Here is a 72089-nt window from a genome sequence, read left to right on the forward strand (position 1 = left end):
GGCTTCTCTTGTTGTCGAGCACAGGCTCGAGGGCTTGTGGGCTTCAGTAGCTGCAGCATGTGGGTTTAGTTGCCCCGTGGCATGTGAGATCCTCCCTCAACCAGGGACTGAACCTGTATCTCCTGCATTGCAAGGCAGATTCTTAGCCACTGTAGCCCCAGGGAAGCCTGACCAGGTATTTCTGATGCATAAATATAGCTAAGATGATGGGATCCATCATAACACTCACTGAGAACACTGCATTCCTCCCCTAGTATCCTTGGGGGATTCCTCCCAGGATGGCTGGTGATACCAAAATCCATGGATGCAAAAGTTCCTTATTTTTTTCTTTTTCTGTTTTTTTTTTTCTTTTGCCTTTTAGTTTTTAAATTATAGTTGATCTACAATATTAGTTTCAGGTGTATCACATAGTGCTTCAATGTCTTTAAAGATTATACTCAATTTAAAGTTATTATAGGATAATGGCTATATTCCCTGTGGCTCAAGCCCCTTGTGCAAATAACATATGCACATCCCCCCTCCCTCGTGTACATTAAATCATCTCTAGATTGCTTATGATACCTAATACAATGTAAATGCTATGTAAATAGCTGCTGGAACATGTCAATTTTGTGTGTGTGTGTGTTCTGGAACTTTCTGGAATTTCCTTTTCCAAATATTTGCCATCTGCAGTTGATAGAATTCATGAGTACAGAACCTGCAGATATGGAGGGCTAATGGTACTCCCTAAACTTTTAAATTATAAAAGTTTAAATTATAAAAGCACAAATGAATTCTCTGGGGAATCTTGTTAAAACAGCGACTCTAATTCAGTAGGTCTACTGAAGCTATGAAATGAAAAAGCTATGGTTTTTCCAGTCATGTATGGATGTGAGAGTTGGACCATAAAGAAAGCTGAGCACCAAAGAATTGATGTTTTGAACTGTGAGGTTGGAGAAGACTCTTGAGAGTCCCTTGGACTATAAGGAGATCAAACCAGCCAATCCTAAAGGAAATCAGTTCTGAATATTCATTGGAAGGACTGATGCTGAAGATGAATCTCCAATCCTTTGGCCGCCTGATGCAAAGAACTGACTCATTGGAAAAGACCCTGGTGCTGAGAAGGACTGAAGGCAGGAGAAAAAGGGGATGACAGAGGATGAGATCGTTGGATAGCATCACTGACTCAACAGACATGAGTTTGAACAAGCTGCGGGAATTGGTGATGGACAGGGTAGCCTGGCATGCTGCAGTCCATGGGGTCACAAAGAGTTGGACATGACTGAGTGACTGAACTGACTGAATTCAGTAGGTCTGGGGTGGGGGTGGGGGTGGGGGTGGGGTTGGGGGCTAAGACTCTATATTGCTAACAGCTCCCTCTTGGACAGCACAAGCCTGAAGGACAGGGATGTCTGCTCAAATGCATTAAAGAACACCCGGCAGTGCACAGCTTGGTTATCCTGCCTGTGGAGGCTCACATCGGATTTTCCCGTTCCTCAGATCTCTTGAGAGAGTCTGTGGTTTTCCCAGGATCCACTTTCTTGAGGAAAGTGACTTTCTGCTGATGTAAGTACGAGGAGAGCATCACATCACAAACAATGAAAGGACAGCATCATGCCGTAAACAAAGTCTGCTTGACATCACCCCCCTCCCTCCCCACACCTGTCCCTCACGGCAGACCAAGAGTCTACAGACTGAGGCGGACTTGCGTTGACCCAGTGAAGCAAGAACCATCAATAAGTAACCTGTTACCTGGGAATGGAGCAACAACTCTTTCATAAATGAATGTCAATGAGGTATAATTTTCTGCTGTAGCAGAATTTCACCACCTGACAGTACTCTTAATATACTTTAATTAAGAGGTTAATCTGTTGTAGAAATTGCTTTTCTCTGAAGCCACCTGAAATCAATTTAAACTCAATTACAAGTGGTTAGCTATTGTTTATGTGGTTAAAGATTAGAGAATACATTTTTGCTTGTCAGGAGCCATCCAAGCAAATTTTGAATGTCAAGATCAGAAGAGAAGCCGAATAGCTGAGTGTTCCTTAATGGGCATGGAGAAACCATTAGAAAACGTAATCAGTCATATTTGATGACTTGACCTTGGGACTCTTCTTGAAAAGGGTCTAATCATGTCTGTCCCATAAGTGCCACCACGATGGCTCTGCTGAAATTAATTGATCATTACGTGCTTTCTGAGAGCCTAATATACCCTATTTGATGGAATATAAATTGCAAGAATAATCTGTAAATTATATAACAAGCTTCAGAATACATTTGCCCTCTGTCTTTTTAGCATAGATTAAATCTGACAGCTAGTTTCAAAGTGATCAAAATCGTTTAACTCCTCCAATAAGTTTGGAATGCTTAAGTTTTACAAAGAAAAAAATTATATCACATGGCATGTGCCCCATCTAGAAATGTGGATCGCAATCCACTTTTCCATCAATAAAACATAGAGATAAAAAGAGGTCTGAGAAGGTTTTCTGGGGCTTGAATGCATTATTTTATTCAATTACTTAGTAAAGGGCTTAGCTGTTATTAAAAATTTGGATATGTGTCAGAGACGATGAAACTGTTTTAAATCATCTTCACTTCTATGCTAAGTATATGAAAGAATTACATGGCTCTAATTGGCCAGGCAGTTAGCTAATGTGATACCCCATAGTCTGGCTCTACAATGACAGCACCCTCCGCTGATTATCAGTAGGTTAAAAGTTTCTTGTCATCCTTTCAGGTGTCAAAATGATTAATCTAATTACCTCCTCTGTTTATGTGTATTCTCCTGGGATCAAGACTTTCTGCTCTTATCATATACACAATCCACAGCATTTTGGTTAAAGTTGCAAGAAGGCTTCCTCTAGAACTCTTCCCCTACTCCAGAGAATTATTAAAAGTTTTCCTTTGAGCTGACACTTTCATATTTGAAGTAAACATTCCAGGATTTTCTTTCAAACATGGTGAATAGCTAACTATTGAGCAGAAGCCCATTGTTTCTGCATAATTGGCATCATGAGAGAAGATCACGTTTTTGGAGACTGAAAAAAAAAAAACGTGAGATCAGGTGGGCACAGTAGTGTTTTGTCTAAGAGACTGAGGCAGCTTCCTAGATGCCAGGATGGTGGAAGGTTTTCTGGGAACTGGGCCTTTGAAAGCTAACATCTCCTGGGAGTTGAGGCAGGGGTGAAGTTCAACTATAAGGGTCATATTTATTACATTAGGGCTCTTTGCCAGATCCTAGTTCTGTCCTTTAATAGTTGTGAGCCTTTGGGCAGACTTCTTAGCTTCTTGAAGCCTCGGTTCTCCCAACTGTAAAATGGAGATAATCATGAAGATGAACAGCAGTAGAATGGATAAAATGCCCAGTAGACTGTCACACATGTACACTTAGCAAACTCTTCCTCATAACTAAGCAAAGCATACAATGACTTTGGTGTCTCTCTTTTCTAAGTCCTAATCAGGGATGCAGGATTTGAGGAAGATGGTTTTTCCTGGCTGGTGAAATTTTTGATGTGAAAAGTCTCATCAAATTACCGAAAAGAAGCCTTCTTTGATTTTTAATTTCAGAGATATCCTTTACGATGACTCTTTCCAGAATGAGGATGAGAGGTGGGGGAGAGGAAAGATTTTCAAGACAATCTGTTCTGGGAGCAGGGGTCTGAGCTGTCATCTCAGTTCAGCCGTGAACCAGCTGTGTGAGGCTGAGAGTCGGGGTCCCTCCTTCTTTGAGCTCAGTTTATTTGTGTAAAAGGACAGAGTTGACCAGATGTCTGTTAAGGTTGCTTAGTGCACTGAGATTCCATGGTCTTATGCTACTGGCTGTTTCTGTAAGAACCCTGCTCCCCACCCAGAAAATGATTGGAGGGTGGGCATGGACAGTGCAGCCTGGAGACTGCAGTGATCACTATGCTTTCAACCTCCTGACCCCCCTGCTCGTGGCACAGAGGGTCCCACCTGGGTGGCCACATGTGGGTGGCCATTCACTAAGGAAAGGTCACACAGCCTTTAAATCTCATGTCTCCTTTTGAGAAACATAAAACAAAAATTCTCCACTTCCTCAATTCCAACACATCTCATCCACTTAATGATTTGGGGGGTGCCTGCTCTGCTTTTGCTGTCTCACCCTTCTTCAAATGAAAAGAGGTCTCAAAAGAGCAAGCTGAGGGCCACATTCAGCCCACGGATGACATGATTCCACTCCCTCTCCCCAAAGAAATTCCACCACTGGAGTTAACTACTAGCATTTAAAAATTGGAAGATTTCATGTAAAACTCAGATTTCTGGCTTCTTTTGAAAAAATAACAAAGAAGAAACTATCACCAGAACGTCCCCCAGAAGGATGGCCTGGTTCTTACATCAGCGGGTGAAGAATCTGGCCAAGACATGAAACGGGCAACACCCAGACTCTGTCCGCTTGAACTTTGAACTGGCAGAAGATCATCATGTTGACCAGTCACCCCGAGGCCCTTGTTGCAAAGAAGCCTGTGGAGGTAACCTCACTCCTGCCCGCTGGCTGGCTTCACTCCTTCAAGCTGCCCACCAGACCTCCTAAGCACGTGTGTGTGCCCCTCCTGTGGGTTCATACACGAAGTCTAACCTCTCAGAGTTCCAGTTCCATAAGATTCAATACTCACAGGGCTTCCCTGGTGGCTCAGTGGTGAAGAATCCTTCCCAGCGGGGACTAGTGGTAAAGAATCCTCCTGCCAATGCAGGATACACAAGTTCGATCCCTGGGTGGGGACAATCCCCTGGAGAAGGAAATGGCAACCCACTCTGGTATTCTTGCCTGGAAAATTCCATGGGATACATGTACGTGTATGGCTGAGCTCCTCTGCTATTCACCTGAAACTATCACAACATTGTAATCGGCTATATCCCAATACACGGAGAAGACAATGGCACCCCGCTCCAGTACTCTTGCCTGGAAAATCCCATGGATGGAGGAGCCTGGTGGGCTGCAGTCCATGGCGTTGCGAAGAGTTGGACATGACTGAGTGACTTCACTTTGACTTTTCACTTTCATGCATTGGAGAAGGAAATGGCAACCCACTCCAGTGTTCTTGCCTGGAGAATCCCAGGGATGGGGAAGCCTGGTGGGCTGCTGTCTACGGGGTCGCACAGAGTCAGACACGACTGAAGCGACTTAGCAGCAGCAGCAGCAGCATACCCCAATACAAAATAAAAAGTTACCAAAAAAAAAAAAAAAAGCGCACTGTCCCTGGGCATGATTTTCCTCAGAGGCTAAGTCATCTTCCAGCTCTGAATTTCTATGATTCTGTTTTCCTTTGCTGTCCCACAAGAGCTGTGCCTTTGGGCCACATGTGAGGACTCATCCTTAGTATAAACCCACATGTGACTTCCCATGACACATCACAGTGTGTTAGCCAGTCAGACCACAGGTGAGTCCTATTGAAAACAATCCTGAAAAAATCTGACCCAAGAGCAGGTTTGTATTAGAACCTAAGCTTCACAAAATTCAAGCTAGTGAGAACCACACCACCAGGAGCTCATGTCAATCCATGGCATTGAGCGCGATGTGCGGGTCAATGACTGACCTCAGATTGAGTCAAAGGCCATGAAATCAGTATCTACAGAGTAGCCTCTGTCTAGGATTCAGCATTACCTTGAATCCAGTCCTTCACTTGAGAACTCATCGACTACAGTGAAGGTAGGAGCAGATGTTGGCGGAATACACGTGCAGACAAAGGGAAATTCCAACTGAGAAGATAATCTCCATTGATTTAGTCACACAATGAAGGGTTTCTCTCCCGTGCAAAATACTTTAACAGGTGAAGGTTCTCTTCTCTGTACTCTAAAAATTCTGACTCCATTTCCCTAGAAATAGCAAGCAGACTAGGTCACATTCAGTTCCTTCTGTCAGCTGAACTGTCTGGCATGGAATTCGGGGGCTGATTCATTTTGTCTAAAAAGGAAAAAAAAATAGGTCATTTGCTTTTTCTCTCCATAATTCTTTGGTTCATTCATTGGGTACTTCAGCCAAATCCTAGTGAAGGAATCAAGTGGGCCTTACACAGCGTGCAGATATGGTGTGAGGTTAGCAGTCTCCAGTAAAGCTGTCAGAATATTTTTATAAAATAGTTAAAAATACAAATTCTGCCATCCTTCGGCAACCATCATATCTGTATCTTGTCCTCTGACCTTTTGTATGTGTATTTCCCAGGGGGCTCCATGGTAAAGAATCTGCCTGCCAATGCAGGAGACATAGGTTTGATCCCTAGATCGAGAAGATCTCCTGGAGAGGGAAATAACAACCTACTCTAGTATTCTTGCCTGGAGAATCCTATGCACAGAGGAGCCTGGTGGGCTACAGTCCATGGGGTTGCAAATAGACACGACTTACCGACTAAACAACAATAAAAAAGTGAATATACAACTTTTTCATTTATCTTTTTAACTCTATGCATTTGCTACATGGACTTCATTTTTAATGAGTAGAGAGGAATCCATCAAATGAATATATATGCCATTGTGGCAGATTGCAAAACCGTCTGTAATTCTTTTGGGGGTGGGATGGGACAGGGAGAGAGTCACATGCTGGACAGCATGTGAAATCTTAGTTCCACAACCAGGGATTGAACCTATGCCCCCTGCCTTGGAAGCAAGGAGTCTTAACCACTGGACCCCCAGGGAAGTCTTCATCCTTCTCTGTTTCTGTCTCCTTTGCAATGTGACTTTATAGCCTCTCCCATCAGGGGATACAGTTGATTTTCTAACCCTTGGAATGTGGGCTGGCCTTGTGACTTGCTCTGACCACCCAAATGCAGCAGTACCAAGTGACGGCGTGCTGATTGCAAGCCGATGCCTCAAGAGGCCTTCAGTACTTCTGCTTGCCTTCTTGGAACCCTGCTGTAGACTATTATCATGAGAAAAAAATCTCTAGCTAGCCTACTAGAGACTAAGAAACCACGTGGCATGGGGGTTGGTCACCCCAGCCATCACAGTGATCCCTATCTGGACCAATCAGCTCCTGGTTAAATGTCATCTAAAATCATGGACAGATAATTCAAGTAATAATAAAAGCAATGGTAATTTTTGTTTGCTAACATTTATTGAAATCTTGTTATCAGTTCAGTTCAGTCGCTCAGTCGTGTCTGACTCTTTGCGACCCCATGAATCGCAGCACACCAGGCCTCCCTGTCCGTCACCATCTCTCGGAGCTCACTCAGACTCACGTCCATCGAGTCCGTGATGCCATCCAGCCATCTCATCCTTGGAATCTTGTTATAGGTGGTCAATTAATCTGCTACCTTCCTTCTTTTTAGACTTAATTATCTCTTCATTTACTAATACTCTTAACTAACATCTACCAAATGCCCTTAGATAGGTATTTGATTAGATTCACTCATTCATTGATGCATCTGTGAGCTGGGCATGATCCATATTTGAGGATACAACAGTGACTATAAAAAGACACTATTCTTGGGGGCTTCCCTGGCTGTTCAGTGGTTAGAACTCCATGCTTCCACAGCAGAGGGGCCTGGCTTCCATCTCTGGTGAGGGAACTAAGATTCCCACAAGCTGTTTGGTGCAGGCAAAAAGAGGAAAATTTCCTGTTCTTAAAAAGTTTACATTCTAGTGGAATAGGGGACAAGCAATAGACAAATTGATGGCATGTCAGTTGGTAATAAGTGTCACAAGAAAATAAAAAGCAGGGAAGAGTGATGGTGACAGAAGCAAAGCGGAAAGAATAAAGAATGTTTTGTGAAGGTGATCCAATGGAGAATAAGTCTAAATTTTTGTTTTGAAGTCTTGAAATTGTTAGATGTTTTGTTTTTTCTTTAGAATAAATTCAGATAATCTCAGTCTCTTTAGGGCAACAGTCGTAACTTGCTAAAAGGCCCTCTACAATGCGTTTGTGCACCTTCAGAGAAGGTCCATTGGAAAAGGAAAATTATCTTAAGCAGCAGGAGCATCTGACCCTGGAGGTCACCTTGTCCTTAACTTGTCAAACACCGTTTGCAGCCGGTCTGACGTCAATCAGCAAGGGCTGACATATGATTCATCTGAGCTCGTACCATTGTTGGTTCCTGTTATTGTTTTTCCCCTCACATTGTAGTTAATCATTTGTTTGAGTTCGGTTAAACACTCACGTGCTTTATTCGGCCTTTTCCTACAGTTTCATCTGGGCCAAACCCTTGGTGAAAGTGTGCATGTGAGTCGGGTCTCTATTAATGATCTAAGGCCTTCTCTCCTGTTCCCAAGGGGCCAGCACACTAAGGGATGAGAAGCTAGAAGAAATGAATCCGGTTTGTAAGCCAAAATCACAAATATCCTTAGGTTGGAGAACAGAATGCGTTTTCCTTGCTATGAGCCAACTTCAGAGAATCTCGAAGGTTCTCGTTTTGCCTCTGAAGTTACTGTCAAGTCTTAAAATAATTCAATCCTGAGCCACTGACCTGAATCCACTACAAATAACCAGAGAAGGAAGGTTGATGGGGATTTAAGGATAAACACAGGAAGGACAGAGACCAGACTCCACCAGGATTTAAAAACCCAGATCTGCTTATAAAGTACGTTCTAACCCAAAGTTGCTAAGTTGAAAAGTCACCCCCTAAGATATGCAGACACAAAGGGAAGAGTTTAATAAAACTCTCCTCTTCCTAGCCAGGGGGAGGGAACCACGAACAGCAGGAGGCTTTTCAGCAAGTTTTCCTTTCCTTCCTTTCTTCTCCTCCTTCCCCCTGCTTTCCCTCCCTCCCTCCTTTCCTCTCTCCCTCCATGCCTCTTTCTTTCCTTCCTTCCTTCCTTCTTCTCTTTCCTCCTAAAATATCCTCCTTCTTAGCTTGACAGCAATCAGGACAGATCCTCTGGCACTGACTTGCACCTTCTGGATTGGGAAGCCTTCTTCTTCCTACCCACTTGTCAGAAGGCTCTTTGCCCTCAAACCCAGAAAGAGGTAGATCTCACTACCATCCACAATCTATTTCTGATCAGGCTCCAAATGAAAACTTCAGACTAGCTTCGAGTCTTTCAAAGTCAGGCCACGCCACTAAGTCTGGGTCCTGCTTGCAGAAATGACTAATGGTTTGTTGGTCATCTTCCCAAATTCAAGGAGCCTGCAAACTCTTGAAACGGGGCTTTGGAAATGAAAAAGAAGTTTCCCCTCTTAGTTCATCTCCTCACCATCTGGCTAAATGTTATCATCCTTATTGCACTATGATTAATTTTTTTATGCCATAGATTTCTGCTAATTAATTGCAATGACCAAGAACAGGAAATTTCAGCAGGCTCAGATCATGTTTACCCGGAATGGCCAAGTTGGAGAACGGTTCTTTAAGAGGCGTTCCTTGGGATTGACAAATTTCAAAAGCTGAGTAGAGTCTCTGAGATCAACCAGTTCAAGTAGTTCACTGATAGATGAGGAAACCTGTGAGAGTTAGCCCAGCTCATTAGCAGTTGGTGCGTTGGTGCATGCGTACTTAGTCATATTCAATTCTGCGACACAATGGACTGTAGCCTGCCAGGCTCCTCTGTCCATGAGATTTCCCAGACAAGAATACTGGAGTGGGCTGCCACTTCCTCCTCTGAGGGAATCGTCCTGACCCAGGAATCGTCCTGACCCAGGGGTCAAATCCAAGTCTCCTGCATTGACAGGCAGATTCTTTACCACTGACCTCCATTTACAATGAGCCAGGAAGCCCCATCGTAATAGAGCAAGGACAAAAATCCTAATATCCACATCTCTGGTCCAGGGATGTTGGTACCAGGCTCCGCTGCCTCAAGAACTAGTTCAAACCAGAGGCAGCCCCTCCTCTCCATTTGGGTGGAATCATTAGCTCCAGGATGGAATGTGGTCAAATGTCTCATTGCATCATCACATCACTTTGAAACTCCAAGTTCTCTGGACATAGAGTTCTTGTCTAAGTGATGTGAACCAGTAAGTTTTCTGGAAAAAAAATCAGTCCAAATACTTGGCTGGTGTCTTGGAGGGAAAAAAAAAAAGAAGAAAATTGGATGATTAAGTTTTACAAACTGAATAAAAAACAGCTATGTTTGCATCCTGTGGACACTCCTATTGGGTCTAGACCAAGTTATCCAAAGCTGGGGTTGGGTCCTAGAACTGTATGGAAATTGTGTGGCAGCTCTTTCATGGCAGCCAGTAAGCTATCAGCCCTTGATTGCTGTCCAGGGTGACAGGGAAGCTCCAGGTTTTAGTCTAGTGGTTATGAAACTGTCAGGCTATGTTTCACTTCTGAACTGCAGAATTGCTTTTTTTTTTTTTTTCAAATAAAATAGTTTTGTGTAACCTCTACACATAAAATAGAAAAGGATGCCATTTTATGTTTAAAATTGTAAATTTCCCCCCTCTAAAAATAATAAGTGGGAAAAATAAAATTGTCTGATTGAATGAACATTTGAACTTGTGAGCTAGAAGAATCAGTTTTAGACTTAGTGCATCATCAACGTAATTTTCTGTATGTGGGTTTACTGGCACTGTCACTAATTCACCTGGTATATCAGCTGTTCCGCACAAGGTCTGGCTCATGGGAAATAGGAATACATCAATGACTCTTAGCTTGTGTTGCTTCAGAAAGGCAGGAGCTACATTTTAATTCATCATTTATCCACCCTTCCCTGAAATGACCCTGACTTCCACAAAGTATGGATCTGAGAAATGTTGGCTGGATTAGGAGGTCATGAGTTCATATTTGATGAGGTTGAGTAAGACTGGCCCACAGGAGAGCTCAGTGCATGCAGCGGAGGGCTACGGCCAAGTCGGTGGGTTCAATGAGATGTTCTACCTGCAACGTAATGGATGGATTAGAAGCAAGGGTGTCAACCTGCTTTGGCTTCCCAGGTGGCTCAGTGGTAAAGAATCTGCCTGCCCAAGCGGGAGACCCAGGTTTGATCCCTGGGTTGAGGAGATCCCCTGGAGGAGGAAATGGCAACCCGCTCCCGCGTTCTTGCCTGGAGAATCCCATGGACAGAGAAACCTGGTGGGCTGCAGCGTATGGAGTCATGAAAGGGTCGGACATGACTAAGCGCACACGCATGCACATGTCAGTCGGCTTCATACAGACTCTTCCTCCTCATGGCAGATTTCATGTATGGCACACTATGGTCCTTGTTGCCATTGGGGCAGGGACAGTTTTCAGCTCCTCCTCTAGTCTTCTCGATCTTATCTCTTCTGTGGCCCCGTTGGTCCCTTCAGATCAGCGCCTTGTTTTGGGTCTTCATCATCTTTCACCTGGTCTGTGGCTATAATGCTCCAACGGATACAAGTATACTTGTCCCAAGAATCTACCTCTGCCAGTTCATGCTGTGCTTTGTTAGAAAGTTTATTTTCTAAAGCCCAGATCTAGTCAATCAGCTCACCTGCTGCAAAGCCTTCAGTGGCTCCCTAGCGTCTGTCGGTAAATTTCAAACTCCTTTGCAGGGGGTGTTCAGCGTCAGGCTTTTCCTTTATTGTCACTGCCCCACCTTACTTGACCCCCAATTTACCTCTGTGATGGAGATAGTGCTCTTTGGGGCTTCTGCTCCTTTGCTTGTGTTATTTTCATCCAAAAGGATCTGTCCTGGGATACCGCTTAGCTTAGCATCCATGTCTCTGAAAATCTGCCCCCTCCCTACTCCACAGCAAAGAATCTGGCATTCAGATATGTGAGAAACACCCTGGAACTTGTCAGAATGCATGTTTCTGAGCCTTACCTTAGAGAACTCTGCATTTTTAGATCAGCATTCTGGCTGATTTTGATATAGCAGGTTCACTGCCTGCACTTTGAGAAATATCTTACCTGTGTGCATCGACAATTCCGCACATCTTCATTCATTCATGTTTTCAGTCACACACAGGTATTTCTTCCACAGCAGAGCTTTGTAAAAAAAATTTATTTTCTTGAAGTATAGTTGATTTACAATGTTGTGCTAATTTCTACTGTAAAGCAAAGTGATTCAGTTACACACACACACACACACACACACACACACATATATATACATTTTTTTATAAAATTTTTAACAGTTTAATTGTTTTTGGCTGTGCTGGGTCTTTGCTGTTGCGTGGGCTTTTCTCTAGTTGCAGCAAGCGGGGGCTACTCTCCAGCTGCAGTCAGCCAGCTTCTCCTTGCGGTGGCTTCTCTTGTTGCAGAGCATGGGCTCTAAAGCGTGCGGGCTTAGTAGCTGTGGATCCCAGGTTCTAGAACACAGGCTCAGTAGTCACAGTGCACAGGCTTGGTTGCTCTGCAGCCTGTGGGATCTTCCCAGGCTAGGGATAGAACCCATGTCTCCTGCACCGGCAGGTGCATGCTTTAGCACTGAGCCACCTGGAAAGCCCCATATATATACATTCTTTTTCATGCTCTTTGCCATTATGGTTCACCATAGGATATTGAGTATAGCTCCCTCTGCTCTCAGTAGGACTTTGTTGTTTATTTTTCTATATGTAGTCTTTTGCATCTGCTAATTCCAAACTTTCAATCCATCCTTCCCCCACACTTCTCCTCCTTGGCAACCACAACCCTGTTCTCTATGTTATAGGAGAGATTTTATATCAAGAATTGCATATGATAAGATCCATTAATTGAGAAGAATGGGTGACATTTTATGTTATTAGGTATAAACAACTGTCTTTAAAATCATCTAGGATTCATATATCTTTAAGGACAAAAAAATGCTCAAGTCTGCCCCACATAGCTGCTTGGAGAAGCTGTGTAATGGAATTGCACCTCCATGAATGATAAGAAAGGATGAGAAACCTGCCCTTACATGATAAGGGGAAAAGAAATGCCTCACTCAAGATAGATAGATGGGTTTAGACAATCGTGTTTAATTTTTTAGGCTACACTCTTATACATATATTTAAAATTCCAAAAGGAAAAAAAACATAGCTTCGGAATTAGACATCTGAAAACTTAGCCTAAGGCTGTAATATGTTTTTTGATAACAAAATATTTATTAGGAACACAATGCTCAAAGAACAGAGAACAAATTGTATGGTTCATTGAGTCTACCATGTTCCAAATGGTAGACACAATGATGGCATTATTTACAGATTTCCTGGCTTCCAGGGGTTTATCAGGTTTAGTGACAAACCCTGATGTGAAAATCATATTTTTCCCATATAAAATCATATATGGCCTTACAAATCTGAAAGTGAGATTATTCAAAATCCCTGGATGTGTGCTCCTCTTTGCACATGAATTTAGTTTCATCCAGACTGATCTGCTCATGGTCCCTAATGTTGCCCACACCTTTCTGCTGCCTCTTTTTAGCTCATGCAGTTTCCCATTCTTGGAATACCCTCCTTGCTATTGTTCTAACCACCTGAGTCTAACCTTTATCCAAGATCCAGTTAATGTTCTACCTCTTTGTGAAGTCAGCCTAAACCATCTCAGACCACAATGAACTTCAGAACACCTCTAGCCCTTATTGTTTAGCCACTAACCTGGCATTTAACAGATGCCAAGGCAGCATTACAAACCTTCTTACGTACAGATTCCATTTCTCCAATTACACTAGTGCACAGCCCACTGGAGGGCAGTGACCACGCCTTATGTGTCCTTGTATCCACTAGAATGATTATAGGATCAGACCAGTGATGGGAACTCCTCTAAGTCAAGATATGAATGCGAATGTAGACATTGTCTTTATTCTTTTTGTATGTGTGTGTCAAATATTCTCTGTAGTTGACCCATTCTATTGTGTAGGCTCTGAACTCTACTCACGTTCTATGACTTTTAAAATTTCAGTAATAGGTCTTGTTAAGTTCAAAGCTATCTCTTGGGGTAAGGTCCATTTAAAATCAGGAGTCTCAAACTTATGACAGATTTTATTTTGTTGGGCTCCAGATTTACTCTGGACAGTGACTGCAGCCACAAAATTAAAAGACTTGGAAGGAAAGCCATGACAAACCTAGACAGGATATTAAAAAGCAGAGATACCACTTTGCCACAGAGGTCCGTATAGTCAAAATTATGTTTTTTCCCAATAGTCATGTATGGATGTGAGAGATGGACCATAGAGAAGCTTGAGCGCAGAAAAATTGATGCTTTTGAACTGTGGTGCTAGAGAGGACTCAAGAATTCCTTGGACAGCAAGGAGATCAAACCAGTCACTCCTAAAGGAAATCAACTGAATGTTCATTGGAAGGACTGATGCTGAAACTGAAGCTCCAATACCTTGGCCACCTGATGCAAAGAGCTCACTCACTGGAAAAGACCCTGATGCTGGGAAAGACTGAGGGCAGGAGGAGAAGCGGGTGACAAAGGATGAGATGGTTGGATGGCATCACCGACTCAATGGACATGAGTTTAAGCAAACTCCGGGAGATAGTGAAGGATAGGGAAGCCTGGTGTGTTACAATTCATGGAGTCACAAAGAGTCAGACATGACTTAGCAACTAAACAACAACAAACATATATGCTTTCTGGGGCCAGTCAAGTAACCTCATAGAATGTGCCCACCCAGCTCTATATTCTTGTCCCGAGGGAATACAAGCTAAGTCTCTTTGTTAGAGCTGAGCATGTTCACGCCCCAAGGAGCTCCACTGGAGCTCTAAGGCCATCAGCAATCCATGGTCTTTGAACTCCTTGCTAGGGCATTTTGTTCTCTGGTTAAGTGCCTCTTGCCACCCTCAACTAAATGCAAATGTCTGGACCCAAATGCAAAGACCCATCTCCAGGTCTACCCTAACCTCTGTTGACCTCTTTGTGCAGAGTCCCATTGATTCTCAGTTATCAATAATGTCTCTCTGGGCAAGGCTTTTTGTTGGCTTCTCCTTTGGCCTGGAGTTTGATGGCCAACAGTGCTCATCAAGCTCTGACTCTCTGCTGCCCCCAACAGGCCTTTGACCTCATTGCCTTTGCCATTTAGCGTGGTTTACTTTGGCCTTCCAGGTAAGATAAAGAAGGTCTTACAGTCTGAGATGGATCATGAGCTTTGTGTCAAGTGCTTCTGTGTGTTTGGTCACTACTTATTGTTCTAGTTGTGCAAGGGTAGGTGCTTTCTTCTTAACTTGCTTGCAGTTATTGTAGGTACATTCTGGTGGTTTTTTTCTTTCTATACTTAACATCTTTTTTGTGTGTTTTTCTTCCATTTAAAATAACAATGCCATGAAGTAAAAGTCCAGGTGGTGCTAGTGGTGAAGAATCCACATGTCAAAGCAGGAGACATGAGAAACGTGGGTCCATTCCCTGGTTCGGGAAGATCCCCCGGAGGAGAGCACGGCCACTTACTCCAGTATTCTTACCTGGAGAATCCCGTGGACAGAGGCGCCTGGTGGGCTGTGGCACAGAAGTCAATTATCTGAGTAAAGACAGGATGGTTTAACTGAAAGCATGTGACATTTGGAGTAAGACCAATCTGTGTTTTAATCCGGACTCTACCAATGACTGGCTCTATGAACTTGGGCAACATTTTTTCTGTTTTGTTCCTTTCTGAAAAGGGCATTATGTAACCATATGCAAGCAAAACTGACTCACAGATGGTGCTTAATACTCGGGTTTTTTCCCCCTTCTTCTTCAGGTATTTTCACTTTGAGTAAGGCAGTCGGTCGTCAGCTTTCTTGCTATAGAAATTAGCCATCACCGTGTGGGAGACATTTATCATCTACTTTTCCCCTCCCCTCCCTCTCCTTTGTTGTCTTCTGTCTGTGGTCTCTCAGATTCAGGAGAGAGAATACGTGTCGGGCAGACGTTTAGTCAGCAAGCCTGGCACTTTCTCCCACTGACTGAAGGATCTTACTTGACTTGCATGCCCAGGAACCATCCTTTGACAATGAGCAACAGCCCTATGAAATGTTTAGTCGCTAAGTCAGGTCTGACTCTTTTGTGACCCCATGGACTATAGCCCGCCAGGCTCCTCTGTGCATAGGATTTCCCAGGCAAGTATACTGGAGTGGGTTGCCATTTCCTTCTCCAGGGGAATCTTCCTAACCTGTGTCTCCTGCACTGACAGGTGAATTCTTTACAGCTGAGCCACCAGGGAAACCCCATGAAATGCTAGTCATATGAAAATTAGGCAGACTGCTCTGTCCTGTTAAAACAAAACTGGATCTGGAAGGCTTCATTGGAAGAGTAGGTGTTAGCTTCTAACTATAACAGGCAAATGTGGTACAGCTGGAAACACCAGTCCAGGGCAAGACCACCTCTCTGGGACCACATGTTGAATTTTCACTGTCAGACATTTTACATATTATATCTTTGACTCATCAGAAGAGCCTTCTGTGTTTGACTCTCATCCCCATTTTATAGATGAGGCAACTGAGGCTCTGAGAAGTGGAAGTAACTTTCTTAAGATCATATAACTAGTAAAGGCCAAAGCTGGCATTTGAACCAAAATCTGATTGGACACAAGATGCTATGTTCCATTACAGTAAGTCCCCTATATATGAACCTTCAGGGTGTGAACTTTCAAAGATGTGAGTGTGCCCCTGTGTGCCAGCTATTGTACCATCGCTGTTGTTTAGTTGCTCAGCTGTGTCTAACTCTTTTGCAACCCCGTGGACTGTAGCCTGTCAGGCTCCTCTGTCCATGGATTTTCCAGGCAAGAGTACTGGAGTGGGTTGCCATTTCCTTCTCCAGGGGATCTTTCCTGACCCAGGGATTGAAGTCACATCACCAGCATTGGCAGGCAGGTTCTTTACCACTGAACCACCAGGGAAGCCCTATTGTACTGTACTACTGTAGTTTTCAAGGTACTGTACTATAAGATTAAGCATATTTATTTTTGTGTTTGTTTTTATATATTATTTGTGTGAAAAGTATTATAAACTTATTGTACTTTGAGCTACTTCACTTTCACTTTTCACTTTGATGCACTGGAGAAGGAAATGGCAACCCACTCCAGTGTTCTTGCCTGGAGAATCCCAGGGACAGGGAAGCCTGGTGGGCTGCTGTCTCTGGGGTCGCACAGAGTCGAACATGACTGAAACGACTTAGCAGCAGCAGCAGCAGCAGCAGCGCTACAGTACTCCACAGCTGATTGTGTTAATTTGGTACCTAGGCTCACTTAGTTGGACTTACAGACAAATTGGACTTACAGATGAGCTCTCAGAACAGAGCTTGTTTGTATGTGGAGAACTTACTGAATTTCTAAAAACAAGGGATTCTGAGAGTCAGCCGATGAGGAGCGCAGCCGGTAGGGATATAAGACTTCACTTGGCTCCACAGGGAGACACAAGTTCAGCACCTAACGGCTCTCTGGGGGCTCTTGAAGGCTGGGTTGAAGGCCAGTGTTAACCATACTACTGTACCATACTGATGTCAGATCAGAGCCTTCTGTTGGTGGCTGATCCCGTATTGAATGACAGGTTACATCTTGAAAGATTGCATCAGTAATTCATGCATCATTACTCCTGAATTAGTGCAGTGCTTCAAATCATCTTGCTGTACTTCAGCATAATTATCTATAATTAAAAATAAATTCCTGTAGGGTGAGAATTGGAGAAGGCAATGGCACCCCACTCCAGCACTCTTGCCTGGAAAATCCCATGGACGGAGGAGCCTGGCTGCACCAGGCTGCAGTCCATGGGGTCGCGAAGAGTCGGACACAACTGAGCGACTTCCCTTTCACTTTTCACTTTCATGCATTGGAGAAAGAAATGGCAACCCACTCCAGTGTTCTTGCCTGGAGAATCCCAGGGATGGGGGAGCCTGGTGGGCTGCCATCTATGGGGTCGCACAGAATCAGACACAACTGAAGCGACTCAGCAGCAGCAGCAGCAGCAGGGTGAGAATATTAATTCCTACCCAAATCTCTTTATTTCAGTTGTACCCATCAACCATTACCCAGCTCTTACTCAACGACTCTGAACGCTTTCTTATGGAACAGACTTTGCTCTGTCCAGTGAGTTTATATTTCCTATACTATAGTATATTTATCTCTCTTTGGGGTCAGCATTTCCCCTGGTATTTTGTGTTAGTTGTTGTTCAGTTGCTAATTTGTGTCTGACTCTTTGCGACCCCATGTACTGCAGCAAGCCAGGCTCCTCTGTTCTTCACTATCTCCTGGAATTTCCTCAAATTTTGGGTTAGTAAATGTTCTTTTAAGAAAAGGAAACCGTTCTTCAAGTCTTTATTGAGTGTGTTGTCATATGCTTCTGTTTCACAGTTTTTGGTTTTTTGACCACGAGGTATATGGGATCTCAGTTCCCTGACCAGGGATTGAATCCACACCCCCTGCATTGGAAGATGAAGTTCTAACCACTGGACTGCCAAGGAAGTCCCATAAATGTTCTTAAAGTTACTGGTTTTGGTTGGTTTGTGGTTTGATTCACTTGCAGATTCTGAGGAAAGCTATGAAGCACATTCAAGAACAAAAACACACAGGCACCTATGCACAGATTGTGCATGATATTTTAGGATAATCAAGGATCCCCTATGACCTTCCGAAGTGGGGTCCCCAGGCCAGCAGCACCAGCATTGTTGAGAGCTTGTTGAAGAGGAAAATCCTTTGGCCCTACTGATCAGAAACTCTGGGGCTGAGGACCAGTGATCTGGGTATTAATAAGCTTTCCAGATAATTCTGATGACCGAATGTTTGAGAACCGCAGCATGAGGAGTTAAGAACCTTGCCCCGGCAGGACGTCATTCACATCCTGCAATAAATATCAGCTCTCCGAGAGCAGAAAGGGTAATGGATCCTTGCAAGCTCTGATCCAGTTACCTTGCCTGGGTGCTAACAGCTGCTTCGTGTTTCAGCTCAAGGATGCATTTGCTTACTGGCAGTAAGCAGGGGGCTGGCAACACCATCGCTGATCCTGCCGAGACACCTGCATTGGCAGGCGGGTTCTTTACCACTGAGCCACCAGGGAAGCCCCAAGTGTGATTAGGGCTACAGAGAATACAGTTTGGTGCTTGGATTTTCAAAAAGTCAGCTTTTGGAGTCAGTCTCTAAGTTTTTCCATGCAGAAAATTTTACCTTTCATCAAGGTAACCCAGTCATTGTGCATGCTTAGTCATATCTGACTCTTTGTGACCCAGTAGATTGCAGGCCCCCAGGCTCCTCTGTCCATGGGATTTCCCAGGCAAGAATACTGGAGATACAGTACATTTCCTCCTCCAGGGGGTCTTTCCTGACCCAGGGATCAAACCCATGTCTCCTGCATTGGCAGGTGGGTTCTTTACCACTGAACCACCAGGACAACCCACTGGGCAACTTACCAGATGCAGTTGAAGGCTAGAGTGACTTCTCTTAGCCCCACTCGTGAACTGGAAACCAAGATCCTTTTCCACAGAGAGTCCATTGCCTCCCTACGTTGCAGGACAGCTTACTCCCTGAAAAAGAAAGGAAAACAAAGCTAAACAAAAAAGAGGTTATTTAACTGAATATTTGATGGGTCCCCAAACTGCTAGGCACTATTTTCAGGAATCTGAAGATATTAATACAAGTCCCGTGACTCTGCTTCTCCCTATAGCTGACACCCCATCTCTCTTCTCTGCTGAACAGCTGTTTCGACTTCTTCAGCCCCATCAGTCCATTGAAATGGCTTTAGCCACGATGACCTGTGGTGGCCCTGTCTCTCTAGGAGTCTGTGATTCTCTCAGCAGTAGCTGACTTAACTTACTTCTCAGCGGTAGGTAGAGCTGTGGATCACTCCCCACCTTTTTAAGCTCTTCCTTTCTTTTATCAAAGCACCTCTTTTTTGTAACCATTTAAAAACATGGTGCTGTTTCTTGGGTGCTAGCCTGCCTGTCTTAAAGTCCTTGTTAGTCACCATGTTTCCTTCGTGTGAATTTTCCAAATGGTTGCGGAGGAGAAAGGGGGCATTATTCTGTACCTGCGTGACCGGCGCATTCCCATTGTTCACGACTCCACCCAAACTGGTTCCTTGCAGTTCTTCCAGGCGCCCTTCTCCTGTCCACCTTGGCGTCTTTACACACTCCACTCCTCTACCTACAGGGCTCTCTTTCCATCTTTGCCTTCAGATTTCAGCACAAATACCTCTCTTCCTGGGAGCCTTTTCTGACCATCTGATCACTGATCACCTCCATGCTGGGTGAGTTGGTTTAATTATTGTTCTCCCAGGACCAGGTGCTTTTCCTTCAAAGCACGTATTCAAGTTTCTAAATGTATATCTATTCCTGGTGATCAGATGAATACTTACCTTCCGATAGATGGTAAGCTCCAGAAGGGCAGGGACCTGGTCTTCTCAAAAAACTTTTGGCTAAATAAATCACTTTATTATCTCATTGAATCTGTAAAACAATGCATAGAGCTTTGACCTGACAATTCCTAGGGGGCTCCATGCCCCCTCCTTCTTCTGCATTCAACATCTGTCCTTTTGTTTCACTCTTCCCCAAAGGGAGGAGTGCCTGAATCTGTCTGGCAAGTTTGAGAAATTCAACTCTGTTACATAGCCTACCTGGTCCTGGTCCTTGCCCTGCTCACAGCCTGCCAGTCAGCAAGTTTGTTGGAGCAAGTGGTCATGGGTGATTCCAATTAGCTTATGACGAGGTGGGTAGATCTGCCTATTTCCAGGGTGAAGCCCATTTGTCAACTGTCTGAGCCGCTTCTCCAGGGGAGTTTTATCAATCTGACATTTTGACTCCCATCTCTCTGACCTTTTAATTTTCTCAATGAGTCAGTAGGTTGGATGAAGTTAAGTGTTAATTTCGTCCGCTAACAAAAATGGCAGCCTTCTCAGATTTTCCCTTTCCCTGTTAAAACGGATACTCTTGTTCTCTGAGCTGACTAGGTCTGAACTCTTTTTCTCTTTTCTTCAAATCATGGCATAAGTCTTAGTAAGTTTCCTGTTTCCTCAGAAACTCCTTTCCTATTCAAGTACTAGTTGTACTGAAAGTTTCAATAACTCCTTTTTTTTAACTTTGTTATTTTTCTTATTGAAGTATAATTACCTTACAATGTTGTGTTAGTTTCTGCTGTACAAGGAGTGAACCAGCTATATGTATACATATATCCCCTCCCTCTTGAACCACTCCCCCATCCCACCCATGTGGGTCATCACAGAGCACTCAGCTGGGCTTCTTACGTGATACAGCAGTTTCCCTCCAGCTATGGTAGTATATGGTATACATGGTAGTGTATTTATGTGGAACCTAAGCTCCCGATTCATCCCACCCTCCCCTTCCCACTCTGTCCATGCATCCCTTATGTCTACATCTCTATTCCTGCCCTGGAACTAGGTTCATCTGTAATGCCATCTCAGAGTCACTGATGAGATGAGTATCTCACATATCGGCTGCCTGTCTCACCCTGACTTCTAGTAGGAGAGCTGTGTCTGGCAGATCACACTCTGAATTTACCAACATTTTCCCCTGCTCATGAAGCTGAGCTGACCTGCAGGTTAGGGGCACTTGACCTGAGAATGGAGACTCAAAGGAATCAAATTCTACCTGGCTTGCAGCCTATGAGGTAGCCTGGCACAAAAATCAATGTTCAAACAAGGTCAGAAAATGATTAACTAGGTCAAACAGAATTCTTTTCGGGGAGAATTGAATTGGAGATGTGGGTGAGTGTCCACTAGCTGGGAAGGAGGACCCGAGAAGGGAACCGCACAAGGAAGCTGGAATCTGATCATCACGGAGACTTGGTAAAGGGGGAACTCCAGGGAGAGGTCACCGAGATCCTGCTGCTGGTTGCCTGATGGACAACCAGGCTGTCAGATGGATAACCAGGCTGCTAGGTGGACAACCAGGTTGGTAGATGGACAACCAAGTTGTTAGGTGGACATCCTGGTTGCTAGATGGACAACCATGTTGGTAGATGGACAACCAGGTTGTTAGGTGGACAACCCGGTTGCTAGGTAGACAACCAGGCTGATAGGTGGACAATCAGACTGCCAGGTATACAACCAGGTTGCTGGGTGAACAACCAGGTTGCTAGGTGGACAACCAGGTTTCTAGGTAGATAACTAGGTTGCTAGGTGAACATCCAGGCTGATAGGTAGACAACCAGATTTCTAGGTAGGCAGCTAATTTGCTAGGTGTATAACCAGGCTGCTAGATGGATAACCTGGTTGCTAGATGGACAACCTGGTTGCTAGACGGATAACCAGATTGCCAAATGGTCACCAGATTGCTAGAACTGCCTTGGACCCCAAGTGTGCCCATGCTTTGCTCCCAATACTACTGGAGAACCAGGTGCATGTTTGTGCTTTGCAGCCAACAAAGCTCAGTGAAGGCTCATGATTCAGAATGCTTCCACTTGTCTCTCCTGAATTCCCTGTTTCTCCAGCACTGTCAAGGAAACTTCTAGAGGGTATCCCTTAGTACAAAACAAGAGCATGTCTCTTTTTCCCAACAAACAACACTGTCTGTGGTCTCGGTTTACTCCCAACCTCACACATGACCTCGTTGACCACAGGAGCCCATGTTCTCAATGTGGTGGAATACAGCAAGAAGTGTGGGGCCAAAGCGACAGTCACACAGCTTGCAGGCTGATACCAGATGGTCCATGTGCCTGGTTTGGCTCACACGTATTTGTAATTTTTAAAAATTAATTTCTCACATTGAAGAAGGAGATTCCCCATAAAAATCTAGATTCCTAGATTTCCTGAAAAATTGTGAACAAAACCCCGACAGCACTGGGCCTCTTTCCCTGAGTGTGGTCATTCATCAATGCTGAGTAACGACCACCCCGCTAGCTGAACATACCCTTAGCTCTAGTTCACCCCTGGCCTGCCTCCATCACTTATGTGCCTCTCTGATCCTTGTTGGACTTCGCACTCACAGAAAGAGAAGGACAGAGCAAACAGATGAGGAAAAGAAGTTATCTCTTAAGCCAAGGCAAAGAATTAAGGAAGGGTTACAGTCGAGAGAGAGGATACCAGGGAGTGACGCTAAGGACGGGGATCCAGCAGTACCATTGGATTTGATTAGGAGGGGATCGCTGAAGTTCTCCATGAGTCCAGAAGCCAGATGGCAAGAGGACAAGGAAGCTGATGGTGGTCAGGTTGGATAGTGGAAATTCAAAGAACTGAGTCATGAAATGCAGAAGACAGATGTGACCGTTTCAAAAAATACTAAATAGTGACCGTTGCTAATATCTTCAGAATTTCAGAGACTTAGGGAAATTTCAAACAAAGACAGGTAAGCCTGTGATTTAAAGAAAAAAAAAAAAGATATTTTCCCCAAAGGAGATGATCTATCTATGGGATATAATAAGGTGGGATGGAGAATTCCGATGACATCATGGGGAATCTTCATCTTCCAGAGCTAGAGGGAGATCGTCTGTCTCCTCTGAGATTTTTAAGTTCCTGTGGCGTTTTGTCCATGTTTCAGTTTTCCTGCCAAGATGGAGGGACTCTGAAATTCACAACTGGTAACAGTTCTGTAACTGAGCAGGAGCCTCTGGGGACTTCCTAGGATAGGCCCTCGCCTATATCCCCTGCTTCAGCTCCTCTCTGAAGTACCCAGATAACAGTATTTGATGCACACTTCCTGAGTTGTTTAGCAGATGTGAACCACCCCCTGAAATGGAAACTATTAACTGCTTGATGACCATGAGCACCTAGCCCCAGGCCGCCTGGAGCCTATTGCTGTTCAGTCACTAAGTCATGTCTAACTCTCTGCGAGCCCATGGACTGCAGCGTGCTAGGCTTCCCGCTCCTTCCCTCTCTCCTGGAGTTTGCTCAGACCATGTCCACTGAATCGGTGATGCTATCTGATCATCTCATCCTCTGCCTAAGGATTGATATTAACCCCTGTGACTTCACCATCAGCTCATCAGTGAACCGTGCACAAGCTGACTGTACACCCTGCAACCCTTCCTCACTTGCCCTTTAAAAATGCTCTGCTGAAACCACTTCGGGGAGCACAGAGTTTCTTTAGGGCATTAGCTGCTTGTCTCCTTGCACGGCCTTGCAATAAACCTTTCTTAGCTCCAAACTCCAATGTTTCAGTTTGTTTGGCCTCACTGCGCATCGAGACCACGAACTTTCGCTGGCAGCACTTTCTTTTAAAAAATGTCCCTGTGGTAATATTTTTGATGGAATATTATCCTTTGGCCTGTTTCATTTTTCTCAGTGCTCTTTGGAATATCTCATGTGAAATAAATGTTTCAGATTTAAATGAGGAAATTTGATTTACAAAAAATAGTGTCATAGTCATTAAAATATTACTTGGTTTATCTGTGTATAGTCACTGAGAATTATGACTTCTGTTTGCAAATCCATGTGCCTCAACCTGCAACTGCTGAGGTTATTTAAGATCTCAAAATGGTCTTGGTTTGTGTTCTGCCTTACCTTGCTAGGAGTCTTGGTAATGCACCCATTTCTGTCTTCCTTAAGCTTCCAGATTAGAAATATCTGCTCTTGAGCAAATACTTAATTATTCACTAGGGTTAGTCCTTCTCGTACAGCCCTGCCCGGCTCCTGATGGAGGCTAAGAAAATTTCCTTAGATTCACTCACATAAAATATCTCCTCTTCTTTCTCATATGGCCTCTGGATTCTTGCTTCCTGCTTTCTTGAAATCCGTAGGTTTTCAGGTGATTTTTTGCTTCTCTGGCTTGATCTCTACCTGAATTCCTTTCTGGGTTCAGCCGGCTTCCTTCGCTGGTGGCCGCCATCTTGTTTCTCCTCCGAGCGCTCATGTTTTCCCAGCCTTTTCTTGCTGGTCAGCTCCTCCTCCAGCACTGACTCACTTCCCTGTGGCAACTTTCACGGTGCAGGACTGGGTGTCTCTCTGTTTACAGTTGGCTGCAAGTCTCATTATAGTTATTGGATGGGGAAGGTTTCACTTACACCCCAGCTGGTTCATTCACTTTAATTTGTACTCCCACTACCTGGTCTCTTCACTTATACTTCCTATACTTCTAACTATTAGTCACCTATGTGGAAGAGAGATATTGAAAATACCCTCCTGGGTTGACCTGATTGTGTGGTTCACTTCAGATTACAACTACATATCTGAAAGGAAAGTGAAAATCTGAGGACAGTGGGCATTTGTAATATCGACAATATTGATGGTCTTTGGAGCTGGAAGGATCTGGAGAGAATTTAATCTAAACTCTTTATTTTCTACATGAGGCTTGGAGGAGAGATCTGATTTTTTCAGGATCATTTTGCTAGCTAATGTCAGTTACCTGTCTCCCTAGATATGACCCTTTTCATCCCAGAATATTTATTGACAACATGGTTACTCCTGTATAGTCCTACCTACAAATAAACTATTTATGTGTGCATGTGTATATACACCTGAAGAATGTTTCCCAAACCTGTCAGAATCAACTGGGATGCCTCTTTAAAAGCACAGAAATATAGGCTCCTTTCAGACACCCTGAAACAGAATCTCTGAGACTAGGCTCAGGAAATCAAGGTCTTTCCTGAAGGATGCTATTTTGTGTAATTCTCTCACCCTCCCCCTCTCTTTTTTTCTTCCATCAGGTACTGCTTTTCTAAGAGTGGCTGTTATCAGCATGAAGGGGACCCCAGGTAGGCTCACCACACTATGTTGTCAGTGTAGAAACCATAAACCCAGGGCAGAGAGGAAGACATGTAGCAGCGTGTATGTGGCCCTGAGCATGAGGTCCTGTATCTTTAAGCAGAGCTCGGCAAGCCTAGAGGCTGGCTTTGCTTGCTCATCTATGCGGAGGCGGCCACCATCCTGTGAGCAGTACCTGGGGTTGTGGGAGTTCTTTGGGGAGACTGCCCTGTGAGTCACGCCTGCAGAGGGTTGTGGGGCAGAGTTCTCAACATGCTCAGTGGTGATTCAGGGGCCCAGCTGAGACCTCAGCCGTAACCAAGGCTACCCAAGTAACCCATTCTACCTGGTCCGGAACTGGCCCTGTCTGGCTGGTAGGGAGTGGTCCTGACTTAGATAACCACATCATCGCCAGCAGTGATCAAAAAGATGCCCACAGGATCAGTCTCCTGGCATCAGCCGTGGCATGTGGGCACAAGGAGAGCTGGGGAATAGTGGGTGCAAATGGTCTGAGAAGACCAGCTCTCCAGTGAACAAGCATATTCACTATGGCATTAGTGCTAGAAAGACCACACATTCACTGGGTGTATCCACAGGGGTTACTCAGCAGCATGATACATGGGGGGCTGGAGATGTAAATCCCTCCTTGTGTTTAGGGATTGAAAGTCCCCTCTGTGGTCAAGGATTTGGGGCAGTCTTATGTGAAAGTAGGGAGAGTGACCCAGTGGCTTCAGGGCTGCCTCCCAGCCCTGCCCTGGACCACAGATGCATCAGCAGTAGTTCAGCAGCTCTAAAGAGCTGCTTTATCCTCAGAAGGTAATATATTGGCCTCCTTCTCCCTGCAGATGCTTAAGGTGGGCTCAAGAGCTCATAACGATTCATCCTTTTCTCACCTCATGGTTCTGATGGCCCCCAAAGCCTTGCTGTCTTGCAGCCCAACCAGAGGTCAAAGAATAGTGCAAAAAACCCCATTTCACTCAGATTATCCTGGAATCACTTCCCCTTGGAGCTGTAAGAGGACCTAGGCCACCTCCCACCCCTGAGTCACTGAGAACCGTGGAGTCCCAGAGCAGAGGGTGGGTTTCAAGTGGAACAAAAAGGTCCCCTTGAGCAGATGCAGCCAGAACCATCACATCTTTCCAGGGGCATGAGGAGATGCAGGGCATGTAATTTGTAAGTGTTTTTGTTTGTTTTAACCTGGAATCCTCCATGCTTTCTTGTTGGAGAGCCTGTCCTGGAAGAACAGCTTGCTAAGTGGCTGGTCCATGTTGAAGGGGCACTGTGAGCATTTTGGTGGAACGGCAGTAGCTAGTAAGTGACATGACCCCTTGGCGATGCACTCTGCTCCCCATCAGTTTCTCTAGCACCCAGCACAGGTGGGACCAGTGGATGTGTAACCTTGAATTCAGAGGAGCCATGACCTGTGGTAGCCTGGTCACATAGACAGGGACTGGGGTTATTGTAAGAAATGAGGAGTGATTCAGGAGTTTTCTGTTAAGAAACCACAGAGGGATTTGTCTACCTGGATGTTAGAGCTGGAGATAAGACAACTCTTAGGACAATGACACTTAGAAGTCATGGACCTGGTGCTTTGCCATTGTAGGGACTTGGCCAGCTCTTGGATTTCTGCTTCTCTCTATACATAAGCTTTATCTTTTTCTCCCCGTACCTTTGACCTCATGTAACCCCTCCATATTGTATCTTTGGGGCTTCCCTGGTGGCTCAGTGGTAAAGAATCCACCTGCGAAGCAGGAGATGTAAGTTCAATCCCTGGGTGGAGAAGATTCCCTGGAGAAGAAAATTGCAACCACTCCAGTATTGTTGCCTGGCAAATCCCATGGACAGAGAAGCCTGGTGGGCTACAGTCCATGGGGTAGCAAAGAGTCAGACATGACTTAGCAACTGAACAACAGCAACGTTATATCTTCTACTTAATCATGTTTCTACTTCCTCACAATTTGGCTTGCTCTTGACTTCATCTGGCTCAAGGCTATTCATGGTCTTACCCACTGCATCTCAGCCCCTGTGGCAAACAGCCTGAGAATCTGCATTATTTCCCAATTCAACAGCCTATGAGTGAGGATCTAATTGGCCCAGCAGATGCCTATTTTGAGTGCAGATTGTTTTTTAAGAGAAACATTACTTTTTTTTAAAGATTTTTTTTTAATGTGGACCGTTTTAAAAATCTTTATTGAATTTTTTTTACAATATTGCTTTTAAGTCTTAGTTTTTTGGCCTCTAGGAATGTGGGATCTTAGCTCCCCCGACCAGGGATTGAACCTGTACCCAGTGCATTGAAAGGCAAAGTCTTAACCACTGAACCACCAAGGAAGTCCCCTGTAACTATCTCTTGCTTTTGTGTCTCCCGCATCAAACTGTGTCTTATTCATCTTAGCATCCCCAGTGCCCAGCCCAGTGCTGGAACCAATGCCAAGTACTAAATTTGGGGGCAAAGCAAATTATCAGTTCAGTTTAATCGCTCAGCTGTGTCTGACTCTTTGTGACCCCATGGACTGTAGCACCTCAGGCTTCCCTGTCCATCACCTGTTCCCAGAGCTTGCTCAGACTCATGTCCATCGAGTCAGTAATGCCATCCCACCATCTCATCCTCTGTCATCCCCTTCTCCTCCTGCCTTCAATCTTTCCCAGTAGCAGGGTCTTTTACAATGAGTCAGTTCTTCATAACAGGTGGCCAAAGTATTAGAGTTTCAGCTTCAGCATCAATCTTTCCAATGAAAATTCAGTACTGATTTCCTTTAGGATGGACTAGTTGGATCTCCTTGCAGTCCAAGGGACTCTCAGGAGTCTCCTCCAACACCACAGTTCAAAAGCATCAATTCTTTGGCACTCAGCTTTCTTTATAATCCAACTCTCACATCCGTACATGACTACTGGAAAAAACATAGCTTTGACTAGTTGGACCTTTGTTGGCAAAAGAATGTCTCTGCTTTTTAATATGCTGTCTAGGTTGGTCATTACTTTCCTTCCAAGGAGTAAGCGTCTTTTAATTTCATGGCTGCAATCACCATCTGCAGTGATTTGGGAGCCCAGAAAAATAAAGTTTGTCACTGTTTCCACCATTTCCCCATCTATTTGCCATGAAGTGATGGGACCGGATGCTATGATCTTAGTTTTCTGAATGCTGAGTTTTAAGCCAACTTTTTCACTCTCCTCTTTCACTTTCATCAAGAGGCTCTTTAGTTCTTCTTTACTTTTTGCCATAAGGGTGGTGTCATCTGCATATCTGAGGTTATTGATATTTCTCCTGGCAATCTATAATATATAGATTATAATCTATAATATGAAGCAAATTATATACAAATGCAAAAATGGTGGAGAAAGGAAGAGGGAGGCTTGGAAACCTAAGCAGGCATGAAATATAAAGATCCAGGGGTCATGGTGAAACATAAGCACTGCTGAATATGTCCAATAATGTTGATTTAGAATATGAGGCATAGGATTCAATACCATTTCTTGTAGTGTTCTCAGCATTGGCTAAATCTTTATTTTACCTAGTCTGTTTCTACATTTTTTAAGGAAAGAAGAAGAAAGGAAAAGCAGAAGATGCTAGAGAAGCTTAGCGTATGCAAGGTGAAAAGAAAGAACAGAAGGGATGTAAAATAATAGTTGGTTTCTTTAGTTTGGGAATCAAAAAAACAGGCTGAGGATTGACTTTTTCAATTCAGCCTCAGAATCCAAGGCAACAGATGTGTGGACTCTCTTTTTATTCCAATGTCACAATTAAAATCAGAAAGAAAAATGGGGAAGCAAAAATTGTTGGCAGGTTGATTGCCAAGCAACTGATCGAATTGCAAGGGTCCAAGTCAATTCACTCTTAACAACAAAATAATTGGACTGTGTCTGAACTATGGGAAATTATCTCCATTTTAAAGATACTAAATGAGTTTGATTATTCAATAATCAGTGCACCGCTCAGCATTAGCAAGTTATAGCAGCCAAAATAGCTGATTTGACTCCAAAAATGTCAACTTGGCAGCACCCTGTAAACACACTCTTATGCTTTGTAGGAGAATGGGCTCGAGAGCCAGAACTTGAGTTACCACTTTACCCAGAGAGACAATGGGTATGAAAGTCACTTGGCTTCCTCTGGGAAGATGGGAGTTTGCTTGCTTTTACCCCCCTCACTGGACTGTAGAAGATTCATCCAGTCATTCAAAAATATGCTTCAGTGCAGTTCTGACATCAACCATTCAGGGTTACCACAGATTCCATAGGGAAAGGACACTGTCCTCCTAAGACTCCTTTCCCTTCCAATACCAGCTCCATGTTCCAGGATCCCCAGGCCACTTCTGAAAAACTGACTACCAATTTTGAGGTTCTCATAACCCTCTCAGATTTGATAATTCAGTAGAACAACTCACAGACCTCAGGAAAGCTCTCTCCTTATACATTTACTGAGGATGCAAATCTGGGCCAGCCATGAGACACCCATAGGGTAAGACCTGGGAGGATCCCAAATGCAGAGCTCCTGTGTCTTCTCCATGTCCTCTCTGTATAGAATCAGGATGTATCCTGGTACACTGATACATTCACCAACCATTTGGGCCTCAGAGTCCATAGTTTTTATTGGAATTTCATTACATGGTCACAATTGACTGTATCATCAGCCAGTTGTCTGAATATCTATCTTCAGCCTCCCTCCTCTCCTTGGAAGTCAGGAGTTTGGGTTGATGTCATGTGGCTCAAAGCTCCAACCTCAAGTTACTTGGTTGACACTTCTGGCATGGTTAGCTTCCCCCTTGAAGTCACCTAGTGGCCCACCATGAGTCACCCCAGCAGCACCAACTCAGGTGTGGTCCCCCACTATCTTCTGGTGAGACAGGAGACTCCCAAACTTCTGTGACTGCTGCCACTGCCCACAGGGAGAAGACTAAAGTTTGGGTGGTATTTCTGCTTCCTAACCTGCATCGCAGGGTCTTGCCCTTTCACCTCCATCCTTTCACTTCTCCTACCAATCTCCCCTCAGCTCTCACATGGGGTACCCAGAGCTCCAACATGGGGAAGTATCTCTGTCCTCCTTTCTTGATCACTTCTTTTTGATTCAAATGATCTATGTCCCAGGAAAAATGGCAGTGGAATGTTCATTCCATTAATAGTCCCCCCAGTAAATTGTTCTTTGGTGTATTTCCCAAGATCTGTGTTGGGCTGCTTTGTCTATGCTTACCTTCATTATCACCATCACCACCATCACCATCATCATCAATCACCCTCCACCACCTACTTCTTGAAAGTTACCCAAGATAAGTGCCCTACAAATACCGATAGGAAGCAGCCTTCTGTGTTTTTTACCCAGAGAGGAAACCGTGCTTTGGGAAGTGAAGTAGAAAACAGACCAGCAGGCACAGCAGGCAACATGCCTGAGCCCCGTGGCACTGGAAGGTTGAAGGAGGAGAGAGCAGGCAGGAAGGATGCGAAACATCAGTCTTTCTGCAGATAGTTGGTGAGGCCAGGCCAGATATCCACCAGAACAGGCCAGAACATGGTCTCCTGGGGGACAGGTCTGCTGGGGCGAAGTCAAATTCTCTTTGAAAACAGAATTATAGAGGAAGTATGACAACAAGAGGAATGACGCTGGCCCCTGCCCTCTTGTCTCCCAGACACAGGAAAATCATGGAGCCAGGACAAGGGCTGCTTTGTAGCTCGCCAAGCTTACAGGGCAGGTGGTCACACAGGACACACAGAGTTACTGTGTTCTCTGGTGTTGAGCTGGTCATCACAGAGACAGAGGGAGACCCCTTGTTCTCTTAGCTTCCAGATCTGGGATAACATGGTACTTTGGGGCCAGTAGACTTGGGTTTGATTCCTGTCTCTGGCTCTGCTGATAGCTAGCTGTGTTATGGTGGGTGTGTGGCCTGGCTTACACTGAGCCTCGTTTACCATGTGTCAGGCTGTCTTCCTCCTATTGTGTAGTGAGGGTTGGATGAGATGATAGACAGGAAAGCTGTAGGATACCCAGCACATTTAGCCTGTTTCCCTTCCTCTCTCTGGTGCCACCATCCTCTGCACAGCATCCTATACCTGTAGATTTTGCAGAAGCTCCTGCTTCATTTCCTACTGGAATGGAATGATTCAGGATCCCCTACTGTCCACCAGAGTCAGCCCCTGAGGGGGAGCAGTACTAAAGGAGACCTTCTCATGTTCCCCTTGACTCATCCCTATGGACTTTGCTGGGCTAAAAGAAGGTTGGCATTCATGCACTGTAATTTCACTGACACCAGAAAAAGCCTTTCCTTCACTTTCCCCACTTACCCCAAACCCCAAGAAAACAAACATAAACCCTCCCTTTTGCGTTAACCTGCTGATATTCACCTATTGGGGTTTTGTTCTTTTAAATCATCTAAATGCAAATTTTCTTAGACATCATGATATTTAAAGCCTGAAATTTGTCTGTCTGAACGAATGAAAGAGTCTCAGTCTCCTCTCTGAGGTCCCTGTGTGAGGGAGGGCCTTATATAATTGCTGAGAAGGAAAAGCAGCCCAGACTCTACTTAACCTACTTCTACAGTTTTGTTTTGAGCCCTTTTCAAGAGAGGCTGCAAGACCAGTTTCTCATCAAACCCACAAAACTCATATTCTCAGACTTGGAGTTTTTTCTGTCCCCACCCCTACCTCACCCCACTTCCTCCCCGCCTCTGTACTCCACCGTAGCAGGAAGGAAAGATGGGACCTTTGCTGAGGGCTCAGGAGTATGGTCTCAGGACCAGGGGGCCTGCCTTTTGATCTAAGTCCTGACCCTCTCCAGCCATGTGACCTCAGACAAGACATATAATATGTCTGGGCCTCAGTTTCATAATTTATATATTTTGGGAACAAAAATAGTTCTTATTTCATAGGATTTGTTGCAAGGCTTAAGAATTAGTGCATACAAAATGCTTAGAACAGTACTCAGAATCTAGAAAGCATCATCCACATAGTCAGATAACAGAGAGGAAAGCCCTGGTGTTGGCATCAAGCCACCAGGGTCTGCACCCGGTGCTGCTGCTTATGATTGTGACCTTCAGCTAGAAACTCAAACCTCTCAGTCTCAGTTTGCTCCTTTGTAAAAGCAGGATGTGTGCTAAGTCACTACAGTTGTGTCTGACTCTGTGCAGCTCTAGGGCTTGTAGCCTGTCAGACTCCTCTGTCCATGGGATTTTCCAGGCAAGAATATTGGAGTGGCTTGCCATTTCCTTCTCCAGGGGATCTTTCCAACCCAGTAGATGAACCTGTGTCTCTTATGCCTCCTGCATTGGCAGGCAGGTTCTTTACCACTAGCACCATCTAGGAAGCCCATAAAGGGGGATAATAGTAACCATATCAGGGGATTGTTGAGAGGTATAAATGAGTTAATATTACAAAGCTTTTCAATCAAACAAACCAGGCACCAGTGAGCACTCAGTGTAATTATTATTTTACTCTATAGCATGTTGACATTGTACAAAGGTGGTCACCTGTCAAAGAGGCAATGGGGTGACTTGTGATACCTGTGATTTTGTTTCATGATGAGATAATATGAAATGTGGGCCAGAAAATAGCCACTTCTATTTATCACTTCACACACTAATAGTTGTTTTCAAAAGCTATTAATACAGTTTCAGTCGCTAGCTCCTGATCTAAGACCTCTCCCTAGAGACTCCTCCAACTTGGGTCTCATACCCCCGACTTCTCCACCCATGCGAAGTCCTTTTTACCCAGCTCACTGCCTCCTGCCTGAGTCTGTGTGTTAGCCATAATTGCTTCATAAAGGTATATGACTCAAAAAACAGAACAGCATATTGAATGGGAAATTAAACGACACATAAGTTGGTTTCATCACATCTTGCAAAGGTCCTGGAGCTTCCCACGTGATTTGATTCCAGCTCAAAAATTGCATTAGGGCTTTGGCAAAGGCTGCTAAAATTTACCTCTCTTGTTGTTTGGAGGGGTGGTTTTCCAGTGATCTCAGAGTCATGTGTTGTCTGTTAGCTCCTCCCCTTATAGTGCTACTAAAAGTGCACAAGGATCATGAGTCTTGGGAACTGGTCCGCTGGCCACAGGGCATAACAGATTTTGGAGAACTGGGGTATCTAGAGGAGGGAGGATCTGGATGTTCCTGCTGGGACTCTCAGTGTAGCACTGGATGGTATAGATGGGCTGCTCCAGAACTACAGAGCTGCAGAGAGAGAAGCAGACCAGCCATATGTCACTGAGAAAGGACTGGACGGATATGGTGAGGGTCTATGGGCTTCCCAGGTGAAATTAAAAGATGTAGAAGCAAAGGCCCCATGCTGTAAGCAAAGGAGAGAAACAGGGAGGAGAAGGTAGGTTGCAGTATCACTCAGAGCTGGAACTTTGCCATGCAGACCCAGTCAATGTCCAGAAATGCAAGGCAACTGCAGATGCTGGTGAAATGATAGAGTCAAGGAACAAGCCTGAAAACAGGCTCAGGAGGCTAACAATACTCCTTCTGTCTCCTTGTTTACCCCAAGGAAGCTCAAGGGAAAGAAATTACCATGGAAGAAATTATGCCTGTCTTGTAGTCATTATTATTTAACAGATGAGATCCCCTTTCCATTTCTGCTCCAATTCACAATTATGAAAAACAATGTATTTAACTTCAGATGTCACCTTGTCCTTGCTTGGGGTTATGCATAAGTTTAAAGTTTTGGGAACTCTAGAATTTTTAGATGACCACCTAGCCCCCACCATAGCAATCAGGCATTCCCCCAGGGACCTGGGTGGGGGAGGGGCAGCATGGTAATTTATCAAAGAGAGGAGGGGACATTTACCCAGACCTGCTGAGGGGTGGTCACCCAGGTCTCCATAAAAATGACAGAAGAAAGGCCAGGAAGTCCCTTAAGAAGCAAGCATTGTAACTTATGGTGGAGAATATGACCCTGCCCCCAAATTAACAGTAGGCAAGAGAAAGAGATTTTTTTTGGCCGTATCCCGTGGTACTGGGGACCTCAGTTTCCTAACCAGAGATCAAATCCATGCCTCCTGCATTGGGAGCTTAGAACCACTAGACCTCCAGGGAAGTCTTCAAGAGATTTTTTTTTTTTAAGAAATAGGTTGGGCTGTGGTCTAATAGGAGTCAATTGATTGGATGAAAAATTAAGAACATAGTGAATGAGGTTGCGGTGCTACAACCTCATTGAATTGGATCTTCACTGAACCTTCACTGAATTGCAAAAATCATTTTTTCTGGCTGTTGGTGGTGGTGGCAATGCAAGCAGTAATTGTTTTCTCTCCCTGGTTTGGGACACCCCTTCAGTATAACTGATGGAAGAAGAGTTCCACCCTGGCCATGACACTGCCATTTTTTGGGAGGCCACGATGCTCCAAGAACTTGCCTTCTGATTCACCTTGAGAATGTTCTGGAAAGGCCTCTCCTATTTGTTCGCTACGAGACAGAAGCTCCTCGAGATGGTTTGTCCATTTATGAGCCACAGAAATATGCATGTAGCTCGAGTGTCATCCTCAATTTGAACATAAATGAATTAGAACTCATACGAATATATTTTGAAAAATAAAAATGGTATGTGTACAGTACATTATGGCTCACAAAGCAATTCCTCTCATTACCATATTTAATCTTCTCAAGAATTCTTTGTAATCAGTTGTTATTCTGAGTTAAAAAACAACTCCTTAGCTTGATAAGTTGTTTAGCTTGAAAATATACTTTTTTATCATATTAATTCGACTGAATTTTTCTTTTGCTTTCCTCAGCATTTCTGAGACATTTTCATTTCACTCTCCTTCTCCTAAGACCTTCAATAGATTTCTGGAATTAAATAAAATCTCTCATACAATGCCTGCCATGCTTAGATTCAAATCATTCTTCCAACTGTATTTCCTCATCTCATCTCCTTGGGAGTACGATTCTGTGTTCTCTCTCTTCTTCCTCCCCCAATCCCATTCTTGTCTTCCTTTTCTCCTGGCTTTTCTGCTTTTAACAAGGCTTGATTCTAAACTCTGGCCACTTCTTAAAGGCTTTGCTTAGACACCACCTTCTTAAAAAGATCATTCTTGCCAACATACTCACATTTGGCTGTGATACCTTCCTTCTCAAGGTTCCCAACAAACGTAAAATCCTTGTTTCAAAAACTATGTCAGAATGGTGTCAAAAGTATTTAGTGAAATATCTTAGTAGGTTATAACTTCTTGAAAGCTGTGGCTTTCTTCTTTTTAGTTCAAAACCTAGATCAAGTATTAGTTACACCATGAAATTCTTTTCTATAGGCACTTCATCATTCCCTTCTGTCTCCACCACGTCCTTTTTAAACATTAGTAACATCTTATGGAAAAACTCAGAGCTTACTTTTTGGCCAATCTAATATTTTAAGTAGATGTACTTATCACATTGCATTGAAATGGCTGGTTTTGATGTTTATCTTCCCTACTAAACTGTAAGCAATGCAGAAGAATGGCCACAGCGCCTGGGTCTAAATCCCCAATCTGGTATTTAACAGCAGTGTGACTCTGGGCACATCACTTAACTTCTCTGTGCTTTGGTTTTCTTATCTCTAAAATAAAGATAACAATAGTACCTACCTCGGAGTTGCAAGGATTAAATGAATTAGCCCAGTTAAATGCTGATCAGGAGAGAGTAAGCAACTTAATGTACTTTATTGTTCTTTGTATTATTATTGACAAGGACAACGCTTAAATAGGCACAGGGCAGGTGTTGTTAAATAAATAAGTGACTATATGAGGGAAAGTGTATACGATGGTTCTTTCTTACAGATTCTAAAGTCATAGACTGCCTCACAGCAATTAATATGAGGCTTAAAATAGGTGATCAATAAATACTTGGGAGCATGCTTTATAATATTAATCCAGTGGCTGGCAGTTTGAGAAAGAAAGAAACTAAATTACACAATGCATTAGGCTCATATAAAATACATGGTCACACGGGATTTTACATGAAGGTTGTGAAATGCATTGCCTTTTTGTTTTAAAGCTCCTGGCTGGGAAGATTATTTAATTTGCATGGTTGCTATTAACCAACTTCGGGCTTCCCTGGTGGCTCAGTGGTAAAGAATCCACCTGCCAATGCAGGAGGTGTGGGTTCGATCCCTGGTCAGGAAGATCCCCTGGAGAAGGGAATGGCAACCCACTCCAGTGTTCTTGCCTGGGAAATCCCACGGACAGAGCAGCCTGGTGGGCTACAGTCCTTTGGTTTGCAAAAAGAGCTGGATATGAGTTAGGGACTAAACAACAACAGCAAGCTCTCTCATAACGTGGGGGAAATTCACCAGGTAGATATCAGCTTGGATCATGGGGGCAGCCAGAAGCATGCAACAGGAGCTGAAGATGGACATTGAGATTCTGCGGTCCCTATGGGATGGGTACATACTCCAGACTTGCCACTGGGAACAAGTGTAGGGAATCTTATAACCGATCTGTCCATCTGTCCTCTGCAACCTGGAGGAAGTCTCCTGCCACACTGAGGATTTGGTAGAAAGAATGAATCAATGAATCCTTTTTCTTTCCCCCTTTTTTTTTTTTTTTAGGATTTCAAGAAAGCAGATTAGGAAAAAAAAAGCTCTTTCGGCGGGTTAATCAGGCAGGTATGGGGCTATTTCACAGTCCAGCAAACACGCATGTGCATGTCAACGACCACGCTGCAAAAAACCAGGGGACCTGTTTGTTCAGGTAAAATGCGTACTGGTTGCTTCCCCTCCCTCCCGGTTTTGTCACTCAACTTTCCTAATTCTGCGCTGGAGGGTGTTTTTTTTTTTTTCCCCCTCTCCTCTCGGCTTTTTAAAGTAACATCGGTGGAGCAGCTAATGAGGCGGTGGAAACCAAGCTGGTCCGTTCTAGGTTGCTAATGACTCCATTCCCGGGAGCCTAATCAAAGATTTGTACATTTAATTGCTGTCAAGTCAGCTCCAACCACCTGCCATTTCTGCAGCACCTGAGCTCCTGGCTCGGTAGCCCCTGATTCTAAATGAATCCATTACCATTTCTAGAGACCAGAAAGCCAGGCTGCTGGGCAACCCTGAAGGAAGTTTATCTGGGATGGCAGGGACTACAGACACTTCGGAGAGGTGTCACTGACCTAACTGGGTCCGCACTGGAGGAAATGGTGATTTACTGGAATAAATTTCTCCTGCTTCTAGCAGTGAGGGAAAGGGTGGGTGTGGTGAGGATGCGGGTGCTGAGATGCTTTTATCTAACTTAAGGATGACTTAATTTCCATCCCCAGCACGTGGTTGTGTCCTGGATCAATATTCTCTGGGAATGCTTTTCAATTTAAATAACAACTGTTTTATTCTCTTTCCCAAATTCATGTTGTCATTGCGCTCTGGGCTTTTGTGGTGATTTGAGGGAAAAGAAAGCAGTTACTCTGGACCTGAATTTAACCTAATGATGAAACAGGTTACCTTATGGGGATAGAAATTAGAAAAGAAAATTTTGTTTAGCCGTTGTTCTAATTGCAATAAGAATCCTTTAAACTCATGGCCTACATACACTCTTGACTTTCACCAAGAACTTGATTGGCTATGCCTACCAGTAGGTAGTGAGAAGAAGCCACTGAGCCTGAGAACTTATATATGAAAAGAAGGGCTTGTTTATTTTCTTTACCTTCCCATCACAGGCAGGCATATCATGTACAAAGTAAGAAGACATAACAGGCCGACCAAGGCTGGACAGGTAAGTGTTTTGACCTGTAGACAAATAGTCCCTCCCATCTGAGAATTCCCTCAGTTGGAATATGGCTAATTGCTTTTGAGATTTATTCTCACTTAGGGTGAGCAACCATTCTAGTCTGTCTAGGGCTGAGGGCTTTCCCAGTGTTAAAACTTAGAATTCTACATAAACCGGGACATGGCTCCTCCCCTCTCCCTTAAGCAGAATCTGCAGCAAGAAAGGCAAATTGTTCATTCAGATTTACAAATAAAATGAAGGTGAATACTGTCAGGCTGTAAGCTCTTTTTCCATACCCCTGCCAAAAAAAGAGGGAACTAAGGTATTTAGGTTGGTAAATATTCACTCATGAGCCCTAGCTTGTCTTCAATAAACACTTGCTCTGGGCAACTTTAGACTTGGACACACTTCTCATTATTGACTGAGAGTAAGGAGGTTTTCTTTTTTATTTCTTCCAGAAAGAAATTTGGTAAACTTGACCTGATTTTTAAAAAAAATTAAAAAATTAGGAGACCAAAATACCTCCATCATTTCACTGCAGCCTATAGCTTCTCCTTGATCTTGACTTGAATTTCTAGCTTAGCCTTTGATGGTCAACCAGTTGATGCGGTGAAGATATTGTCATGAATAGCTATGCCTTAAGGCTCTCTGTTAACTGTTATTTTCCAGTATTTATTTGTTTTCCTCCACTTTACACTGTTGTCACCACGCTCCAGACAAATGCACACTTGTTTTGATCTCCTCCTTACTGCTTAGTCTATTTCTATCAGGGGACCCTGGAAAGTGTGCAAGATAACCTGACCAGAAAGCTAAATTAATTCCAAGAGCAAACACCACAGGATCCGCCAATCAGATGGGAAAATATTGTTCATTGTTATTCACTTGCCACCCCCAAATCTTTCCCCAGAGTGCTTGAAATCACAGACAGGAGGTACCTTTGCTCTTGATTCCTTTGAAATTTGAAGATAGAACCAAAAAATAATTGCTATCAATCTGACAGGACTGAGGAGGGCAAATATGTATATATACATGTGTATATACTTTCATGGAAAAATTAAATTGGCAGACTTCCTGATGGAAAATTCCATGCCCTTTGGGTTGAGAACCCTGCAGGAGCAAACATAGCCTGAATACAGGACTCCTGATTCTAGTACCTTCTGCTTATCTTGCAAGGCTATGCTGAAGCTCTTTTCTCCAGGAATACCCTTCCTTCCCTGGCTAGAGTCTCTTCCACCCTGGGCTGCTCTGATCACCCCTTCCTCCATGGGGCAGTTATTTTGCATATCTGCTTTGGCCCTTAATACATAGACTTGGGGTCATTTGTGTGTGTGCTTGTCTCCCAGTTTGGCTGCAAACCTGATGAGGTTAGGATCCAGCAGATATTCCCAGTGGGTGCCTTGTGATGGCCCCACCAATAAGTGTTCAGTAAATGTTTGTTGATCAAATGCCTAGCTGTTATACTTGAAATGGTTTTGGTGATGCTAGGCACAGCACTTGGCTGATCATTTCTGCAGAATTTAGCACTGTAAATAGGACTGGGGCCAAGTCAAGAGATTCTTAGCATTCTGCCCTTGTAACCTACAATCTGGGCCCAAACATCCTTAAAGGTTAAATTGGCCACGGCTTGAGAGATGGGATTAAAAACATAAGGTTGAGAGGCGATTGGTTTGCTTTATTTCGCTTATAGTTAGTGCACTTGCTTTTCATTCCTGATGGTCCCATAAAGCCTGGGTGTGTTAGTTGCTCAGTCGTGTCTGACTCTTTGCGACCCCATGGACTGTAGCCCGCCAGGCTCCTCTGTCCATGGGATTCTCCAGGAAAAAGTACTGGAGTGGGTGGCCATTTCCTTCTCCACTCATAAAGTCTAGAGCTATGGAAATTAAAATGATCAGGAAGCTTGTCGTTCTCACCACTTTCTTTCTCCCTCTCTCTTTTGCAAACAAGTGGGAAGGCTGCCTTCTGCTTTGCTATGAGAGAGACAGACTGATTCTGTCCTAGAGAAGCATTTATTATCACCCTGCAAGCCCTGCCAGGAATAATAATCAAGATGGTACCCTGTGCCCTGGGACAGAGAGGTCTCTGTTCAGCTCAGCCTAACTCTAATGTTTGCACTTCTACATTCGTCTTGCCCAAGTATTATGGCACATGGTGGAAGAAATGGAGAATATTCTTCCCTGGAAACCTTGACCATATTGCAAGTATATCTCACTTTACCCAAGAAATATGGTGCCGAAGAGCTACACTGAAAGTCACCTTTTTTAACAGAAATCCAGTGCTTGTTGAAAATGCATGAGAAAAAGCTTGCATTTAGTGGAGGTGTTTATGAATACTTCCAAAGTTACATCTCTGCTAACAGAATATCGATTCTTAATTTCTCTTCTGTGAAAATCCTCATTTTTCACAGCATGAGTTTGCTCCAAGTGGGATGTGTAGGAATGGTTAAGGGTTGGTGCTGTGTGATTATTAACAATGATTAATAGGTTAGCATCCTTTAAGGTTCTTGGGCTTTTGGGCTCGAGTTTCCCCTCTGTTCTGCTGCCTCTCCAGGGTCCTGTCCCCCAGCTCACCCTGATAACAAGGGAAAAAAAAAAAAAAAAAGAAGAGACGAGAGCCTTTTCTCCGTTTCCCTCTGAAAGCGTGGGCTTGTTGGCAGAGAGTAAGGGGAACAGTTGAGTGTGAAAAAAGAGAAATGGGAGAAAACATCACCCCCAGAATGTAGGGAAGCACCAGGGTGGAATTAAGCCCCCTGAACCTGAGGGGGGGATCCAGTGTGATTTGGAACAGAGAACACACTGTTCCACCCCCATCCCACTCCTGGGTTCTCACCACATCACTAACCTCACAGTCAACGTTTCTGGGCCTCCATTTCCCACATGGGCACCAGGTGGAACCCTGGAAGGGCTTCAGTCAAGAGCATGGTATGAGTGTGCCATATGTTTGGTATGACTGTTGCAGAACCTCACGGGATTTGCTTGTTCAGTTAGGCGAAGTGCCAGAAAGAGAGGAGAGAATCTAGCCAGGAGATTTAGCTTATCAGCTGCCACTGCAAGAATTTTCCCTGCTACAAATTTCCTAACATTTTGACCCTTCTGGTTTGAAAATTTCCAAATCTGTTTGTAAGCCAACCCAAACTATGACATGGTCTATATCATTTGCGCAGTATAGATAGCAGCTGGATCTATGTTACCAGGAGGGTATATGGAAGCTGTGATGTATTTCCTGTTCTTTCCTGTGGGTGAGTCTAGTGTTTCCAGATATAAAAACAGAACTCCCGAGACCCAAATTCCTCTGTAGGTACCCAACTGCCCTGCACCTCCCTGGGTCACCCTTGGGAAGTTTGTAGAAATAAATCTCTAAAATATCCTTGGGAGATTTGTAAAGATTCCTGGACACCTGGCTGACAAAGGAAAGGCCAGACAGTTCACCTCAAAACTGCAAATATCCAAGTGTTTTCAAACATGTAATCAAAATACCAGAATGCCATCCTGAATACCAAAATGCCACAATACCATAATGCTTACATAACTGTAAATTAGATGCTTGGTTTCATGGAGCTGTAGGTCAGTATTTTAGACAAAATCCTGACATTTGTTTTATGTCTCTTTTTTGGAAATTCGCCCTCATCTTTATGTTTACAGTGAGAGAAAGCTTTGATCTGTCTCTACCAGTTTTGCTTTTTATTTTGATGATGGACTCACCGCTAAGATGTTAGAGCTTGAGTAGCATTTAAACCTCCATCATCACCACTGCCAATCCACCAGGCAACAAACAAATAAGCACGAAGTCAGAAGCTCTATGGCCCAGCTCTACCATTCACTATCCTGCTGGGACCTGGCTCAGTCATATCCCCCCAGCCCTAGCTTATTCGTCTGTACAACTGAAATATGACCCCTGTCTCAGAAACTTCTTAGAAGATTCAGCAAGATGCTGGGTTGGAAGCTCTTAGTTGCATGTATATTGCCTCATATTTTTGCCCATAGGTTGTCCAGGCACCTGCCCTTTGTCCTACAGGAAGACCACTGAAGAATGAGCACCCACACATACCAAGCTTGACTCTTATCCTGGCCACCCCTTTGCCATCCCAAGCTACACTATCAACAATCCTAGGATCAACACGTTTGAAATGCTGTTCCCACATGCACCCTCTGTGGTCTCTCAGAAAACAATCAGTTTTCCCTGCTGGGTCAATGCCGTCCAATCCTGATTTCATTTAGATATCAATTTGATCATTCTCAGTGGAACACGTCTACCCGAACAATGGGATTAAGAGGAGAGTAATCTCACCTAGTCACTTTCTTCTTTAAAAAAAAAAAAAAACAAAAAAACTCATTTAAAATGATCTTTGGTCAAGTTTATTGAGTGTAATTTACATATACTAAAATTTACTCTTTTTAGTGTAAAGATCTATGAGTTTTGGCAGACATATTTCTTGAATGACCACCATGATCAATCAGTATGCAACAGTTCTATCACCTCCCGATATGCCTTATTCACCCTTTGATTGTCAATTTCTCCCCGCTTTCCAGCCCTGGCAACTATTGATTGGTTTTCTGTCCTGTAGTTTTGCCTTTTCCAGCGCACGCATACAAAGTCACGTCAGTCATGTCCAACTCTTTGCAATTCTGTGGACTGTAGCCCACCAGGCTCCTCAGTCCATGGGATCGTCCGGGCAAGAATACTGGAGTGGGTTGCCATGCCCTCCTCCAGAGAATCTTCCTGACCCAGGGATCGAAGCTGTGTCTCTTATGTCTCTTGCAGTGGCAGGTAGGTTCTTTACCACTAGTGCCACCTGGACCTTTTCCAGGGTGTCATGTAAATGCAGTCATTAATTATGTGGTTTGGGGGGATATGGCTTATTTCACTGAGCATGGTGCGTTTGAGATTCATCATGCTGTTACATGTATCAGTGGCTTGTTCTTTTTAAGGCTTGTAGTAAGCAGTCCAGGACATGGTGTACTGCAATTTCTGTATCCATTCACCAGTTGAAGGACACTGAAATGTTTCTACTTCTTGGTGATTATAAATAAAGCTACAAACACTTGTCAGGTATTTTGTAGGTACCATTTGGCTTTAAGAAATGTTTTTGAGTTGAGTTCCAGATGAACACTCTGGGACTAAAAGACATGGGGGCCCCTTGGGGAGAGGTGAGACTATATTCCCTTCATTGGTCAGTCAGGCTCAGACCTGTAAGCTAAACATGGGTTAGTTGGAGCTGGTGGCTGTTATTGTTTTTGTTAAGGACATGTGTCAAATAGAAATTAAAATTAACTCTATTTTCCTGAGCCCCTAGGGACAAGTGTAAGTATATGGTGGCAACTATGAGTTTAGTGTGCCTAAGATTATATGGGAGGTAAAAGAATATGTCCATGGAGCTGGCAATTCCCAGGATAGGTCATCTGTGTGTACTGGATGAATTATTTGTCGAATCATGGGTAACACCTCTTTAATAGATAAGGAAGAATGTAGGGCCTGAGAGTAGGCGGTTTATTAACAAACTTCTTAGGGTCAGTCAGGTTGAATAAACTTTCTTTGCCTAAATTAGGGGACTTGTCTATTTCATAATGATAGACTCAGAAGTTGGTAGAGTTAATCCTAACTTCCTCCAGTTTGAGAAAGAAACAGCTCTAATACAGGAAGAGGAGCAGGGGTGATCTCACACCTGGGCTTGTTAGGGAGAATGTTACACCAAACAAAATAAAATTTTCTATTTCTATATGAATTCCACTTTTTTCCCAATCATGACAAAAAATGTGATTTGTTCATGAGGTCAGGAAGCATTGGTGGAACTTCCTTAGGTAGATCAAGGGGGCACAAGGTTTCAGGCAAAGTAACGACACTCTTAGTGGAGGTGATGGAATTCCAGTTGAACTGTTTCAAATCCTAAAAGATGATGCTGTGAAAGTGCTGCACTCAATATGCCAGCAAATTTGGAAAACTCAGCAGTGGCCACAGGATTGGAAAAAGTCAGTTTTCATTCCAATTGCAAAGAAAGGCAATGCAAAATAATGCTCAAACTACCGCACAATTGCACTCATCTCACATGCTAGTAAAGTAATGCTCAAAATTCTCCAAGCCAGGCTTCAGCAATATGTGAACCATGAACTCCCTGATGTTCAAGTTGGTTTTAGAAAAGGCAGAGGAACCTGAGATCAAATTGCCAACATCCGCTGGATCATGGAAAAAGCAAGAGAGTTCCAGAAAACATCTATTTCTGCTTTATTGACTATGCCAAAGCCTTTGACTGTGTGGATCACAAGAAACTGTGGAAAATTCTGAAAGAGATGGGAATACCAGACCACCTAACCTGCCTCTTGAGAAACCTATATGTAGGGCAGGAAGCAACAGTTAGAACTGGACATGGAACAACAGACTGGTTCCAAATAGGAAAAGGAGTACCTCAAGGCTGTATATTGTCACCCTGCTTATTTAACTTATATGCAGAATACATCATGAGAAACACTGGACTGGAAGAAACACAACCTGGAATCAAGATTGCCGGGAGAAATATCAATAACCTCAGATATGCAGATGACACCACCCTTATGGCAGAAAGTGAAGAGGAGCTAAAAAGCCTCTTGATGAAAGTGAAAGAGGAGAGTGAAAAAATTGGCTTAAAGCCCAACATTCAGAAAACGAAGATTATGGCATCTGGTCCCATCACTTCATGGGAAATAGATGGGGAAACAGTAGAAACAGTGTCAGACTTCATTTTTGGGGGCTCCAAAATCACTGCAGATGGTGAGTGCAGCCATGAAATTAAAAGACACTTACTCCTTGGAAGAAAAGTTATGACCAACCTAGACAGTATATTCAAAAGCAGAGACATTACTTTGCCGACTAAGGTCCATCTAGTCAAGGCTATGGTTTTTCCTGTGGTCATGTATGGATGTGAGAGCTGGACTGTGAAGAAGGCTGAGCACCGAAGAATTGATGCTTTTGAAGTGTGGTGTTGGAGAAGACTCTTGAGAGTCCCTTGGACTGCAAGGAGATCCAACCAGTCCATTCTGAAGGAGATCAACCCTGGGATTTCTTTGGAAGGAATGATGCTAAAGCTGAAACTCCAGTACTTTGGCCACCTCATGCGAAGAGCTGACTCATTGGAAAAGACTGATGGTGGGAGGGATTGGGGGCAGGAGGAGAAAGGGACGACTGAGGATGAGATGGCTGGATGGCATCACGGACTCGATGGACGTGAGTTTGAGTGAACTCCGGGAGTTGGTGATGGACAGGGAGGCCTGGCATGCTGCAATTCATGAGGTCGCAAGGAGTCGGACACAACTGAGCGACTGAAACGAACTGAACCGAACCGAACGACATTCTTGAAAACGAGGTGGTGTGAATTATGATGGCGTGTTCAGGGAACTCCCCAGAAGTGGTTCCTTAGGGCTGGGACTTGCAGTGGGAACAGTGACAGGCTGAGCATGAGACACAAGGGATGGGGGTGGGTGGGTGGGGAAGGGCGTGAAGCTGCAGCCTCAGATGTCACAGGGCTTTAGCGTAGGGCTTATAGAGTGAAGTCTTGCTTTCATTTGGATGGTGAGCCATACAGGGTGAGATTAGAGATAGTGATTCATTACTAGTTATTGCAATAATTCAAGAAAGAAGTGATACAATTTGGGGAACAGAGAGAAGGTACCAGACTCAAGAGGCTATTTTATCAAGACAAACTCATTTGGGTTTGTTGGGAAAATGGAGAGATGTGTGGGGCCTTGTTTCTAAGTGGCTGATCAGTGGTTCTATTAGTTAGAATGGGAGACATAAAAGAAGGAGCTAGTTCGAAGAGGAAGAAAGACAAGATTGGCTTTAGATCGGCCATGGAAATGACTAGGAACCTACTCTGGCTTGATATAAGGAAGATCTTCCTAACCTTTTGGTCTGTACAGAAACAAGTTCCCCATCACTAGGAGTACTCAAGTAGAGGCCTGCACAACTCTCTGTCAAGGTTGTAAAGAAGGTGATTCCTGCATTGGGCTGGAAGCCAGGGTAAACAGCCTTTCAAAGATCTTCCAGCTTTAAGAGTCTATGATACTATAGGAGTAGGAAAGAAAGGCTGTTTATTTCAGACACTGTGATATCTTCTGACAGACTTGAAATCCCACTGTGACATATACCATGAAGCAAAAACAAGCCGGAAAAAGAGAGTGATGTGTGCACAGTTCTTATGTGTGTATCGATAGCTGTCCATTTACTTCATGCGCATTTTTTATGGGAGGCTGTTTATATCCAGAACTTTAGTCGCTGTTTTAACAAGTCAACATTCAGCATTTGACATACTTGTCAATGTCGGGTGCTGTGATATAGCCAGTTCTATGTGCGTATGTGTAAATATGTGGTTGTGTATGTGTAAATAAAAAGAAAGGACCATGATTCCTTACTAAATGATTACTATTTTCCTTTTAGCGCAGTATCTATTCTATTACCGCCTAGCAGTCATTTATAAATCTTTTGCAAGGCACTGATGCTGAGGAGAGTTAAATATCAATCTAAGTATAACATCAGTATGTAAACAGATTGATGAATTGCTAGATTGCTAGGATATAAAGCATATGGAGCAGCAGGAACGCTCCGAGGAGCTGAGGATAATTTTAGCATTTCATAAAATCTGAGGATGAGACCAGTTGATTAAACTTGCCCATGGTATTCTGGTTTTACTCTCAAGGCTACATAGGACAATTAGCATCTGAACAGTAAAATAAAACTTGCTAGCTTGTTTCCCCTCCAAGGGTTAATGGGCCCTGTGGGTGTTGGTGCTAGAACACACTGTAGGGATAGACTGGGAGGGGTCGTCACCCTGAGGGCAGACTCTGTTATCTGTTCCCTGAATGCTGTGCACAGACGGCTAAGGTTCCAAAGCATTTAGCAGATCTTCAGTGCAAGAAAGATGAAGAAGCCATTGCTTTTCATGTGGTGGGAACAAGACTAGAAACCAGGTTTCTCCTCTCTCCATTCTGAGCCCTTTTTGGGCAATTAAGCTAGCTTCACAGACTGCATTCAGCAATGGCATTGTATATTTCACAGCTTGCTGTGATCAGGAGAGATTGCCTCTCTTTCCTGGATTCTATAAGTAGATCTTTCTTCCCTTCCGATTGTGGATATAGCCTGGCTAGGCAAGCTGGGGTGGATGGAATTAAGTTGATAGGTCCTGTGGATCCTTTGAGGAGTTAAGGAATTTCAGGGTAATTCCATGCAGTCCGAGAAAAGCTGAGAATTAAGCAATCGGGAGTGAATTTAAGCCCAAGAGGCAGCTAAGGTGGAAAATGACTTGACCCTTCACTGAAATGGAGTTTGGCAAATCTGACCGGAGCTACCCAAGAAGAGAAAGTGGAGTGTTCAGAGGTGAACCATGGAGGAGATGAGAGAAGAAGGCTCTCAGTTCAGGCTCAGAAGACCGCAGCCACTGAGCCGAGGAGGCTGTGGGTGAAGCTGTTAAGGCTGCCTTGCCAGGCTTCCCCGGCATGCTCACCCCAGGAGTCAGGGCAAGTGGTCTCCAAGCGCATAGGTGATCGGGCTAAGCGGCAGCTCCAAACTTGCACCTTCACTTCCAGGGAGCTGCTGGCAGAACGGTGGAGTGAACAGCATCTGGATGAGGAGAGACCCCCTCCTTTCCGGGAGGAGGACAGGACAGCTCCGGGGAAGGCTGGCCCCACCACTTCCTGAGGGTAGGAGAGGGCCCAAGAGGAGCTGGGCTTGGCGCAGCCCCTGCACATCTGACTCCAAACTGGCCTTCTATCCCCCAAGAGAGAATGTAGGAGGAACCCTGGAACGTGCCTGGAGCCAGAGTCATCATTTTGCTGCCCTGCTAGTCCATTTTGCAGAAGTGTGCATTTTTTCCACGATGTTTAAAAAAAAAAGAATGAGCGTGCTCTACTTTAAAGTGTTACTGTAGTTTTCCTTCGGGGACAATCAAATGCCTCATGTATTAGATGTGACCATTTATTCTAACTTCACTGGGTAGTGATTCCACACAGTCTTTCCAGAAGTCTCTAGAAAGTTCCCTTGCCGATCTTCTAACACGTTTAACTACCTGGGGAGGGAGGGATCCTCCTCGCAGCACCCTGAACTGGACTCCAAGGAACTATCATTTCTAAGAATGAGTATATCAAACAGGGGTAGAAAAATGTACGGACCCTTGAGTGGGATGTGGTAGGGCTTGGTGTGAGAACTACCATATGAGGTTTTAGTGAAAGAAAAAATTATGAATGTATAGGACAGAATAGGCTTTGAGTTCGATGGACTGATTCTTGTTCTCTAAATGGATGGGTAAGGGAGGAAGAAGAGGGAAGGAAGGGAGGGGAGGAGGAGGAGAGAGAGAAGAAACTGCAGCCACATAAGACGCTGTCCTGAACTTTGAGACGCTAAAACCGACTGCACTTCCCAGAGGAAGTTTGTCAGCTTCGCTGACTGCCCGGATATTGGTAAATTGCACGTAGCATAGTTAGAAGCCTTCCTGGTTTTGTCAGCTGCCCCGCTAGGTGTGTGACCTTTGGCAGACACAGTGTGTATTTGCTCCCGCTTGACTCCCGGTGGCAAGTCCACTTAGATAAAGCCCTCCTCTCAAGGCCGTCTCTCCACTGATGACCTCTGGGGCGCCCATCTCTGCTTTCCTGCTTTGAGATCTTCCTTGTCAGGTCCCCCTTATCACTGGGAAAACTTGACCTCCAGCACACAAAGCGTGCCCTACACACAAAACTGGGAGCAACAGAACTTTCTGACTTTAAAGTCAATCTGGCTTTGCTTAGCTTTGAACAGAGCATTTGTATTTTGAAACTGTTTATGAGAAGTCCTTTGAGCTCTGACCTGCAAACACAGATATCAAGAAATGCTGGGGCCAGAGTGTCCACATGGCTGGGATAAGGGCAACGGAGTTGAAGAATAATAAAACCTGTCACTGATTGCTTAGGGTTTTGAATTCTCCAAAGGCAGTCCTTTCTGGTCTTTGGCCTTTGGTCCAGGGGGAAAAAACAAAAAACAAAAAACAGAGGCTTCTGAAATAAAGTATATTAGAGTCTTCACCTGGCTGTTCGCCAACTGTGAGAACTTAGGTGTTCTGCTTTGCTCAGGAAGCTAAGTTTTATCAGATGTAGTCACAGGATTGTTGAGAGGACTAAATGAAGTAATAAATGCTTTCTAAGAGCTTCCCAAATATTTTATGTCTTCCCCCATGTTACAGATAAGAATACCAAGGTCCAAAAAGGTTGAATAACTTATCCAAGCTGGGAAGACATATTCAAGAATTAAGGCCAGAGGAGGTGGTCAAGAAATTCCCATTAAAATCAGATTTAACATCATGTTACTATGATTCTATCTATCTCCCTCAGAAATTTGCCTCTGGGGCTAAAAGAACCATGGTGTATTTTTTAATATTTTCACAAATTATTTTAGGTTCTATTTTCTTCTATGAGGCATTCTTGGAGATAAAAGGGACAAAGAACCCTGTTGCATTTGTTCTGTGATCCTTGTAATATAAAAATTATAACAGAGCTAACCCCCGGCGATGGACACAACGTGGAGAAAGCATGACAAATACAGTCCTTAGTTTAGTGTTTTGCAAATAGTACGTGTCCAATAAGTATACGGCGATTGGGTGTTTAGAAAGATCAGGTCACTGATATTCTGGGAGAAGGCCAACAAGTCCTGGAAAAGAAAACAGACATTTCGTGTTGCTGTGCGTGTCCCACCCTGGAGGAAGATAAACAAGCAGTTATGTCCGCAGGGCTGGGGTCAGTGTGACACTAAGAACTGCAAAATCGAAGCGGTTATTTTGGCAACCAGAGTCCTAGACACTCACCACGGCACCAGCTGATATGTATTCCAAGGAGAAGATTATTATAATGTATCTCTTGGATTAAGTTTTTCCTATTACAAGAACTCTGTGTCAGATTCAGCTAAAATAAACTAATGCAAATACCGCCTTACCAATGGAGTTGCCTTTTCACTTTCAAAAGCTCACCTCCATCTTTACACATTGCCTTTCTGGACTTGATCCCCAGAACAACCACGTGGGATAAATAGAGCAAGTATTTTTATTTGTGATCTTTACTGAGGTGGGGCTGGGGAGCTTGTGTATCATGGGTTCATCTAGCAAGGTGACTGGTACATGTGTGTTAGTCGCTCAGTTGTGCCCGGCTCTCTGTGACACCATGGACTGTAGCCTGCCAGCCTCCTCTGTACATGGCTGGTATATAATGGGTCCTTAATGAACAATAATTAATAGCCATCACTGAGTGTTTACCATGTGGCAGACACTACTCTGAGCTCTTCATGTGCGTCTTTAGGGGGAGTTAGGCGTCATCGTGATGAGCGTGTGAGACGGCCACTCACTCGTAGAGTGACCTTGGGCAGGTTACTGAAGCACTTTGCTCTCAGTTTCATTGCCTGGAATACGGGAATAATAACTGGGCTGACCTCATAAGGTTACTGTGACGATCACCTGAGCTGATGCAGATGAAGCCTTCGGAGCAGGGCTGGCGTATCTGAGTGCTCAGTAAATACTGACTACTATTTGTTCTTCTCCCAGTCACCTCTCCAGTCATTGGTGGAACCAGCATTGGAACCCAGGTTGCCTGGCTCAACAGCCTGGGTCTCTGATCCTTATTTATTCGGAATGCGTAACCAGAGTAGTGAAGAAACAACCTAGAGTCAGGCAGCAAGACAGTGGCCCAAAGCTGCGTCTCCCGTCACTCAGGCTACAGTTCCAGCGCCAGATAGAGGCGGAGCTGCGGAGAGTGCGCAGGCGCGCTGCCGAGGAGGAGGCGGGGAGGTCCAGACACCCTCTGGGTCCTCAGATAACCCTTCCCTCCAGGCTGCTGATGTGTTTAGGACTGCAGGCATCAGCCTTCTGCCCTTTGGTGGTAAAAGGCTGGATGCTGTAGCGTGCTGAGGTGGGGAAAAGAACTGAGTGAGCTCAGAAGTGCTCGTAAGTGGTAACAGGTAACTCTCCAGTTTACACAGCACTTTCACGTTCATTGTCTCACTGGGTCATTGGGCCAACCGTGTGACATAGACTATTATCTCCAGTTTTGAAGCAACCCAAGCGCAGAGACGTTTTGTGAACTTGTCCAAGTGTTAGGGTTGGCAAACTCCAGAGCCCAGCCTTCCAAGCAGGGTCTTCTCACTCCAGATCTTGTGTTCCCATCTGGACAAAATATTTGACCCATTCCACTGAAGGATCTTTGTCCTTGGCCTCATTAAAAAAAAAAAAAAAAAATTCATGATCTTTCCACAGTGTTGATTTTGATCTTCTTGGGAAAGTTTCGGTTTGAACCTTTTGGAAGACAGAGAGTATGGAACAAGATGAATTCCCAGATCACAACCACAGCCATGGCCTCTGTGATTCTTTTCCAGAATTTTATGAAATAAATAAAATTATTTACTTGGAATGCCTGGTGCAGGAACTGTCACAAAAGCTGTAAAGAACCGTTTATTGGGGACTGTCTAATCATGTGCTGCGATTTAAAAAAGTGTGGGAGAAGGATAGGGGGCATGGGGAAGTTTATTACATTCATTTTATATGTTATTGTCTTATTCTGGTGATCTTTTATTTCAAAACTTCAGTCCACAGCAGTCGTCCACATAAAACAGTGCTCTCTGGATCCTCTGTGATTCATCATGCCTCTTTTCCTCCCGTATCTAGAGATTGTTTTTCATTTTGAACCCAATTGCTGCTTCTGTGATTCTGTGGCAAATCACCCTCCTCAGCCATGTGGTATAATTACTTCCATGGCAATGGGCTGAAGTTAGAGACAGGCCATTATGTGAGGCTGCTGGCTGAGCAGAGAGACCAGAGCTAAGAGTTCCTTTTAACCCGGCTATCCTTAATAATGGCAGGACAGAGGTAGAAAATTACTGGCATGATAAATTGCTCTTTTCAATAAAGGCTTTGTTCCTATCTTTTAAAAAGCTGTGCCACACTGAGAAAATTTCTCCATATTTTTAATCCTGGATCATTTTGTGTAAGAAAAACCTCCCAGTGAAAATGGTCTAATGCAATGTGCTGAGTTCGGCTTTGGTAAGGCTCCACACATCGTCCTAATGGAGTGCGCGAAAGCACACACAAACGATATTTGCTTTTACCTAAGAGTGTAAGTGATCGTTTGTGTCAAAAGCAATGTAGGAGATGGAGGAGTGGAGATTGGCCCCTAAACAGAACGCCTACTTTTTTACACACAGGAAAGAATAGGGGTAAAGGAAGTGGGGTGTGCTGCCACCAAGCGGTGAGCCAGGTAAGACAGGTGACTACCAGGCTCCTTCACTTATCCAGAACCCAGCCTCATCTATCCGGAAAAGAAACAAAAATTAGGAAAAAAGCAAAGCCTCCCCCAGTGCCACAATTAGGTAACTGCTAGAAGACACATTCTGAAGCTTGTGTGCTTTACTCAAAGAATGCAGACTCAGAACCTTGTCTGTGCTTATTTTAGGTGTGATTTTAACAAGCTTGCTTTCAAATCCCATAGCATATTTGAATCAGGGGACTAGAGTGGGAAGAAGAAATGAAAGTGAACAGATTGGGTATTTCTGTCATATTTATTTTATTCTAATGGCAACCAATCTCAACCAGCATTACACTGGTGTGTGATGGACTCATTTCAAAGATGATGAAACAGATTCAGAGAAGGTCAGACAGCCAGTAAATGGTTGACTTGTGCTCCATGTGTGGGATTCTGTGACCCCAGGGCTCATGTTCCTTCCTTTTCTGCCCTTGACCTTTCTAAAGACAGGCCCTCTAAGAATTCCTGATGATCAAGGCAATGGCAGGAGGCAAAAGAGAATCATACTTAAAATTTACCACACCCTGAGACTATCAAGGGCTTCCCAGGTGGAGCTAGTGGTAAAGAACCCCCCTGCCAATGCAGGAGATGTAAGAGACATGGGTTTGACCCTTGGAAGGTCCTCTGGAAGAGGGCATGGCAACCCCCTCCAGTATTCTTGCCTGGAAAATCCCTTTGGACAGAGAAGCCTGGCAGGCTACAGGCTTCATGACTTTGCATCTTCAAGATGGTCAACCACTTACAGCCCTCTGAGCATCATCAGTAGGGAGCTCCCTGAGCAGGATGCTAGAGCAGGATGTTCTCGGGGTGATAGAGCTTGGGCTTCGAGTGAAGCCCTACCTTTCCCTAGCAGTGGGAGCTTGGTGGTATCACATCTCTTCCTTGTGCTCAGTTTCCTCATCTGAAAAGTTAACGTGATGATTATACCACCTACTTCGTGGAGCTAGTTTGGAGAATTCAGTGAGGCAATTTACATAAATAGTTAAAGCAGGACCTGATGCTTGGTAGACATTATATACCCAGCATGGATATTCCAGCAATTTGAAAGCTCATATCTTTTAAGGACTAAATTTGGGTTCTTATTTAAATTGCTTATTATTCATTCATTCATTCAACCCACACTTCTTAGCTATGGATACATACTATAAAGGGCTTCCCAGGTAGCTCAGTTGGTAAAGAACCCACCTGCCAGTGCAGGAGACACAAGAGATTCAGGTTCAATTCCTGAGCTAGGAAGATCCCCTGGAGGAGGAAATAGCAACCCATTCCAGTATTCTTGCCTGGAAAATTTCACGGACAGAGGAGCCTGGCAGGCAACAGTCCATGGGGTCGCAAAGAGTAGGACATGACTGAGCTCGCACACACATACACAAACACACATACTATAAGCCAGTAGTGGGTGGCCACTAATTAAATAAATATAAATAAGCTATAGATCTTTCTAACTAGGATCCCAGACATGTCAACAGAATCTACAGCGATTCAGAAAGGCCAGGGAAGCACTTCTGTGGGGACACAGATATGGGAACGCACATCCTGCCTCCACGCGGAGAAGTCAGAGTGGCTTCCAGGAGGTGACGGCCCTGGAAGGTGAGGAGGAAAGGAGATTCCAGTGGAGGACCCAGCCTGTACAAGCAAAGACTCAGGTAGAGAAAGAGCAGGTGATTTTGCATGTTGGGGTACAGGGTGTGTGAGGGTGTGGGAGCATGTGAGGCTGAGGATGGCAGCAGGGCACCCGGGAGGGGCCTTGCGCTGTGGGCTAGATCCTAAGGTGTGTCCTGTAGTTTGCAAACTTCATTTGTCTTTTTTCCCCAAACAATCTCCTGGCAAACACTAGCATGTGAAGCAGATAAAACACAGCCTTTTACCAGGGAATGTTTCCCCTGGTGGTCCAGTGGTTAGGACTTGGTGCTTTCACTGTGGGGGTGTGGGTTCCATCCCTGGTCAGGGAACTAAAATTCCACATGCATGCATGCTTAGTTGCTTCAGTTGAGTCTGACTCTTTGTGACCCCGTGGACTGTAACCTGACAGGATTCTCTGCCCTGGCAAGAATACTGGAGTGGGTTGCCATGCCCTCCTCCAGGGGATTTTCCCGACCCAGGGATCAAACACATGTGTCTTATGTCTCCTGAATTGGCAGGGAGGCTCTTTACCACTAGCACCACCTGAGCCCCCTAAGATTCCACAAGCCTTCAAAAAAAAAAAAAAAGAGTGAATGAATAAATCAATAAATACAAAAAAATTATAGAATGCTTACTTTGTAAGTTCAAATTTATAACAGTCACCAAATCAACCAATGAGAACAATAAGAAGATATTAATTCAGAAATTTAGGGTGCCTTTGATATGCTCTTCTAGTCCTCCTGCTCAGTTAGGTTTCCGTTTAGACTTCAGGCTGGTTGCAGAGGGTGCAGCCAGACTTATTCCCTTTGCTATAACAATACTGTAAGGGTGACGCATCGCATCTCTGGGGAGAACCTCTCCCCGGGAAACTGGGGGTTGGCTGTTTCCAATTAGTGGATTGGAAACCAAGTTGGCACCTACTGAAGGCTCTGGGCTTGCTTATGGAGCTGAATCACATATCCTGATGGAAACTTTCCCCATCCTGGGAACCATTAATGTGTCATAACCCATCATTTAAAAATTATGGGGTGTTTGGGACTTCCTTTCTCGCTCAGCCCACAGATCCTTCTCCTGACACACACACTGAACCTTCTGAATATAAATGAAGGGGAAAATCCTTCCATCACCTCCTCCTGGAGCAATCTATGAGAACAGACACAAGAAGAAACCATCTACTCTAGGTTCCTTGTGGGAACAATAATCGTCACCCTCCTTAGTCCTTGGGGCTGACTGCTGCTTTTTATTCTGAGTCCAAGCACATTTTTTTCTTCCTGGCAGACCCTGGGTGACCAGTGAAAATGAAGGACTCCTCCCAGCCTGGCAACTCGATTACTGGGTTCACCAAGGTCCAGCCAACAAAGGCAATGGCCACAGTGAAGTGACAGGGGTCCTGCCGCTGAGGATGAAAAGCAACCTTGCCAGTGTTTTACAAGCAGGGCCAAACTTCCAGACTACCTCACTCAACATATGAGCATCTTTTTGTTTCCCTGTTCACCATAAGGCACTATGAAACGGAGGGTGGGAGAGAGAGGGTCAAATGTTTACAAACGTCACTCAATTTTACATCTGAACAATGAACAGCGATGCCGGGACCAGGTAGACAGTGAGGACGACGGAAAGGATGACAGAGAAGGAGGTTTTTCAAGGCCTACCCCCTGAGACTTCCTCCCATCTCCCTTTCCTGGTGTTCTGGTGCATTCTGCTGATGAATTTAGATGGTCATGTCTACTTTTATTTTTATCTGCAGAAAGAAGGGAAAACAGAGCTAGTGAGACAGTTAAAGGCAGTCATCTGGGTCTCTTACAGACTTTTAGATGAGGGACATACCCATATCATTTACTGTTGATAAAGACTCCCAAGGCTGCTCATTTGCCAAAGACACGTGACTTTTAAACCACAGAAAGTGTGAGAGGTTGCCAGAGCAAAACTCTTCATTCCTACTTGTGGAACTCCCTTCAACACACGCATACACACGCACATGGTAATTTTTGCACCCATTTTTATAGATGTCACCCATCGCCTGTGCTTCCATCCATTGCTGTTGCAACATCTGCACGTCCATATGTTGTGACATCAGTCTAATTGGCTCCTGCCAGCTCTTCTGTGTTCCCCATACACCCAGGGGACTCTCCTGGTTCGCCCCCAGGCCCACTGAACCTCCAGAGGATTCCCCCCGGAGGAGGAAGGTCACTGGGATGTGCATGGAAATTAGAACACAACGACCCAGACCACAAGATGAGGACATCTGTCTGGCTGTGCTGTTCACTCCTGCCCACGACCTCACAGAGGCCTCAGTGGGATCAGGCAATTAATATGGTCAGGATCAAATGCTGCCCAATTTAATTCAATTACTCTTCACCTCGAGAGAAAATATGGTTATTATAGTGACAGAACCTGGGTGAGGAAGATGGGCTTCTGGCCAACAGTCTGCCCACACATTGCTAGCCTGCAAGTGGGGTGCAGAGCAGGGGGTATGAGGAGACAGGGCGGAGTGTGGTCTGCTGTGAATTGAATGTCGGGGCCTGACTACCCAGAGGCAGCTTTGCTGATACTATGGGCACAGCTGTTACTGAGGAGAAGCCAGGCTTCGCTGTTACATGATAACTTCCTCATTCGCCAAATCCCACGGAGGAAGGGGTGAAGTAGGATGAATGACGGCAGCCAGCGGAGAAAAAGGAACCATTTCCCAAAGCTGGGCTTCCCAGGTGACTCAGTGGTAGAGAATCTGCTTGTCAATTCCGGAGATGCAAGAGACGTGGGCTCGATCCCTGGGTTGGGAAAATGCCTGGAGGAGGGCATGGCAACCCACTGCAGTACTCTTGCCTGGAGAATCCCATGGACAGAGGAGCCTGGTGGGCTACAGTCCATGAGGTCACAAAGAGTCGGAAATGACTGAGCACAAACAAAACTTCTTCCTAAAGCTACCATTTTAAGGGAAATTCCCTATTTATGGGTCATAAGTCTCTATAACAAATTTGATCACCAAGAAGACCGTGTAGACCTTAAATCTCTTTTTGTAAATAAAGCTTTGTCTTGGGGACTCCCCTGGTGGTTCAATGGTTAGGACTTTGTCTTCCAATACAGGAAGTGCAGGTTTGATCCCTGGTCTGGGAGTTAAGATCCGTCATGCCTCTTGGCCAGAAAAACCCCCAAAACATAAACAACATAAACCACAGAAGCAATATTGTAACAAATTTAACAAAGACTTTAAAAATGATCCACATCAAAACAAAAATCTTGAAAAAAAAAAAAGAATAAAAGACTTTATCTTGCCCTAATTTTCCCTTAGCTTGCAGTATTTGATGATAATTCACACCACCATGTATACCACATGAACTGCTAACCAGCCACTGTTCAGTGCTGTTTGTAGGGACAGCTCTATTTAACTCCGCCCCAGCCCCCACATGAACACTGTGAGATAAAGCCCTCCTTCAGTTCAGTTCAGCTCAGTTGCTCAGTCATGTCCGACTCTGCAGCCCCGTGAACTGCAGCACGCCAGGCCTCCCTGTCCATCACCATCTCCCGGAGTTCACTCAAACTCATGTCCATCAAGTCGGTGATGCCATCCAGCCATCTCATCTTCTGTCGTCCCCTTCTCCTCCTGCCCACAATCCCTCCCAGCATCAGAGTCTTTTCCAATGAGTCAACTTTTTGCATGAGTTGGCCAAAGTATTGGAGTTTCAGCTTTAGCATCAGTCCTTCCCATGAACACCCAGGACTGATCTCCTTCAGAATGGACTGGTTGGATCTCCTTGCAGTCCAAGGGACTCTCAAGAGTCTTCTCCAACACCACACTTCAAAAGCATCAATTCTTCGGTGCTCAGCCTTCTTCACAGTCCAACTCTCACATCCATACATGACCACTGGAAAAACCATAGCCTTGACTAGATGGACCTTTTTTTGGCAAAGTAATGTCTCTGCTTTCTTACCCCCATTTTCTGATGGGAAAAATAGGCTTGGAGAGGCTGAGTCACCTGCCCAAGATCACCTGGCTGGTAAGGGACAGAGAGGACTCCAGTCACACCTGTTGATTACGAAGCCCTTGTTCATGACCATTATTCCAAATTTCCCCTCGGTTTGAATCTCCCACATGTTCTTTTTTTAAAAGAAAAAAATTTTTTTTTATGTAGACCATCTTTAAAGTTTTTATTGAATTTGTTATAATATTGTTTCTTTTTTATCATTTAGATTTTTGGCCCCAAAGGTGTGGAATCTTAGCTCCCCTACCAGGGATTGAACCTGTGCCCCTAACCTGGAAGATGAAGTTTTACCACTGGACCACTAGGGAAGTCTCTGACTCTCCTGCATCTTCTTTGCCTCTTTTGAAAGTACGCAAGGCACTGGAGAGAGGTCCTCCCTAACGCTTAGGGACACGCTTGATACTCGAGATCCTGTGTCCACACAGAACCATGTCATCATTTCTTAAACCAGCATAGTGGGTTCAAATCCCAGCTCTGCCACTTGCTAGCTGTGTAACCGGGAATTCTCGGTGTATGGGCTTTCACCTGTAAATGAGAAAAGATATTTCTTCCTAAGGTCGTGAGGGAAGCTGACAGAGTCAACACACTGAAAATGGTGCCTGGGAAAGGTGTTCAGAAATTGCCAGCTATTATTATTACGTCCGTTGTAAAAGCAACTCATGTAAAAATTGGAAGCAAAGGAGGTTTTCCTTGGTGTTCACAGATTGGCAATACACGTGGTAGTCAGGCTTTAGCTGGCACTGTGGTCATGAATAGTCATACTGGCCAAGGAGCTCTGCCCTTATCAGGGTGGGGAATGGGGGTGGGGAGCTGTCCCAGGAGACTCCTTAGCACATTCATTTTGGGATCAAGTGAGCTCTTCTTTTAGCTTGATCTGTCTTAGGCACTAATTGTTTTGACTCAGAAACATAGCAGGAGGGAGAGATTGGACAACTGGCCCCCTCCCTACTCCCCACCCCATCTCCAGGCCGCACCAGGTAACAGGCACGGGCTCTGCCTTTCAAATTGCCTCTGGGAGGAGGAGGACTGCCTGGGGTTGAGTATCCAATCTGGTAACTGCCCTTCACACATTATCTCTATGCTTCCTTTAGATGAAGCATCGTCTAGCAGCTTTGAAAATTGAAAAACTCACAGGAATTTCCCCAAGGTCTTACCACACTCGCCCAGATCATCACAGAGACAGAGAGGTCTCCCTGAAGCCAGGGTGCAGGCGTCTCCAGCCTGAAGAGATGGAGGGCGAGTGCTTTGAGTCACACTTGATTTGTTAAGGATGGTTCTTAATCACCACTTGGATTACTTTCAGGGCCAGGGTCACTTTTTGTAGTTACAATAAATCTAAGCTAATATGCATATCAGTGCATATCAGATAATGTAAGCCCTGGAATCAGGCTCTATAGTGATTCTGGCAGGAGCGATGGCAGATCTCCACTGAGCTGGGTGATAAGAGTTACTTCTCCCCACTGGAGCCCCTCGTGCGTGGCTCCACTCACGCTGAGGAACGGGTGATGGTCTGCTGTGTTCAGTGCCTCTGGTGGTCACTTACAACATCCTGGCCCAGCCCCTGCTGCTTCCAGATTCCTGGTGGAGAGTCTGGAGCACATGAACAGCAGCCAGATCGTTTGGGTCGGTTTTGTTTGAACATTGCAGTGTTAGGATTCTGAGACGGATATTTTCATAAAGGGAAGAACAATTTAGTGTCCTGCTTAGAAATATCATCTTCTACTACGGGATTGCAGCTCAAGCAAATGGAGGAAAATGAACAGAAAAGCAGGAACCTGGCTTTTCCTCTTCTTTTAAGTATTTATTTAGTTGACGGCACTGGGTTTTTGTTGCGGCACGCAGGCTCAGTAGTTGCGGCTTGTGGGCTTGGTTCCTTCATGGCATGTGGGATCTTAGTCCCCTGACCAGGGATTGAACCCACCTCCCCTGCATTGCAAGGTGGATTCTTAACCACTGGACCACCAGAGATGTTTCCTGGCTTCTTCTTTTTTTTCTTTACATTTTCAAGCAAGTCCTCCAGCCTCTCAGCCTTAGTTTCCCCATTGCCATGGGTACTGAAATGGAACATTTCCACAGCCCACCCTTGTCTCCTGCAAACGAGTTGGATTCATCTTCAGTGGCCTAAGCCCTTCACTGGTCTGCAATGTACATTTAAGTTATAATTGCTGGTATCAGTTAGACAAGGAAAAGAAGCATTTCCACTCCTGGATGAGCAGGGCTCACCACTGTAGCTGGATATGAGAGGAGCAAGACTGGTAAACCACGTACATGACCACCTCTTGGGGCCTCCACAGGGACCCTGGGGGAAAAGACAGTGACCCCAGTCAGGTAACCATTTCAGGGGGATAGGAAGCCATGTTACCTGGGTTTCCACACCAGCTGAACTCAGGGATAATTATACACGACGCAACACAGAGCATAAAACAGATTCACTTAGCATCTGCAAGAGTTGATTGCACCCAGGCCTGCCCAAACTGGCCTTTCTCACTGCAGGGTGTGGGAGAGCAGGGCTGTGCAGGCCCCCCGAGGCTGCTGGTGCTCAGCCGTGGGAGACATGCCAGTTCTCAGGTCTGCTAATGAGTGCTGTGGTGTCTGGCAAGGCCCCGGCCTACGAGTGAGTGTGACTAATCAGGAACCTTTTCAATAATGCTGACGGTTCATTCTCCTTTTTTTTTTCTCTCCCTTCCCTGTTCTCTGGGCAGGAGCCGGTTGAAATAAGAGCAAATTAACCTTCTTCTGGAAAAGGCAGGGCCTGATAAAGGACCCCTAAAAGGTTTCCCGTGTCCCGGGCCTGCATGTTTTGCAGTCGGGCTAATTATCGGACTAGGGTGGGCTGGCAGGGGATTTTTTGTGGTCGTTCCCTCCACTCCATAGCAGGCAGCGTGTAAAGACCGTGCCCTGGCATCCTTCCACAGGCTGCTTGACAAATAGGCTTCTGACACCAGCAAAGGCAGTGTCATTGTGATGATTCTACACGTGTTCCAGCCCAAACTGACGACCCTCCCATTTCCTGCTCAAAGGCTACATTTCATCAAGTACTGTTTCCCTCTCGCATGGAAATGTGAGACCTTAAATGCCCTGGACTCCTTAACTGGGAGTGAGAGCCAAAGAGGGGGGTGACCCTTTTTCAGCCTCCTCTCTCTCCCTGCCACCCACTTTGTTGCTTGATAAGTTCATTGTGCTACTAACACCAGAGCCCAGCTGTGTGTTCACTCTTGGGGAAGGTGTGTACGTGTGTGTGTGTGTGTGTGTGTGTGTGTGTGTGTGTATCTCAGAGGCATCAGTAATGCCATCTGTTGGTTAGCGGGTTGGAAGAATTTCAAGCTGGAAGGCAGGTTTAGCAGTTGGACCGAAACTTTTAGAAAGGGGTAGTTAATTGTTTAATTGATGTGGTACCCTCATCATGGACTAGACCTCTGAGAATGACTCAAACACAATTTCTTAATGATAGAGCCAAAGGATTTCATGTTGAGAGGCAAGAGCAAGTGAAAGAAATGAAGGAGCTGGAAAACAATGAGGTGGTTTTTAACATTCCTTGTTCCCTAAAATAAACACATGGCCTAACTCAACCTTCTTTCTACCTTTTTAATTTAAGCCAGTTTGTTCTCTCTTCTCAGCCTTGCGGGACTACCGATAACTGGCTGGGAGGTCCAAGATGCTAACTAGAGTTATCAAACCTTCGAAGTTAAAACTTGAGACACGTGTTCCAACAGGGGTCAGGATATTTGCAGGAACAAGAAGTGAGTGTATTTAAAATGGGAGGGTTCCTTGAACGTTTTGACCACTGAGCTCATTTCAGTTTCTGAGCGCCTCGTATGTGTAAGGAGTCATGGTTATGGTTTCAGGCAGGAGTCGCGACGGGTGACGGGAGACCAGATCTGGCCTTCAGCCACGTTTTATGTGGTAGCCCAGGAGATCCACAGATACCACTGCACCGGTGGACAAGAACCCAGACAGGTAGATAAGGGGACATCACCCTTACTTTATGGCAGAGGAAGCTCCTGTAGAGATTCATAGACTATTATTCAACACGGACGAGCCTTAGGAGGTCTTTTGTGATGAACATAGTAACCTCCTCAGTAGACAATGCAATCTTTTCCTAATTGCCGTCAGTATGAGCGCATGTCAGTTGAGGGTTGCTGTTATAGCACTGTGCTAAGGATTTTTTTATTATTTATTTTTAATTGGAGGATAATTGCTTTAAAATATTGTGCTGGCTTCGGCCATACATCAACACGAATCAGCTATAGGTATACACATGTCCCCTCCCTCTTGAACCCCCGTCCTACCTCCCACCCATCCCACCCCTCTAGGTTGTCACAGAGCATCAGATTCAGGTTCCCTGCATCACACAGCAAATTTCTACCTGCTATCTAATTTTACACATGGTAATGCTTATGTTTCAATACTACTCTCTCAATTCATACCTCCCTCTCCTTCCCGCTCTGTGTCCACAAGTTTGTTCTCTGTGTCTGCGTCTCCATTGCTGCCCTGCAAATAGGTTCATCAGGACCATCATTCTAGATCCCATATATATGCGTTCATATACGATATCTGTCTCTCTCTTTCTGACTTAGCTCACTCCGTATAGGCTCTAGGTTCATCCACCTCATTAGAATGGACTCAAATCCTGTTATCCTCTCACAACCCTCTGAAGCAGGTGTCATCACAATTCCCATAACTCAGAAGAGGCAACAGGAGAACAGAGAGGTTCAACGCTGTGCCCAAAGTTTCACAGCTGGTAGTTGTTGTGTTGCCCTAGTTGTGAAATAATATGACAAGAACGTGGTCCTGCAGCTTAATGTCATATACACAGAATCTACAACCAACTCGGTTTCAGTCCCCAGTTTCCAGGTTCTAGTCATGATCACTGGTCCAGAAACACAAAGGACCGCACTCAACCTCACACTCGCACACAACATGTACACGTGCGCTCACATACACACTTGGGAATAGACTTGCCCTGTTCTGCCTCCCAAACTCGTACATACTCAGGAACACAGCAAAACAGGCAATGAAATGTGGTGCTGTTTCTCCGGCAAGTTTCCTATTCATAAAATGGAACTCGAACATTGCCATGACCTAAATTCCAGGGATATTACATAAAGGAGCCTGCTACCATTTTTGTACTGTGATTGATTCTCCTTGGGAGAATGGAAATGGGTAATTATGCATTGGCATAGCCTCAGGGAACATCAGGTGAATTTAAAAAAAGAAAGTAAAGAAAATTGCACATCAGACCCCATGAGGCCCTTTGTCAATTACCACTTGATCCTGAGCACAAGGGGATTTGCTTTCCCAGGTACTCTTAGGGCTCCTTTGCAGCAAGCCCCTGGCTCTGTCCTTTGCAGAAAGACTCCATAAGTTACTCTTGCAAAGAGGCCTCTCTCCTGACCTCAGCAGAACATTGACATCCAGGCCCTGGAGGGTGACTCAGATGGTCCTGGGGTGGAAAAGAAGGCAGGCTTACTGGAAAAGACCCTGATGCTGGGAAAGATTGAGGGCAGGAGGAGAAGGGGGTGACAGAGGACGGACGAGATGGTTGGATTACATCCGACTCAATGAACATGAGTTTGGGCAAACTCTGGGAGATAGTGAAGGACAGGGAAGCCTGGTGTGCTGCAGTCCATGGGGTCACAGAGTTGGACACAGCTGAGCGACTCAACAACAACAACTACCGGAGAAGTGTAGTCATTGAAGAAAACCCATGCCCACAGAGGACCCCACCTTTTCCCCATCCCACTTCCTGCGCTCCTGAAGTCAGCCCCTGGCAGCAGCAGCCTCTGTAAGGAGAAAACCAAGACTCAGTTCCTAATAGATTGACAAATGGTTCGAAAGAGACGTTAAAGGGAAAATGTCAAAGAGAAAATGTGAAGAAAAGGGAAACGGAGGGGAGTCATGGAAAGGGCCTTCTTGTCAACTTGTTGCTGTTTAGTCACTAAGTTCTGTCTGACTCTTTGCAACCTCATGAACTGTAACCCATCACAGTCCTCTGTCCATGGGATTCTCCAGGCCAGAATACTGGAGTGGATTGTCATTTCCTCCTCCAGGGAATCTTTCTGACCCAGGGATGGAACCCAGGTCTCCTACGTTGCAGGCAGATTCTTTACCGTCTGAGCCACCAGGGAAGATCTCTTGTCAATTACTCTTAGTGAAAGGGCAGCATTGCCCTGAGAGGACCAGAAGGGCCTCAGCCAGCGTGGTAATTAAGCCAGAGCTGACTGTGATGACAGGCAAATCCCCGCTTGTCACTGATTTAGCACAAAGTTCATTTTGTAAGAGATTGGTTTAAGGTGATTTCTCTGTGTTCCAGAGAGTGTTTCAGGCTTTCTTTGGCTTTCCCCTCCACCAGTGCCTCAGTTGTTCGCTTCCAGCCAGACGATAGAAGATGAAAGAGCTTGGAAGATGACAGGCAGGTTTCCATGGGCTAGGCCTGAGTGACTCAAGGCTCTCCATCTATATTCCTATACCCAGAACTGAGCCAGGATGGACCATGTAGACACAAGGGCTGCCACTTCTTGACCATAATTCTACTGTGTGGAAAGAATCCTGAATCTCTGATAGGCAGCTTGTGTCTTTGCTACGCCCGCTCGCATATTACAATATAGCTAATAAGCTTGAAAAGATTGTTTCAGAGGGTTCCAGTCTCTAATTATTCACCCCCATTTCGCATCATCACCAACATGCAATGCAATTTACAGCAGAATTCTAGTTTATTCCACAAGTCAAACAACTGAGAAGGAAAGTTGTGATTGTATCATCATACATGCGATTATATTCATTGTAAATACCATTCTTTTTATGCTGCTGTGATTTTGAAATATTTTCTGTTAGATTCCAGGTCCCTGGAAAAGTTACTGTGTTAACTACCTTCAGGACTAGCATTTTTTAAATAGTAAACTGAAGTTTGTCTATATCCTTTATGACATCTCAGAGACTATCTTTGGTTTCCATGTATTACAGAAACCATGGCTTCCCAGATGGCGCTAATGGTAAAGAATCCACCTGCCAATGCAGGAGTCATAAGAGGATTTGATTCTTGGTTTGATCCTCTGGAGGAAGAAATGGCAACCTACTTCAGAGTTCTTGCCTGGAAAAATTCCATAGACGGTGGAGCCTGGTGAGTTATAGTAAATGGGGCTGCAAAGAGTAAGAATGAAGCAATACAAATACAGTGAGCAGGTCATCTGAGAGCTCCTACGTTTTAGGCAGGAGGCCGAAGTGAGGTGAGGAGTAAAGGATGTACCTCGAGCTGAGTTATTTTACAGGAAAGGGCTAACCTGTAAGGAACTACTACAAGGAAAGCTGGGAGGCAGACACTGTGGTTGGGGGTTTTATGACCGGGATGAAACTGGAGTGCTTTGAGTAAGAAAGAATGGGAGAATGGACTTTAGGTGGGCCATTCAGTCCTTAGCCAAGCGAAGTTATACTTTGGGGGCCATCCTTGGGAATAGAGTCTTTGGGCTTCCTTTGTGGCTCAGCTGGTAAAGAATCCACTGGTAATGCAGGAAACCTGGGTTTGATCCCTGGGTTGGGGAGATTCCCTGGAGAAGGGAAAAACTACCCACTCCAGTATTTCTGGCCTGGAGAATTCCATGGACTGTATAGTCATGGGGTTGCACAAAGTCGGACACGACTGAGCCACTTTCACTTGGGAATAAAATCCTAGAACTAAATAAAGTTAGTAACAGACAGCAAGGCTAAACTAGGTTTTCCCCAACCAGAGTTGTATTAAATAAGATGAAAATTTCAGCGCTGCTATGTGTTTTGATTTCCAGAGTCTCCACACTGCCTAGCGGATGGCCAGGTGGGATACGCAGCCTATCAGCAAGCAGAGAGAAGAAGCAGAGGGTTCAGGGAACATGGAACTGAAAGGACGATCTGCTGTTTAATGAAGGTGCCACAGAGTGATCAAGGGGTGAGAGCAGGGCTGCAGAGACGCCTACACCAGCAACCAGGCTTCGCAGGCACCACTGGACACTCCAGTGCTTGAAAGGGACACAGGAGGGTTAGGAACCACTTGAAGTGGCAGAAAATCCACCTCGACCCCACTTCACCGGAGAGGGTTCCTCTGCAGAACGGAGGAGGAGGAGTGAGATCGAGTTATACTCAACTGTGGGGCTGCGGGGACTAAGCAGACATTTTAAACTGTCCTTGGAATGTGATCAAAGCCCCTAAATGTACTAGGCTGATGCCCTAATGCAGCCCGCCACAAGGAAGACTTGGTATCTCTCCTGTCTCCTCCCTCGCTCTTTTTGACCAGCTGCGGCGAGTAACTGAGTTCATTGCCTGAGAGAATTAGGTCACACCAGAGCTGAATATCAAGCTGACAGACGGGAGTTTGGTGCCAATGTTGATTAAACGAGAAGTGAAAAGAGAGTCTCACTCTGAATCCAAATATGGGAATTTAAAAGGGAGAAGGCTAATATTAGACTGCTTAAGAGTCAGGACGGGAAGATACATTTATTATCAGAGAATCAGGGAGCTTCCATCCAAGTCAGTATTTTACTGTAAAGAAGCCACCTTTTATGTTAATAGGTATTTAAAATACTCCAACTTTAGCTGTTAGGATAAAAATGATTCATTTGCTATCTGGAAGTTCTTGAAAAACTCTATAACTGCTCTTCAAATACGTATCATGACATACATTATTACTGCAGGGCTGTTTCTTAAGTTTTCTAGCTCCTATCATTGCAGCCCAGAACTGAAAGAGCAACTCCCTGTCATACAGACGACAGCCTCTGACCCTGTCCATCCTGCATAGAAATGACAATCTCATTAACGATGCTAAGTTTATAGTGTAAATATATTATCACCACTCTCACACCAACTGCTTATGGTAAAAAATAATTACCAATTAGTTTCAGCAAATGCATTATAAAAAGGTAGCTAATTTTAACCATCTTCCTCCTCCCTGTTTTAGGGGGAAAAAAAGAGAATTGAGTGATTCACAGAAAGCAATCTGTTACCTGGAGGAATTTATAATCATTTAATGATCTTTAATCAGAATTTTAAAGAATCTCCTAAGAATGATGGTTCAGGTAACAACAAGAAGTGAGTTGCAGTCTCCAGCTTTTCTTTCTCCTTGAAATTTATGGCAGAAATAAATCTACTTAATTGGCTTAACCATTTCTAATTTATCTCTAAGATTCCTTACATGATGTTGTCTGGACATCTATTCTACTCTCTGTCAGCAGGTGTCAATCCTTTTAATACTTTCCCTTTCTTCCTTCCTCCCAGGAAACCTGCTCTTCAGTCTCATACAGATATCTTGTCCCTGTAGCTCTCCCCTTATTCTCTTTATTTCTTTTAAAATATTTTTATTTCTTTCTTTAATTTGGATGCACCAGGTCTTAGTTGCAGCATGTGGGGTCTAGTTCCCTGACCAGGGATTGAACCCAGGCCCCCTGCATTGGGAGCACAGACTCTTAGATGCTCAACTAGAGAAGTCCTTCCTTGCTCTCTTTAGGCCCACCCTCCCTCTGACTTTGCTGCCTCCCTCTTGAGCCCAGACCCTAAGACAGAAGCCTCTCCCCCAGAGCCTAGTCTCCCTGGTCCATCTTGTCCTTTGCCGTTTTCCAGCAAATCAAGAGAAATCAACCATCTGTGTTTTCTACTTTTAAGCAGGAGAGCCAGATACTACTGGAGAAAATGATACATTCTTGTATATTGATTCCACTGGTTTCTAATGTCAGTTGTTTCCTTAACACTGTCCAGAAATCTTATCCCTTCCCAAAGAGCTTTTACTTCTTTAAGGAGAAGTCAAACATTACCATCCGCCACGCCAGCTGCAGTCCGGCTCTGACCCTGAAATCGCGTGGACACAGCTCTTGCCAAGCTCGACAGGACCTTCTCTTTGCTGAGTTGTACTAAATACTGCAAGGAAGGGTGTTGGGTTGGCCAGCTGGGGCTCTTATCTTCACTTTGCTCCTTTTCAGCTGTGTCATTTTGGCAAGTTTCTTTACTCCCTGAAGTCTCCATTTTTTCACTCATAAAATACATATAAATAGAGAATTGTGAGAATTAAGTGAATAATAGAAATATAATTTTTAAATTTCAGTCTAACAATATTTATCTTTTACTTGGAGTAGTTGGTTTGCATGCATGCTCAGTAGTTCAGTCATGTCCTATTCTTTGTGACCCCATGGACTGCAGCCCACCAGGCTCCTCTGTCCATGGGGTTTCCAAGGCAAGAATACTGGAGTGGGTTGCCATTTCCTCCTCCAGGAGATCTCACAGACCCAGGGATCAAGTTCATGTCTCCCGAGTCTCCCACACTGCCAGGCAGATTCTTTACAACTGAGCCACCTGGAAAGCCCTGGAGTAGTTGCTTTACTAAATACTAATTTAATCACTAGTAAATGAGTTTAAAATTTCCACCTAATTTTTTTCTATTTGTCCCCTGTTTCCTTTTTTTGACCTGTTATTGTCCTCTTTTGGATTAAACATTTTTTATTATTACATTTGTTACCTATCATCATGATTAATATTATTTTTGTTTGGGTCAGGATATTATAAACTGTGAAATTGAAGACTTGCTTCCAGGAAATCGACAAGGATGAAATTCTTGAGCTGGGCTGCATGCTATTATTCTTTTATTTACTGAGCACCTACTTTATACCACATGCTGTTCAAGGCTCTGAGAATCAAACCAGGAATAAAAACAGATACATGCTCTGCTCTCATGCAGTTTATCATCTAAAAGAAAAAGAGTATGAACTCTAAGCTTAGATAGTCCTGAGTTCAGAAACTAGCATTTTATTAACTAGTTGTGTAACCTTAGACAACTGGCTACAAATGGGGTATTCAAATGTAAAACCTGGAATGACACTCCTGGAGAGTAATTTTGAAATACAGAGATAATGTATAGAAAACTCTTGCACAGCTGGGGCATGTAGATGGTAATAAATGTGCTATAATTAATTATCATTATTATATTCACCAAACTCTAATCACCTGAATGCTTTGCCACACATTAATATTATTAAATAATGCCAAATGGGGACCATTTCACTCTCACGCTCCCTCTGCCTACACAATCAAACTGTTACACGTTTGTATTTTTCTGCACTTTGATTTTCAATTTTGTGAACATGATTTAACTTACCGTCCATGAGTCTGTAATAATAATAGGAGTTGGAATAATAAGAACCATATTATTACTACATGGGGTAACATTCGCCATCTTCCTTGTGAAGACAGATGTCTAAAGTTAGTGTCATATTACTTCTGGTGGTTATTATTAACTACTAAGTTTAACGTTCATGTGAAAAGGATATGCTAGGAAAGCAGGATCCCAACTTTAAAATATAGTAAATCTCCTACATATGAAGGAGTTCCTTTCCAAGAGCATGTTTGTAAACCCAACTTGGTTGTTAAGTCCCACAAAGTTAGCCTAGGTACCCAACTAACACAATTGGTTATATAGTACTGTACTGTAATAGGCATATAATATTTTTCATACAAATAATACATAAAAACACAAAAATAAAGTATTTTTAATATTACAATATAGTGCCTTGAAAAACACAGTAGTACAATACGATGGCTAGCACACAGTGGCTGGCATTGAGTGAACAGGCAAGAAGAGTTACTGACAGGAGAAAGGAGTGGTGGTGGGAGATGGTAAAGCTGAAAGATAGTCAGCAATAGGAGACGGAGGGCAAGCTGCAGTTTCAGTCACACCTGATGTTGACCGCACAGGTTCTGATTCCCTGTTTGAACCAGATGCACGTTTGCATCTTTGAAAGTTTGCAACTTGAGGGTTCATATGTAGGGAACTTACTATAGTCCTATCTCCAAATATATCTATTTAGAATCGCATAATTAACTAGCATAAAATCCCTTTTCAAATTCTCTGGCTCCTGACTACAATTTTCACATGGGATGGACTAGAAATTCAAACTCTGTAATTATCACTATGTCAGAGTTATTAGTGGCACTTCTGTATATGTATCAGTTATATGATTTCACCTAATGTCATTCAATAATGTGCTTTTGACTCTATCTCCTAAGAATGTGCCCATTAATGGGAAAAATATTGACTGATTATATTGCCGGGGCAGGGGGCGGTTGTTAGTAATGGTTCTGGACTTTGCATAAGCATCACCTGGAACTCTGCTCAGTGTTATGTGGCTGCCTGGATGGGAAGGGAGTTTGAGGGAGAATGGATACATGGATATGTATGGCTGAGTCCCTTTGTTGTTTTCCTGAAGCTATCACAACATAGTTTATAGGCTATACCCCAATATAAAATAGAAAGTTAAAAAAAAAATAATCACCTGAGAAGAAGCAGGAAGTGAGTGAGGGCCTGTTTTGGGGGATTGTTATAAACAGAGATTTCTGGGTTCCACTTCCTAAGACTTCAGTTGGCAAGCTGACCATGAATAATCTCTTAACCTAAAGTGAGAAATTTTCCACAGTTTTGGGAATTCCAGACCACTGGACCTGCCTCTTGAGAAAACTGTATGCAGGTTAGGAAGCAACAGTTAGAACTGGACATGGAACAACAGACTGGTTCCAAATAGGAAAAGGAGTACGTCAAGGCTGTATATTGTCACCCTGCTTATTTAACTTATATGCAGAGTACATCATGAGAAATGCTGGACTGGAAGAAGCACAAGCTGAAATCAAGATTGCCAGGAGAAGTATCAATAACCTCAGATATGCAGTTGACACCACCCTTACGGCAGAAAGTGAAGAAGAACTAAAAAGCCTCTTGATGAAAGTGAAAGAGGAGAGTGAAAAAATTGGCTTAAAACTCAACATCCAGAAAACTAAGATCATGGCATCCGGTCCCATCACTTCATGGCAAATAGATGGGGAAACAGTGGAAACAGCAGCTGACTTTATTTTCCTGGGCTCCAAAATTACTGCAGATGGTGATTGCAGCCATGAAATTAAAAGATGCTTACTCCTTGGAAGGAAAGTTACGGCCAACCTAGACAGCATATTAAAAAGCAGAGACATTACTTTGCCAACAAAGGTCTGTCTAGTCAAGGCTATGGTTTTTCCAGTAGTCATGTATGGATGTGAGAGTTGGACTATGAAGAAAGCTGAGTGCCAAAGAATTGATAGTTTTGAACTGTGGTGTTGGAGAAGACTCTTGAGAGTCCCTTGGACTGCAAGGAAATCCTACCAGTCCATCCTAAAGGAGATCAGTCCTGGGTGTTCATTGGAAGGACTGATGTTGAAGCTGAAACTCCAAAACTTTGGCCACCTGATGCAAAGAACTGACTCATTTGAAAAGACCCTGATGCTGGGAAAGATTGAAGGTGGGAGGAGAAGGGGACGACAGAGGATGAAATGGTCGGATGGCATCACTGACTCAATGGACATGAGTTTGGGTAAACTCCGAGAGTTGGTGAAGGACAGGGAGGCCTGGCGTGCTGGAATCCATGGGGTCGCAAAGAGTCAGACACGACTGCGCTACTGAATTGAATTGAAAGTGAGAAATTCAGTAGGCATCTTTTACTTCCTGTGTCTGTCCCCAGGAACAGAACTGTGGCTGTGATTTCTACTCAGTGGTTATCTTTCAAAACTCATCTCATCATTTCTCCTGAGGTTATTTCAACTTAACCTTGACCCTGCTTAACCTTTTTATAAACAATTATTTTTAAGGAGGTTAAATGAGCCAGATTTCTTGGACTGAAAATGGAGTCATGCAAACTGATAATTTTAACTATAATTTACACGAAAAATGTGAAATAAAAAAATATTGAATCAATGCTTGGCAAAAATAGAATTCAAATCAATTCAACTACAGAAGTATTTGTTGGAGACCTGTTGAGGTTCATTTTTTTTTAACATGGTGTCTGCCACCTTCCTTGTCTGGCTCATAGTGGACACTCTATGTCTTCTTTGAGTTGATTCATTTGAAAATGAGTTCTTTTGGTGCATTCAATGAAAATGCATGGTACACAGAAGCTCAGACATGAGTCAGACTCTGGGCTCTAATCCTGTTTTGCTATTCACCACCCACCACTGTGTGATTTGGAGGGAAACTGACCTTCTCTGTGCTTCTCATTTTCTTCTTTTCCAAATGGGGCTAACAATAGTACCTAATTCATGCGATGGTTGTAGGCAGTCAATGGAATAGCATGAGGAATGGGTTTGTTTCAATGTCTGGCACTTCTTAAATGCTTAAGAAAAGCCTGCAGGAACCACATGGGCAGAGCCTGGATGGACTGATGGAAAAAGAAGCTTCAGATCCACTGACTAACAGTATCTAAGGATCGGGTCTGGGAATCTTTTATTTTTTTTTTA

General features: G+C 44.2%; 1 long non-coding RNA gene across 1 annotated transcript; it reads right to left on the reverse strand.

The window, feature by feature from the left end:
- Positions 1-2461: 2461 nt before the first annotated feature.
- LOC132657292 (uncharacterized) lies at positions 2462-24481 on the reverse strand. Its single transcript, XR_009595216.1, has 3 exons — positions 24310-24481; positions 19101-19214; positions 2462-5902 (listed from the first exon to the last, which is right to left on the reverse strand). It is a non-coding gene; the product is annotated as an uncharacterized LOC132657292 (long non-coding RNA).
- Positions 24482-72089: the final 47608 nt, after the last annotated feature.

This window comes from Ovis aries, chromosome 10 (assembly GCF_016772045.2).
Source record: "Ovis aries strain OAR_USU_Benz2616 breed Rambouillet chromosome 10, ARS-UI_Ramb_v3.0, whole genome shotgun sequence".
Classification (NCBI taxonomy): domain Eukaryota; kingdom Metazoa; phylum Chordata; class Mammalia; order Artiodactyla; family Bovidae; genus Ovis; species Ovis aries.